Consider the following 64,010-nt stretch of genomic DNA (forward strand, 5'->3'; position numbering starts at 1 on the left):
AACAGTCATTCGATCCCGGCCGAGCTTTGAAAGGACCATGCCCTGCGATTCTGGCTGACGGCTGTGTCATTTCCTCGAGTCAAAGCTTAGAAAGCAGAGCAGCAGCAGAACCAGGAGAGACGAGTTCCTCCCTCTGTCTCGTGTCTCTTGAAGACGAACATCATCATCTCCTCAAACAATCCGCCGGCGCACCACCCACTACCGAGGCATCATCACATCACCACCAACGAGAGAAACCTCAAGGTCCAGCCTCGCCCAAGATGCACACCTCGTTCGACCCGTCCCTCCCGCCTCCCACGATCCGCGAGGAAGACTGCCCGTTCTGCGCCATCGCCGCCGCGCACCCGCCCTTCGACCCCATCGACCCTCCGCACCCGTTCCCCTCGCCGCCCTCGGCGCCCACGTCCTACGTCGTCCTGTCCACGCCCGCGCTCATCGCCTTCCTCGACATCCTGCCCCTCAGCCACGGCCACCTGCTGCTGTGCACGCGCGCCCACCGGCCCAAGCTGACCGACGTGACGGGGCCCGAGGCGCGCGACCTCGGCGGCTGCATCCGCCTGCTGTCCGCCGCGCTCGTCCGCGCCACGGGCATCGCCGACTGGAACGTCGTCCAGAACAACGGCGCCGCCGCCGCCCAGGTCGTCCCACACATGCACTACCACTTGATCCCGCGGCCCGAGATCCGCGCCAGCGGCCGCTACCGCGAGAGCTTCACCATGTTTGGGAGGGGCCAGCGCGAGGAGCTGGACGAGGACGAGGCGGAGCAGCTTGCCGAGGAGCTGAGGCAGCAGATTGCCGACATCCTGAGGGAGGAGCAGGAGGATGGGGAGAGCTTCTTGAATAAGCCTCCGAAGCAGAAGCTGTAGCGGGTTGGGAAACTTTCTGGTTGCGTTTTCTTCTTTCGTCCTTTGGTCTTTTGTTATGTCGTAACTGCGCTGGCTTTTTGTTTGAGTTCGTGCTTTGTTTAGCTCCTTTGCGCACATCTTGAGCGGCTTGCATACGATGGTGGCTTGAGTTCTGACAGAACGGCTAGAACGGCAGCTTTTTTGCATGGAAATTGCGTTCAATTGCTAGAGCGTTGTCGTGTTACGCTGAGCGCAGAGATAGATGGAGTGATACCTTCGACATCCATAAACCAGATTCCAATTGTATATATTGTATTGTCGCTGCACTGAATTGATCCCCTTCAAACCAATTGCCTTGCAGCATGATGCGGAAGCTGCCGTACGTCACAAGAGTGACCCCTAGGCGCACCGAACTGGAACTCATCAATTAGAACAAAGATATGCGCATTGACCGAATTGTTCACAGCACGTTTTCACTGTTGCTTGCACAGGACAGCGACCAATGGAAATCACATACACAGTGAGGGACACTGAGCATCACACGCCGTGCGACAAGAATATGAGCCTCAATGCCTCTTGGGTGCGTTGACTGCTGTTTGACTAAGAGAACGCTCTCCATCCAACTAATGGACTATCGAGTTGTTCCGGCATCACCTTGCATTCAAAATGCCAACGTACATGACTGGTAGATGACACTCATTATAGCCAGTAAACCACCAGGTAATCCCTGTGTCGCCGACCCCGAAACAAAGGAAGGCCAAAAACCGAAAGACATCTGAAAGAGTTCCTTTTACTCGTCGCCTCCAGCAGTCACCGCCTTGGGCTCTGGCGTGTCCGTCGCCTCCGTCGCCTTGGCCGCCTCGGGAGCCTTGACGGCCTTGGCCGGGGCAGACGCATCGGCCGTCTCCTCTTCGGCTTCGGGCACGTCGGCCTCTTCGGCGTCGGCCTCTGCTGCGTCTTCTCCCTTCTCTTCCTCTTCGGCCTTCTCTTCTTCTTCTTCTTCTTCTTCCTGCTCTTCCTTCTCCTGCTCTTTGGCGACGTCGCCGTTGGCTTCCTCGCCTTCGTCAGCGGTCTTGCGCTTCTTGTGTGGCGGCTGCTTGCCTGCTCAAGGTGTTAGTCATTGTAACGTCACATTGCTTTCACTGTAGTAGTGTCTCAATTTGGCAGGGAATGAGAGCCCTGGAGGGAGTTTGGCGGTAGTGAGTCGTCTCGCCTACTGCCGAGGACGAACGCTCTGATGTTTTGGCGTCACTCACCGTTCACTGGGGCATCCGCAGGCTCAGCCGCTTCTTCGGCGTCTCCCTCTTCCTCTTCGTCGCCCTCGTCTTCCTCTTCCTCCTCTTCTCCGTCGTCGTCATCATCGTTTTCATCCTCGTCGCCGGTGGAGACATACCTATCGCAAGAAGCTGTTAGCTCAATCTCTCCATATCTATGACGTTTTGCTGGTGGAAGCAGCTGTAGCTATCTACACTGGTGCCAGAGTGGGACACAGGCTGTGCGAACCGCGGCCCACCCGCAACGCTCAATTGACACCCGGGTCCATCTCGGTCGCTGATCCAGCAACGGCCAAAAGCTGAAACGGAGTGCTCTCGTCACTTACTCTTCTTCCTCTTCTCCATCGTCGTCTTCGGGGAGGGAGACGAGCTCCTCCTCGTCCTCCTCGTCACGGGTGCGCTTCCGGGTGGACATGGTGTGGACTTTTGTGTGTAAGACGGATGAGATGGTGTACTGTAGAAAGTGGACAAGCGAGGCGCAATTGACGGTGGTAGGACTGGGTCGAGAGACGCTGGGCAAGTCCAAAGGAGAGGGGGGGAATGGGGATGCCTTTTATATGTGAGGCGGATCAAAGAAAGAAGAAGAGGAAGAAGAAGAAGAGAGAGAGAGAGAGGAAGGGGAAAAAAGAAAGACAAGGTAGGGGAGAGTGACAGACTGCGAGAGCGCGACAGCTAGACTCTGGGCTGGAGGGAGGGGGAGGCCGATCCAGTCTTACTCCAACCCGGTACAAGCAAGGTACCTCACACGCTGCGCGGTACCTCGAGTCTCCAGGCCAGCCACCTGCAGGTGGTTCTACATTAGCAGCGAGTCTGGGGCCTTGGGGCAGGAATCGCGACAGCACCAGGCTCTCACAGGGTACCGCCGGGTACCGTAGCTGCTGACCCAGGTACAGCTGCGTTGCTACGACTATTACAGGATGCGCTGTCCAAGGTAGGGGAGCTGCAACGCTTCCATGGCACGGAGAGGCTTTTGTGTCTTTTGTCGTCTTTGTTGGCGGAGTGTGAGCCGCATGTTAAAGTACACCGATAACAGCAGCGAGGTACCCCAGAGTCGCGGTGGTGGGCTTGCGCCCAGCCTCAGCAAGTGAAGGTCTGGCGTCATCACCAGCAAGCTCCAGCTCCAGCATCTCTTGGAGACTTGAGCGGCGCTTAGGGTGGACCAGAGGCGGTCCAGTAGGTACCTGTACTTTCTGTGTACGAGACCAACAAGCTTAGAGACCAGAAAACCCGGCAGGCAGCCAGAAGGACGAGAAAATAGAGAAGCGAGAAAGTGGGCGCGAGGAGCAGAAGCGGCGCGAGGGTGAGCAGCAGCAGGACTGGCAAGGTCCGGCGTGGGAGGACCGTGGAGGGGATCGGAGACGCCCAGCCAAGGCCCCAGCCTCCTCCTGTAGGTACATGTACCTACTTGTGCGTGTACTTTTCGTAGGCGAGGCCTGGCCGTTGCTTCTGCTGCTGCTTTGTTAGCCTTCGAGGTATTACAGTACGATTCCAGGTTCTGTTCTGAGCCTCTCCGGCTGCTAATACTAAACAGAATCCTGCTGTCACTCCCAGCGACTCGGGGGCGTCTCTCTAACCAAGCTGGAACCGACCAGTGAGCTCCCACAGCCAATCAGGCCTGCTCGAGCCTGTCCAGGGCCAGCTCCGCGAAAGCTACGACGCGAATGCGGAATAGAGTCACGCCCTGGGTGTCCACGCAGCTCCAGCTCTCTAGGCCGGAAACGGGCGGCCTAGCCAGAGGGGATTGAATACCTTACCGATCCATCAAGAGACGGGACGCGAGAAGGGACGCAGAGCAGGCCAGGTTGGAGGTACCAGATTCGCGCCCAGCAGGTACAGGTACAGTGCTGTGCTGATACTGCATCACCCTCCGCAGTGGACGGATGGCCCTCTTCAGGTTTGGAGCCTCGAGACTGGAGGCTCGCACTCGTCCGTTCAGCCCCATCCAGACTGCCCGTGCAGAAGAGGAGCCAAGTGGGCTTCAGTGAGCATGGAAGCTTCAGCTTCTCCCGAACAATACCTACATGTACGTACCTGCAGCCCGTCATCGCGATCAACGAATTGTATCATCCTGCCACGTGACGCCCGCTCACTCGATCGACTCTGGTCTTGTTCTTTTGCTCCTCTTCCACTTGTCGGCTGTGTGAGTTTGTGTGTGGGCGAGATGCAAGATCAGTGAGATTCAGATTTCGTGCCCTTTCAACTGGCCAAGCTCTCGCCTGCAGCGCCTGGCTTCCACCGCCGTTTCTCGCATTTCATGCCCTTGGTCAAGCTCAACAATGATAAGCGAAGAAAAAAGAATGCAGCGACTGAGTAGCATGAGGACATGCAACAGCAAACTCGAGGTGGCGTGAATGAGCCCATATCCATCCATATCCAACCACCAAGAAACAGCATCGAGTGGTGGGGGAACACTGTGCTCTCTCTCCTCTCACTGCCTCTCTCTGCCTCTCTCTCTCTTTCTCTCTCTTTTCCTTTTCCTCTGTCGCACCCCCTGATGCACAGCAAAACGGGTCGCCCGCCTATCGCCGGATCGCACCAATGCACGTTGTCCTGCCCGAATTTCCCCTTCCAGACACCACATTCTCTGCTATTCGGCCGTCGGCGGCACTACAGTGTCAAAGATCCACTTGGAGCATTCAGTGGTTTGCCATACAATTCTGGGGTAAAAGGCTCCCAGGTTGCTCGCGTATAGGCATGTATACCTAGTTGATTCAAAGAATCTGTCATAATGCGTGACGTTCGCTTCAGCTATTGGGCTTTATTCTGCTGTATCTCTAGTGCGGCCTCTGAGTGCATAAAGTTCATGGAGTTTTTTATGACATATGACTTATTTAAAGGCCTAAGAGGAGATGCTTAGAGAGACGCAAATTCGTGCTCGTCAAGTAGCACGTTCTCGACAGAGTAACTCCCTACGCCCTCATATGGACTCTATTGTCGCGACACACAGAATGCGTATCTATTGTCTAGTGTCATATAATATTCTCCAGGTTCTAACGGGGAACTTTGAATATCATGGTAGAAAGTATACCTAATTCGTACATGTCGGACATTGATCAAATGCCGTGAAACTCATACTAGCTCTCACTCCTCATTCCACCCGATGAACGTGCTATAACTGCCAGAGCGCAACATATCAGCAATACGAGGCATGTTTCCAGCAATGCGCAACAGAACTATCCGCCCTTGTGGACTTTCCTGTGAGTTTTGCAGTTGCACGGATAGGGCCCGATGTTGCAGGGTATCGCCTGCAAGAACAGCAGGCGTAAGGTGACAGAGGGAAGACGAGAGATAGACGGAGATGTGAGGATGAGAACTGCCATGGCCGACACGGATGTCCTGCCTCAAGAATTCCATATTCCGAAATGGAATTCTTCTGAACGCAGTCAGAGTGACCTCGCCCCCCAAACTCAATATCAACCCGGAAAGTATTCGCAGATTTGGAAAGGGTGGCAGATGCTAGGTATCTGGCATGGATTGGCTTCACGATTGAGTACACAGTCACTAAATGACATGAATTGGGTTCACGATTGAACACATAAGACTAAAAGTGTAGCACTCTTTAGATCAAAAGATGGATACTTGCAACAATTGGATTAAAGAGTTCGTCATCGACCCTTATCATGGATGGTATATCGTGAACAAGGCAGAGCATGTACGCCGTCGGAATCGAAGCTGATACCCATACATGTATAGAAGCAATTCGCTGAACAGAGTCTCATATCACATGTGTCATTACTCGTGGGAACTAATATCAAGCATTTCTCGACCTGGAGCAGGCTGTTGCAGTGAAACGAAGCTGTAGCAGTCGCAAGGAATCACCAGATAGCCTCCTGGATGTTGCACAAAAGATAGAACAGCCGCGTACTCCATTCTTGTTGGATATCAAGCTCAAAAACGAGGCAATCACAGGATGATCATTTGGCAAAAAGCGGCCACGCTTTTGCAGGGCATGATGAAGTCATATCAATGACTGACAGCCAAGCAGTCAGGCGATTAGCAGGCCCATTCGGTTGTGTGACCGTGATAAATAATGTACGCAGTAACGACAGGAATATTGCCATATTGTGGGCAAATTTCAGGTATGGAGGAGCGGAGCTTTGCAAAGACCTGGAGTTGCATCATCACGAAGACATGCAACGTGAGGGTGTACACATTTGCCATTGGCATGTCCTTCGTATGTGCCATGCATGGGGCCATGCGTATTTCTTCCCTTTCTTCCCTCACCTTTCCCTTGTTTTCTCCTTCGTCATTCGTTGTATCCAAAGCGAGTGAGACATGCATCGACAGCTCCAACGTCGCGGCAGCATCCCCGGCGGCCACTTGCTTGCCCACGTCAAGTCAGAGAGGGATCATCGGCTTTAAGGAGCCTCACCGGTCACTTTTGCCGCAGCAGCTATTCGCCAAAGCCCGCCCATGACCTGGCTGCAGGCTGCATGTTACATTGGATAGGACATGGCCAGCTGGACAGTCTTTCCATCAAAAGGGAGCCGAGGCGGGGGGGCTTGGAGGCTCTGTTTGATGCGGTGATTGGGAGAGTCTGATATGCAAGGGAGGGAGGATGCTGCACTACCAATTCGAAAGCTCTGAATGAGGGGAGGGAGGGGAGGGGTGAGAAAGGGTCCCGCAAGTCCAAATTTTCCCTGTGGATGGATGGATGGATGGACGGCGACATGAGGACAGACGGTGGGAAAGGAGCTGCGATGTCGAAGCGGCATGAGGAGCTTCGTCGCTTTTATTATGTGCTTTCTCTTGCGTGAGGTTGCGTCTGATCTTGGACCAGCAGAAGCGGCACCAGCCGAGATGAAGCACATGCGTCCAGGGCTGCTTAGATGACGGCAGCGTCCACGACCCAGTTCCGCTCATCATCCCCCGTAATAGGTAGAGAAGAGAATCCAAGGAGCGGTCTCGAACGAAAGCCTGATGCAACTCCAGATCTGCAAAGGCAGGTTAGGCAGCGTGGGTGTGTGCCTTGGCCTAGATAGGTTTCCATCACTTTCCGTCTTCATGCGGCTAGCAACTGAATCCAATGCAGCGAAGCGAGGCGGTGGGCTTGATATCTGAACAAACCAGTCGTTTCCTCTGCGCATCCGTCGCATAGAAGTACATGTAGTAAGGCGGCACATACCCGACTGACACATGCAAAGGGCTGCTGCAATTACACCTTTGTTGTCGCAGCCGCAATGTGGCTGTTAGTCAGTCTGTACAACGTGAGCTTGAAGTTGTCCAGTCGCGTAACTCTGACAAGAAAACGTGTGTCAGCAACGTGCCTTGATGCATGACGGAGGATTGCGGCTGCGACTGGTGGCTGGCCGCTTTCAGGGCTGATTGGGAGAAACGCCCCCCCCCCCTAATGATGCGGAACGATGCGAGGGAGGAGAGATTTGCTCTTTGAGGTTGTCCCAAGGCGCGAGTCAGGTTCAGGTGGTTGCCTCAGTGCTCGGGCATGGCCAAAAGGAGGCCTTTTGAGCTTGCAGGCTGCGTGTGAAGATGCAAGTCGGCGCAAATTGAACGCATGATGCTCTGAGTGAGTACATGTAGTAGGCAGTTCAGTAAGGGCTACAGCCTACCCGCAGAAATGGCATCCATCTATTGTACGGCCAATCTAACGGTTCCTGGGCCGATTCCCCGGGTCCATGTTAGGTGCTTGACAGGAATACCCAGTACTATTAGCGACACCCGGCTTGATCCTGGGCTCTGAATTTTAACTCTACAGGATGAGGGTGAATAGGTCCGAAGAATTGCGGCAACGGTCAAGGAGTTTTGAACATCTGTTCTGAGCAGAGAGATTGAAAGATTCTCCGCGTGGCCCAGGAAATTTGGCCGTCAAGGATCTCAGTGGACAGGCAAATCTTGGCGGCAGGGGATCAAGAAAAGAACATGAACAGAACCAAGTGAGGAGTCAGTGAGGGAGGGGGCTCTTTTCAGGTACGTGTAACCGCTTTGCGCGTATAAACGGGCACTTTGAACACGGAGAATGAAAGACTTGATCAATTCGCCGATAGGGTATGGCTTATACATGTGAAGTATTCGGAATACAAGGTGGAAAGTGATAGAGAGGGCAGGGGTTTCTGGAGTAGTTCTCCAGAATGAGATTCAACATGCGCTCCAGCCAAATACCAACAGACTTTGACGACTCGCAAAAACGCACGGCCTAACGTCCTGAGACAAGCACGCTTCAGAAATGCAGGGCGCCCGAGCCTTGCATCATGGTGCTCCGATTCTTGCCATTACAAACCTTACCAGAGAGGGCGACGTGTTGTTCATTTCGAGGTCCTTGTTGCTGATGGCAATCCGTTCATTCACCAATCCATCCATATCCCGGGTACCCGTAGTTTCTCGATTGTACCTTACATGAGTGAGATGGGGTATTTACTGTACGCAATGACAGCAAATTTTGGGTGACAGGGGCCTACGCAGGCCGGGTACAGTACAAGCAAATGAGATGAGATGAGCCAGGAGTCGGCAGGGACCGTGTGGAACTTTTTCTTGCCCTTCTTTTTTCCTTCTTTTTTCCTTGTGATCATCCAGCCGTCATCGTCGGATAAGTGAGAGATTACTAATTGTACTGAGATGGTTACTCGTACGGGTTACCCAAGACGTCTTGAAGCTCCCGTCAAGTTTGGTGTTTTACCCGGCGCCCAAACGCTCCTCAAAGGGAAGAGGTGCGAGACACAACAGGTACACATGTATGTATGAGACAATACAAGACATGACAAGACAAGACAAGGCAACATGAAGACAGCCAACGGCTTTCGTAGGGCTGCGTCGAGGGGCCAACGAGCACCTTTGATGTTTGTTTTGATTCCCTTGTCCTGCGTTCTGTCACAATGCATGCAACATAGGTACAGATAGGTAACATTGATCAGTGAGTAATCTTGCATTGACGGCTAATAAACAGGACAGTCCCCAGATCGACCCCAATACCGAGGATGAAGAGCTGCTCGCATGTCCATCCTATTGCAGCGATGACGCAGCTGACGCGGGAGCGCCAATCGGCCGAAGCTGAACTTTGACGACGCATGAGCTAGTATCAGGATTTGAGAGTGAGATCAGGCGGAGAATTCCGTCTCCCAAAACGTGGTCTTGCTGCGTAACCTGCTGCTTGTGATGGAATGCTGGTGAGACGCCCATGTGCCGAGGTTTGACGAAGTGGCACGGACGGAGTAAAATTCAGCGTGCATGTAGGTACATGTAAGGTGTTCAGTTTGCGCCATGGATTATACCTACCTAACGATAGCAATGAGTCGACCGTTTGCCATCCGGATAAATCTTTTCAAGCCAAGAATGAGTTGATTCAGTCGCTTGATCAATGGGAAACCAGAGAAAAAGCCATCTTGCAACACTGTTTCCCCCCTTGTTCAGCCTGGTTGACTCGTTCTCCATATCCCGTGGCTTCCGCCTTCGTATTCCAATTAGCCCACCCAACGCTACAGTACAACTCCCTTCCAAGAAAAAAAAAAGGGCAGAAAATGCCGATTGTCAAGGCCAAGCAAAAGCTGTATGTAATACTACGGCTCCCACTGCGCCGGCCCCCTGGCTAGCAGCACAGCTAGCAGTTATGGTTAGGCATAGCATCGAATAGCACGGCGGCCCCAATGCAGGTCCCAGCTCGAGGGCTCCATGTCCATCCATGGATGTTCATGCCTTGGCTGCTTGCTAGCCAGGATCTGCCAGAAGGGCCGCGGCGGTCGGATGGCCGGGATGGAGGGGGCCGAAGCGCTAGTAGTTGAGAGCTTACAGGCACAGGCACAGGCACAGGCACAGGCACAGGCACAGGTACAGGCACCAGCGGCTATTCATGCACGCGCCGCACAGTTGCATTTTTGGGGCTGGGTTCTTCCTGTTTGCTGGCGTTCCAATCTTCTGTGCCTTCTTTTTCGTGGCCGGGGTAAAGGGGAGGGGGGAGAGGGGACCACCGTTTTTTTTTCTCGACTGGGGCCGGGGCTGCCGGGGTCATCTCGTGGCCTCTGTCCAGGGGATGATGGAGTTGATGTCGCCTCTGGTCCAAGTGAGCCTCAGGTCAATGTCGTCTGTGTGCGAAATGGCTCGAGGTGCAGCATTGACTCGGGCAGCCAGCCTGATGTCGAGTCGGGTCTGGTGGTACAGGCGAGAGCTCCAGGCGTTCGACGACTCGCTTCAGTGCTGAGCAACCCGCCAGCAGCAGAAATTACCGCCTGTGCTGTGGTGCTGTAGCGACCTGTAGCGGCCGGCAGCAGCGACCCCGGCCTCTCCCCCTCCCTGAGGAGCCCCGGAGCTGCTGTAGGGAGCCGCCATCCACCACCACCACCACCACCAGCATTAGATGGAGATGGATGCATGTGGCGGCGTTCCTTTTTCTCATCAGCGAATGAAGGGCGGCGGCGATATTGCACTCCAGCTCGCAATCACACATACTGCCTGCAGCCCGACCCCCTCTTAAGCAAATAGCCAGCGCCTCTGGCTGAGAACCTGCGTCTCCCTCTCTTCTCTCCCTCTCTCCCTCGTCCTCTGCGTCTTGCAAACCCTCAGTCGACTGCCATCGCCGTGCGAGGCGCTGCGGACGCTGTCGGGCGAACCTGGAGTTGGAAGCCTCCTGAGCCCTTGCTGCTGACCTGACGGATTCCTGACAGCGGGCTCCTTACCAGCAAGAACCCGCTGCCGTTCCCAATTTTTTCCTTCTTTTCCACTCGTCCTCGGCCGGGGTTGTAGAATTTCGATGACGGTGGCGTCCGTCACCCCTGCAGCCTGCACTGGACGCTCGCCCAACGCCGACAAACGACGAGCAGTACCAGCACCGGCACCCGCCACAACACCAGCCGTTTCCTCACCAAGGAGCTGCTGGGCTGCGTCCAGTCTCTAGGCGGTATTCTGCCTGCACCAACAAGCGTGCTGTAAGGACTTTTTCCCATCTGGCCCTGTTTCTGATTCCGATCCTCCTGCTGCGTGGGAAACGGGGTGTTTCTGCCTCAGACGCGCTGAGGTCGCTGCTCTTCCTGTCTGGTGTGTACAGAGCACCTGAGCTGCTAGGTAGTAGCAGGTTGTCCGCTACCGCTCTTTTATCCGGTATCCGGGGGGGAAGCTCCAGCTGGGCAAACCGCCTCGTTGATCGATCCTTTCTCTTGTCGACCAGTGGGGATCGACTTTTATGCCAGTGACAGCTCCAGATTCACGCACTCGATCCCTTTTTAACCAACTGCTGCATGCATCTCAGCCCCGAAATCCTGCGCCTTTGACCTGTCGGCTGCGCTCAGCTGCAAGCTCTTCTGAGACTAGCTACCGAAGTGCAGTAGGTAAGCTGGTGCATCTGCAGCTGGAGCCGAAAAGGGCACCCTCTTCTCCAACTCCCAACTTCCGCGACCTCCAACATTCCGTAAAGGACTCCCCCGACTTGCGTGCGACGGGCGGCAATGGCACGGGGCGGCGCCCTCTTCAACCCCAGTATTGACCATCTCGAACCTCGAGTGTCGCTGTCGAGGCGGCCTGGCGTCGGATCTGGCCCTGCGCGCAGTGTCGCTCTCGGCATCACCCACAGGAAGAAGACGGCCTCACGTGCTTCCGGCCGTTCGTCGAGCCCGGCATCAGCCTCGAGCCGTCGCTGCTGGGCTCCCAGGACTCGGACGACGACCACAAGGACGGGTCAGGCATGAACTCGATGACCGTCTCGCACGCCGGCGGCGGGCACGGCCGCCAGCAGAGCATCACCAAGCCGTCGCCGCTCTACGCATCCCGCATGAAATCTCCTCCTCCGCCTCTCACCTCGCTGCCCGCCAGCGCCAGCAGCGACCGCCAACGACCGCCGCAGCTTTCTCCTATGCCCATTTCTCCCCGATGGGACTCGCTCGCAAACGGCCCCCGCATGCTGCTGCAGAGCCCAATGTCGCCGCTGCCGCCGCGGTCGCCCTCGCAGAATAGCTGGTACGACCGCTACGGCCAGCTTGACGAGGCATCGTCGCCACACCACCAGCCACAGCAGCTCGCGGCCGGCCTGCAGGAGCACCAGCACCAGCACCAGCACCAGCAGCATCACCAGCTTCAGTTTCACGCTGCGACGACGACGTCGATGCCCGCGCGGGACATGGCCACCGCCAGAGGACGGCTGCCCGCGCCTCTGCAGCTCGACTCGTCAGGCGGCGCCCTGATGACAAAGTCCATGCGTGCCCACGCACCCGGGCGCACGCCAGAGACCCCTGCCGTCGAGAACTTTTCTAGACCCCGGAAGCAAAGTATTAGGTCGCCCCCTGTCGGCGGCCCAGGTAACCTCCGGCTGGCCTCCCTCCCTCCCTCGGATCGCATCCCGGAGATGACCAGCGTTTCACCTGCCTCCACGCCCTCCTGGCAGCGCCCCCGACGTCCCTCTGTCTCCTCAAAATCCTCACTCTCCTATGCCGTCTCTCCATCCTTTCCCCCTACTGCCGAATATCTCGAATCGAGTCGCTCGTCCAGAAGCACGTCTGCACAACCTCCAATCGCCGGCCATCGTCCCCAGCTGGGCCATCCCAATCGCATTGACAGCCCGGTCAGCGTTGCCGCGCCCGGTGGGCCAGCTCCTTGGATGAGCGACGACGAACTGCGATCCAGCTACAGGTCCCAGCTTACATCATCGTCTGCCTTTGGCACCGCCCTCACCGAGCGCAGCAGCGTCCTGACCAAGGACAGCTCCGTCCTGTCCGTCTACGGAAACGAGGTCGACGCACAAGCAGACGCACCCGCTGAAGCTGACGCAGACGCTGACCCTGACGCCGACGAACCGAGCTTGGAAGATGTTATGGGCATGTACGAGAGAGGCTTCTGTGACGACGACGACGACTACGACTACCACAACAACAACAACACTAACCAAAACGACTACTTTGAACCCCCTCGCAGCACCCGCAATTCCCAAGACGACTACTATCACCACCGCCACCAACCCTCATACGATCACCACCACTACCCATACGACGACCAGTATTATACTGGCTACGGCCCTGCCCCATACGACTCTTATCCCCACGAATTGCAGTTAGAAGCAGAGCAGCCAGAGCCAGAGCACCAGCAGGAGTACCCACAAGAGTGCAAGGAGGAGCAGGAGCAGGAGCAGGAGCAGGAGCTTGAGCAGGAGCGCCAACAGGAGCCTGAACAGGACCTGAAGCAGGAGCACGGACAGGAGCACGGACACGGCGTCGAGCACAGACACACGCCGCTGCCAACTCATGAGGAGGAGGCAACAGAAGAAGACTGCGCCGAGACCGAAACCGACCCCGTTCCTGACAACATGATTAGCGTCATGCACCGCCCTGTGACCTCGAGGTCCGAGCCGGGCCCTGAGCGCATTCACAGCGACGACTTCAGTGCCGACCCGGTGCCCCCGGTGCCGGCGACCCATTCCGCGCTGGACATGGAGATTCGGCAGTCCAAGATGCTCTTCTCCAGCACAGCCTTCACGTCCACCGTGCCCGCCCTCACCCATGACCATGACCTCGACCACGACCCCGAACACGACCTGGAGTTTCCGGAGAAGCGCGACTCGTCCAGGACCGTTGAGTCGAACCCCTCGGTAGAGTCGGACGGCCTCCGCACCGACGCGAGAGGCACCACGCCCAGCCCGAGTCCGTCGCGCATCTCGCCGCCCTCGATGCCCGAGTCCCGATCGGTATCCCCTTCGCCATCCGTGCAGCTCCCTGTGCCCAAGCCCGAGGAGCCGGGCTCGCGCGATCGGTACGGCTTCAAGAAGGAGAACCAGTTCATCACCCGGCAGCAGTACGATGCCTGGGACAAGGTCTACTCTCAGTATCTCGCCCGCCGCCGCAAGAAGTGGACGGCCTACCTCAAGGACAGCGCCCTGATGACGGACCGCCCCCAGCGCTTCCCGGCACCCAACGCCAAGACGAAGCGCTTTGTACGCAAGGGCATCCCGCCCGACTGGCGCGGCGCCGCGTGGTTCTACTACGCCGGCGGACCGGCCATTTTGGCCAAGCACGGGGGTCTCTACGACAAGCTGCTGCTGAGACAAGCCAAGCACGTCGACATTGAGGCCATTGAGCGAGACCTGCACCGGACGTTTCCCGACAACATCCAGTTCAAGCCTTCCCAGGCCACCGCGGATATGCTCGATTCCACGACCAGCAGTGAGCGGGCGAGCCAGTCCACGGTGAGGGGAGCAGCCCTCGACGGCAGCGGACCCGGCCCCGTCGGCTTGGAGGGCGAGCCGCCGCTGATTGCCTCTCTGCGCCGCGTTCTGCTGGCGTTTGCCGTCTACAACCCCCGCATCGGATACTGCCAGAGCCTCAACTTCATCGCCGGCCTCCTGCTCCTGTTTGTCGACACGGAGGAACAGGCTTTCTGGCTGCTCAACGTCATTACGCACATTTACCTTCCCGGCACGCACGAGATGAGCCTGGAAGGCTCCAAGGTGGACCTGGGCGTGCTGATGACGGAAATCCGCGACACCATGCCTGCTGTGTGGGATAAGATTGGAGGAGAGCTGGACAACAGCGACCCGCAAGCGAGACCTATGACGAGCAAGTCGGTCCGGAACCCTCTGACGCCTCGGCTCAAGAAAAAGGACACTCACCTTGCGCTGTCGTCTGAACGGCTCCCTCCCATCACCCTGTGCATGACGGCGTGGTTCATGAGCTGCTACATTGGCACCCTCCCCATCGAGACGACGCTGCGTGTCTGGGACGTCTTCTTCTACGAGGGATCCAAGACGCTGTTCCGAGTTGCCCTGGCCATCTTCAAGCTGGGTGAGGCCGAGATCAAGGCGATTGGGGACCCGATGGAGATGTTTGGCGTGGTGCAGTCGATGCCCCGCAAGATGCTCGACGCGAACAAGGTGCTGGAGACGTGCTTCAAGCGGCGCAACGGCTTCAACCATCTGAGCCAGGAGGTGATTGAGGAGCGCCGGCAGGAAAGACGCGACAAGGCGCAGCAGGATCTCCTCCTGCGATCGCGCAGTAAAGCTGCGACTGCTCCTGGGGCTAGCACCAGCAAGGAGGCTGACGGGGAGCGAAAGGGCGGCAGCCTGTTTGGGCTGATGAAATAACCACTTAATACCGACAGGGGAAGGTTGGCTTGTTGCATTGATACCACTTGTGTCTATTCACTGTTTTTTTTCTTCTTCTTTCTTCTTCTTCTTCTTCCTCTTCTTCTTCTTCTTCCTCCTCCTATTCACTCCTCTCATACATTATAATCCTCGATCTTCTCATTTCGATTCATAGCACGGCAGGCGTTTGAGGGAGATGCCAGGAGTGGCCTTGGAGAACGGCCACGATGCATCTGCATGAAGCATTAGCATTGCGTTTACCTCTTCTTTTCACCCTTCTCTTCAACCTCTCCGACTTGTACCTTCTCCTTTGTTCCTCTACCTACTTTGACACACTTTTGCTCTTCTTCTTCTTCATACCACTTTGATCTTCATACGGGGTGCGCGGGCCATATACAGGCGCCCCCCTTGTTTCAAATACCATGACGACGGTTACGGCTGCAACCTGTGGCAGGTCCCTTGTTAGAGGAACTAGAGACAGATGCCTGTTGCAAGAATACGAGAAAGAAAAAAAGAACTAGGGGTGCCTTTGGCCAGAGGAGACGAAAGGGGGGATTGACTCTCATTTCTCACCTCTTTTTTCTTTTTTTCATCTCGGTTACCTTTTCTTTTGACCCTCTGTTTTCTACATCTTGTGGCTGCGCAGCATAGAAGGATGGGAATGTACAAAAATTTTCTGTTTTCTTTTTTTTTCTCGTCACTGTTTTGAGAATCTGGATAGACTAGGACACACAAAATCTGGGGTGGGAAGAGGGAGTAATTGGTAACCCCCCCACTGGCGTGGCGAGGATGTATTCTCCTATCCACGGCCAATGATGAATTTCTGAAACGAAGATTTGATCTACAGCGTTGCGCGTGAGTGACTGTATCGTAGGTTGTTGTTGGGAGTTGTAGCTGAAGGCTTGGTGGAGGCTTTGGTAGGTGTCGTTTGTGTGCTCTTGAGAGGTCTGTATCCAGCTATTCTTGCATACCTAGCAGGAAGAAACAGTGATGGGGACAGCAGTAAAGATGAAGCAGCCTTGTTTTTGGTTTGTTCTGTTCTTGAGCATAAATACAAATTGATGGAACTCCATGTTCTGTCATGTGGAATTGACCAACCGGTGCTACCGTGATCTCGCCATGCCGCTCTTTTCTCTCAATCTGACGGGGCATTTATCGTGCGCGCTCCAGGCCATCTTGCAAGCCTTGATCACCAACTTGATGGAAACTGTCCAGGATAACTTCATCAAACCATGCTGCTGCTCCTGTGTGGGCATCCCCACCAGGACGAATGCCGATTTCAAATGAGGATCCGTCGGCTCGCAAACACAGACCAAACATCTCTTCCAACTTCACACTTGTACACCCCTCCTATGCATAACAACAATATGATGGACAATGAGAAGAGAAAAAGTAGAAGAAGAAGCATGTGATGGTGATAGTAGTAATAGTAGAAGAAGAAGAAGATGACGATGATGGTGATGACATATATATGTATATATATACATCTACGACGCCGGGAAAACGGGCTCCTCCAAAGCAAAGCGATTGACAAGCTCCCTAGCCTTGGCCTCCCACGCGGGCCTATCGTTGCGGTACTCGTCCGCGATCCTCTCCTCGAGCGGGTCGTCGGGCTGGGGCTCAATCATGAGGTTCCGGAGGGCCTCGAGGACGGCGGCGATCTTTGTGCTGGGCTTCCAGTTCTCGGGCTTGAGGATGCCGAGGCAGACGTTGCCGAGGGAGTCGTTTGTGACGTTTGGGTGGTAGAGGCGGGTGATGAACTTGACGACGGGGGGCTTGAAGGGGTAGTCTGTGGGCAGGGTGAGGATGATGCCGAAGCGGCCTGGGTGGAAGGGCGACGAGGGGGGCGGGGTGAGGACGATGTGCCATGTGTGGAGGGAGGCGGAGGGGGGCAGGGTGATGGTGAAGCCTTCGGGGGGGTTTTGGGAGACTTCGGCGAATTCCTGGGGAGAGAGAGAGAGAGTGATTGTTAGCGGGTTTGGGCGTGTGTGTGTGTGTGTGTGGTGGTGGTGATGGGGAGGAGGAGAGAGAGGTTTTACCTTGGAGATGCGTTTGGTGGACATTGTGGGTGTTTTGGTCTCGATGCCTGGGTCGCGAAGGTACTGTTTGTTTGAAAGGAGACCGTGGATTTCGAGGGCTATTCCGTCGAGATGCTTGCTTCTTGTTGTTGTTGTTGTTGTTGTTTCGCTCGCTCGCTCGTATCGTGAATTGTCAAAACGGTCGTGACGTCGATGAAGAAAGGACTGTCTCGGATAACAGAGATATCCGCAGTTCTGGCTAGACGGAGAGAAAACACAACAGTCTGCGCGGGACAAAGTAAAAAAAAAAGAACAGTTCTCGGGTTTTGTGTTTCTGTCGATAAAGTCGGCTTGGGGGGGATGGAGGAATCGTGTGTTTGGGTTGGTGTTTGTTGCGGGTTCGAGCTTTCTGCTGTGTGACTCTTTTGGCTGACGGCCATGACGGATGTGGGGGTTGTGACGAGCTCGAAGCTTTCAGGTACCGAGTACGTACCGATTGGCGGGGCAGATGGTGGAAGGAGCATGGAAGCGTGAGGAGAAGACACAGAGATGAGATGCTGGAGGATTAGGTAATGTAGATGCTTTTACGCAGGTTGTTCCAAGAAGAAAAGAAAAAAAAAGAAGAAAGAAGAAAGAAGAAAGAAAAGAAAAGGCAAGCTGAGAGTGTAATCTCGTCGAGGTGTAGAATCTGGGGGTATCTCATGTTCTACTATCATGACGGGTTAACCATTCATGTCACAGTCCGGTCGATACAAGACATCAAGGTACCTACTATATGTACTACCATCTCGGTCAGCCAAGCTCAGTGGAGCCTCTACTCACCGCTCACCGACGCTCACCTTGATTTTTTCCAAACCATCAAAATTTACATACTCTCTTCTTTGCACCAAGCGCCCATCCACTGCCAACCTCCATACACAGCCTTTGCCTCTTCCACAACACATCAGATCGCTCAATCTCGACAATTGGACATACAAAGACACACACATACGATTCCCAACACTCATCCCCTCCCATCTCACCACAAAAAATGGCCGCCGACGCCGTCTCAGCGCAACAAGCGCAGCAAATGCCCTTTATCAAGAACCTCGCCTCAAGCGGTCCGTCCCTTCTCCTCCCCCTTCTTCCCTCAAAAAAATGATATCAAAGCTAACAAGAAATTCTCCCCTCATCAGACCGCAAACTCCGCGTCGAATCCCTCTCCTCCCTGCAGTCCTTCCTCTCCTCCCGCACGAGCCTCACCCCCCTCGACGCGCGCAAGCTCTGGACAGGCCTCTACTACGCCCTCTGGATGACGGATCGTCCTCGTCCGCAACAGGCGCTGGCGTCGGACCTGGCGAATCTCGTGCACGATCTGCAGGACGCCTGCGTCGAGACGTGGCTTGCTGCGTTTTGGAGCGTTTTGGGGACGCAGTGGCCGCATATCGAGGCCCTGCGGCTGGACAAGTTCCTGCTGCTGGTGAGGAGGGTGTTTGCGGCGCAGGTGAGGGTTGTCAAGCAGAGGGGGTACAAGGGCGGTGATGATGTTGTGGAGGGTGTTAAGAGGGTGCTTGCGGGCTGGTGTTTTGATAAGGAGGATGAGCAGCGGGTTGCGTTGGGGCTGAGGCTGCATGTGCTCGATGTGTGGGTCGATGAGCTGGAGAGGGAGGGCGCGCTGGGGGATGATGATGAGGATGCGAGGGCGTTTGTCGAGTTTGTGGGCGGACTGGTGGAGGGATTGAAGAGGTGTCCTGTGAAGTCGGTGAGGCAGCGCGCCGGGGAGAGTCATGACGATGAGAGGCTGCCTTGGGTGGAGAAGAAGGAGGGTGAGGAGGACGAGGACGAGGATGAGGAGGTGGGTGGTGAGGATGATGGTGAATGGGGTGGGATTGAGAATTAGGGGGTTTGAGATGCTTTGCTTTTGTTGGGGGGGGGGGGGGGGGGGGGTGAGGATACCATGTGGTGGAAGAAGAGGAGTATGGCGTTAAGAGATTCGTTGCATATGTTGAAATTTATACATCTTGAAAGCATAGAAGTTATATACAAGGGAAGCAAGACTCCATGTTTAGCAATGCTGTGAAAAGACGACAAGGATCCTTCTGCTGTCTTGTCTTGTCTTGTCTTGGCCCTTTAAAGGAGGCAAGATTTATATTCAACCGCCTTTCCACCCACCAACCCAACCGCCCAAACCAAGCACATTACACATTATGCTCCCATACTCCTGTTCGCAATCATCCCAACTCCTCATCATTACATCGTTAGAAGCAGCGACTATGAAAATATACGAAACGGAAGAGTAAACAGAAAGACGGGCAAAACAAAAAGACCCGCCTCCACCATGAGAACAGAGTAACCCTCCAGATCATCATCGCCATCACCGCCACCCCTTAATCTTCACCCAGCCCTGCTCCTGCTCCCCCTCTTCCTCGTCCCCCGCCACAGGAATAGGCTTGGGCATCTCCTCTTCGACCGTCGTCGATCTCTTTTCCTTCTTCTGGCTGGCCCGCTCCTTGGCGAGCCGCGCTGCGCGCCACTCGTCCCATTTCGCCTTGTCCTCCGGTCGCGGCGCCTTGGGAGAGGCAACGAGGCCCTTCTTACGCAGACGGCGCCTGTGTCGTCGCTTCTGCTCGGGGGAGAGTGCTTCCATGTCCACGTCGGTGATGCTGCGTCTTAGGACTAGGTCTTGGATGTCGGCGAACACATCGTACGCTTCCTCGTATGCGACGGATGCGAGTTGACGTCCCGATCCGCCAGTGATCCACTGGTCGAGCTTGATCGGCAGGGCGGTGCCAAACTCTGTGGGATCGTCAAAGGACCAGACGCAGGGAGCCTTCGAGGCAGGACACGAAGTCGGGCGGCAGTAGAGCGAGCACATGGTGGCCTCGGTAGCGTACCATACCGAGAGTATCAGCGTAAGGAGACCAAGCCAGGTGAGGCGAAACGTCGGTTCGCGGTGGAAGAGTCGCGGCAGGGCGAGATGCAGATACGTGACGGGGGCTGAGGCCGAGGCAGGTTTCGACGACGCGCAGTACGGGCAGTCTGCCGCGACGCTTTCGTGACTGTGATGCGCGTGGCCTTCGGGCGCCTCGGTCAGTGCCGCGCTCTTCTTGTCCTTCTCCTTCTCGGGCGTCGGCTGGGCGCGGGAGAAGCGGTCCTCGATGCGCTCGATGCCCTGCTTGGCCGAGCGGATCCGCAAGAGGCCCGTCTGCAGCGTCTTGTTCATCCGCTCGTAGGCGGCAATCTCGCCGTCGGAGCTGGTTCGCTCGGCATCCTTGGCGCGCTCGCTCTTGACCACTGGGGCAGCGTCAGACTCGGAATCAAGGCCAAAGTCGAGATCAAAATCGAGGTCCAGATCGAGGCCCTTGGAACGAGCAGCAGCGGCGCCGCTTTCCGAGACTGCGACCTTGGCCATCTTCCTCGCGTTGGCCAGCATCTCGTCCAGGTCGTCAAACGTCGAATCGTCAATGTTGTACTCGCGGCGCAGCTCCATCAGGTCGTCCTTGACAGAGGGAGGCCTGGCCGAGTTCTTGACGGGCAGCCGGCGTCGAGGCAGCGACTTGGCCCGCGGCTTCTTGACAGCCGCCAGCGCCGACGCGCCAATCTCGCCGCCGTCGTCTGTCGTGCCGGGGTCGGACAGGGTATCCTGATCCTGGTTCCTCTGCTTGCTTCTCCAGGAGGTGAAGCTCGGCTTCCTGTCTCGGAAAAGCAGCGCGTGCTTTGACTCTGTTGTCTTGGTTTCGGCCTGCTTTGGAGCGTCATCTTCCGTCTTTGGCTCCGGTTTCAGCACCAGCTTCTCCGTCTTGACCGACACTGGCGTCTCGACGTAGGCGCCCGTGACCCTCGGTGTCGCCATGGTCAAGGGGTCAGGCTTGGAGGGCTTCGGTGTTGCGTCTGACGGCGGCTGCTTGCTGGGATGCGCATGGTCGTCCTCCAGATCAGAGTCGTCAAGAGGCGGAGACGGCGCGCGCAGAGAGCCGCGTTCGGAGTGGTTGTCCGACGGCGCAAACAGCTTCATCTCGGCCTCGATCCTGGCCGTGGGGTCTGGCTCTGACTGCATGCTGGACCGCTTGCTCTTAGTCGAATCGACGGATCGCGTGCGCTGCAGGCCAGTGAATGCCACGCTGGGCTTTGCCTTTTCAGCCTCCTTGGTGGCGTCGGGAGCGGTGGTGCCGGTATTCGCAAGGGTATTCCAAGCAGTAGTTGTAGTTGTCGCAGTTGTTGGAGCGGTGTTCCAGGTAGTGTTTGGAGCGAGTTTCTCGCCGGTGGAGGCGCGTCGCGGGAACAAGCGAGACGCGATGCGGTCGGCGATTGATTTGCCGGTGGATTCCTTGTTTTCTTTTTCGTCGTCGCCTGGCGGAGGCGTGGGCAGCTGTTTCGCCCGCGGCTCGTCGTCGACTGGCGGGCTGGAGCTGGCGGCCCTTGCCAGCCGTCGCAGCAGCTCGTGCTCGTCGGGCCGTCGTTCCAACGGCCGCCGCTTGCCCAGCAGAGCCTCGATCTGCTGCTCGGCGCTATCGAGTCTCTTCTCCAGCTCTTGGGTCCGCGATGATGCCGCTGCCGCTACCGCACCGCCCTCTGTCTTCTCCTGCTCGCCTGCACGCTTCGGGTCCTGGTTGAAGATTGTCACGGGCTTGTCGACAACCGGCCGGCCAAACTCATTGCTGCCAAAGGACGTCCTCGGACGCAGCAGTGACGGCGGCGGCGGCGGCGCCTCCTCCTTCTTCACCTCCTCGGCCACCTCCGTCTTTGCCAGCCGCCGCCGCGCCAGCCCAAAGGGGAGCCGGTGCTTGGACTCGTCGTCGGGCGAGCGAGGGCGCGCCATGGAGTTTTGCTCTTTAATCTCCTGTAGGCGAACAGCGGCGTACGCGCGCTTCGACATGCCGTCGGCCTCGCGCTGCTTGATGTCGTCAATCTTGGTATTGTTTCTCGGCCCGTCCAAGTGCCTGCTGGGAAGCGGGATCTGGCGCTCCACCTGCGCTTCTCTCTTGAGGATCTCGTCCAGCTTTGTGTTCTGCGGCTTCGGCCGGGTACCCGGGCCTGCGAGGGGAATATGGCTGCCGTTTGCGCGGAGCTCGAGCGATCTGATCTCGTCCAGCTTGCTGTTGCGGGAACCGGGGGCGGTGATTCGCGGTAGCTTGTCAAAGTCCTGCTTTGCGTCGGGGGTGAATCCTAGGCGGCTTGCAAACGGCCGAGTCCCGACCCTAACGCGCGGACTGTCGGAGATTTGCAGATCGCTGCCGGTGAAGTCTTCGTCCATCTGCCAGACGAAGCTCTTGCCGGGGGAGGGAGACGACGGCTGGACGAGCGTTGCTGCGGACAGGGCAGGCTCGACGGACGGCAGCGGAATGTCCTCGATGCCCGGGACGAGCGAGGGAAGCCCGCTGGAGGCCGTGGTCGCGGTAGTGGCGGTGCCCTCTCTGTTGACCCCCGCGTGACCGGCACGCAGGGGGAGGCTGCTGCCCCTGGCTGGCGATACGGCTCCTTCCCTGCCGCTGACGAGCGTTGCGCTGAGGTTGGAGTTGCGCGCCGACGGGATCTTGCTGCGCGCCTTGGTGTCGAGATGGTCGGCGCCGAGCTCGCGCTGCAGCTGCGACACCTCCGAGGCCGTCCGCGTCCTCCAGGGCCGCGGGGCGGGACTGGGCGAGCCGTCGACGGCGACGGGATCGTCCATGCCGGCCTCGAGCATCATCTTGGCCGCCTCCTCCTCGCCCTCGGCCAGCTCCATGGCCTTGCGCAGGGATATGGGCTTGCGGCGCGACTGCGACAGGCTGTTGAGGCGGGGGATCTTGGTGCCGCCGCCGCCGGAGGAGAGCACGCTGGCGCTGTTGGCGTTGCCATTGCCATTGCCGTTGCCGTTGCCGTTGCCGTTGCCGTTGGTGGTCGAGGCGAAGCCCTCGGAGACGGGCCTCGGCTTGCGCAGGCCTGTCGCGTGCGAGTCCGGCATGCCGATGCGCCCGTAGCCCGGCGTCCTGGCCGTGTTGTACAGATGCAGCGGGTTCTCGGCGTTGTCTTCAGGCCGGCCGAAGAGCGGCTTGCGGGCGTCGTGATTGAGCTGGAAGGGCGTGGCTCGCCCGCTGGGCCCGAGGCCGAATGCGTTGTGCATGGCAGTCGCTGGCTACCTACAGCACTTGTGTGACTATTGTGAGGGAAACGAATCGACAGAGTTGGCTGCAGCGGCGAGAAGGCGCATGGTTGTCGCAGCAGAATTCGGGGAGTTGAAGGAGCTTGAGAGTCTTATCGCAGCTGGTGAATCGGAGCTGGTGAGTCGAGGCGGCGCGTCATGGCCTGGTGGCCGGATTTGCGACTCGGTTTCTAGGGTTCGAGGTCTGGGGGAATGTCTGATATCAGGGTACCTTAATTGTAATCGCAACGCCCGGTTGATGCCTTGAACACTGCTTGCTTGAATCGATACGGCGGGCTCTCTGAGAAGCAAGAGGAAAGGGAGAAAAAAAAAAGAAGGTGAAGCGAAGAGGAGGGGAGAGGAGAGGAAAAGTGTCGGAAGGGATTGAAGGTGAGCGCGTCTGGCGACTAGCGGTCGATGCGACAGGGGGGAGGGGGCCATTCTGCGGTCTGGCGGCTTTTGCAGTGCAGTTGCTGGACTTGGGCCCTTTTTCTCTAGGATCTTTTTTTTCTGGGGGACTCGGCATTGTGTGCTGTCGATGGCCCGTGCGCGACTGGGGATGCTTTTGACCTGAGGAGCTTGCAGATGAGGTGTAGATTCAATGTAACCAGCATTGGACATACGAGGAAAAATCAGTTTCATACGGCAGTGTTGTTGAGGAATTCTTGATCAATGCGCAAGGAAGATTGCAGGACGCGTCGCGGCTGTTTGACTGCGCCGAGGAAGCGGCCGTGACCCGGCCCGTGTTCCGCAGATACGACGATGACGGTACTAAGGTATCATGGTTGAGATGGCGTCAAGCTGGAGCGAGCCTCGGTTATCTCGCTTGAACTGAGATGGAGATGAGATTGATCTAGACAGCAAGTCAAACAAGATGTTCGTGAGCTATATGGCAGACACGATAAAATATACGGATGATACAGATTCACATGACTGAAGCAGCAAGCACATTGATGCAGATTTGCTGGGTCATCAGTCGGTGTAGCTCAAATCAGCTCATGCGACAGCAAACTTGCAACAATACCTCGAAAATGGACGAGCATCTTTAGTACATGACGGAAGACGTGATAGGCACTCTTTTTCAATTTTTCCTAGGGACAAATTGTTAGGCATTAGGTAAAGCAATATGTCGCATCAATCGCATGTCCTACCCTTGTTGCCTTGGTATTGACGCCGCCTGCTGACAGATGTGCCTACCTACCACTACAAATACCCTGTATCTCTTCGTTGAAGATGGACCTTCCCTCTTATTAATCTCTCGAAGCCTCTGGCATCTGGCAGGCTCAATTGTTATGCAGTTGAATAGGTACCGTTTGTTTCTCTCTCGTCTTCGTAGTACCAAGCAGCTCGGCTTTGTCCCAGATTCAGACCGTCTTCCCTACTATTTTATCATAACACGGTTACCTCGCTTTGGCACGTCGTCTTCTCTACTGGCAGCTGTCGAGCCTTTGCACATCATCTTCACCGAGTCTATAATTACCAGCCTCTCCAAAAAAGCTTGCTGATGCTTCGTTGCAGCTCAACCATTCATTTGCGAGATGGTTGACCCTGGAAAGTCATACCTGCTCTCGAACGCATCATCTCTCGGTCCTGGGAACTATTTCAGCAAAAACAAACGTGCCCATCAACTCTAGACTTGCCCACAATAGAAGCTTCCGCTTCCATACCCCACTAATTACGGAGAGTACTAATATCTGGCATACCTAGTACGAGCATACGGCGATGCCAGCAATACCTTGGCATGCAACGTCGTCAACACCCCAGCTTGTGCATACAGAATTCGTCCAGAGGCATGTCTAATCGACAACTTACCAGTCCTGTGTTGTCTTGGGCTCCCTTAGGGCAATCCAAGACAATGACGGCTAACCCTGAGAATTGCCAGGCTCTTCCGCCAACGTTACCTACGTCCGTCTTCTTGTACTGACCCGCGGACAACCCCCAGCTGGATGGAAACACGTTCCCATTAACTGGCAACCTACCGTGCCTTATGAACAGTCCGTCAAAAAAGAATATACGTGGCACCAGATTCCACTGAACCTGTGGAGAAGTCAGGATCGGTGATATAAGCTCCGTCGACGGCAGATGCATCTCTGGTGACGCCGCATGAAGGAGGCCACATGCGGGAAGATCCAATTTCGAAAGCTTGGCACCATCAAAGACTGATTCGGAATGTAAATGGCACACAGTATATAATCGACACACGGCTCGCAGATATTCGAGCGATTCTTTGGCCTTGTTCTCTGCTCGAGGTCTGTGTTAGCCGACTGCCGCTGTCAGCGCAGAAGCAGGAGGAAGAGTAAGGCAGGGTCGTCCAGGGATCGCCTCAACAGAGAGGAAGCTTCCAACATCTGGGGGATCCCTTTCGTCTCGGGCCAGCCCCCTTCTCTGGATAGCGCGAGTTGATGAGGGGAATTTGCCCAAGATGCCCTCGCCTCCGGATCCAGCCACGAGACAGCTCTGACAGCTTGTCAAATCATTGTCGGAAATCTATTCCATCCTGGTCACCTTGGCCTGGACCAAGCGGGACAGCAAAGCATAAACAAACCCTTTGGATGGTATTCCAGAGGAGGACGTCTGGTGTCTTGGTCTCGACCTGTTTATTGTTTCGGTTGGGAGGAATCGTCAGCTCTGTTGGGAGAGAAGCAGGCAGATGACAAGGCAGCTCGTCCAGCAACAGTCTCTGCTTGGGTTAACTGCCGTGGCGTTGTTGGTGGTGAACAAGACTTTGCGCTGAACACCGCAGTACCGCGTCCGATTCAGTTGTACTTGTGCAGAGGATCAAGTTTCTCTTTTTGAATATCGATTTCTTCAATGACAATGGAATCGCTGTTCCTTCATGTTGTCTGTGGTGTGTCCTGTACTGCGCCGGATCAAGTCGACGCCAACCTAAGGTACCTAATTTCAAGCCATGGAAATAGTACACCACCAAGTCAGCTTGTCCGCAGCCAATGGGACGGCCTCTCGGACACCACAATTGTCCCGTTTTAGCATTGTTGTGTTGGTGACGAGGAAGCCTCAAAAGCCTTTCTTGAACGGCGCCTATGGTTATCGATTGGAACTTGTCCCGATGCGTTGAAGATGTCGGTCTGTGTCTCCTGTTATTATAAGCATAGAGGCTGTCGCCATTGATGTCAGCCACGTCTGTACATGGTGGCATTGTCTCGTTTGATAGCAACGCCATTCAATGCTCTCTCGCCATGTTACCAACCGTTTACTCTCTAATTCAGTTCAGTTCCCTTTTAGTATTATCATTCCATAATGACTTGAGCCTGGATACGGTACTCGGCACCAACTGACTCGACTCGGCTTCTAGTGCACCTTGGCATAACGGATTCCCGCTCCATCTGACAGCTGCCTCACCGGTAATTATCACATGTCCGATCCGCGCACACTTACGTGTCCAAGGTAAGGTACAGTATCCTCGCCAGGCCTCCAACGCAGCAAGCCAAACCTCTCTAGCCCCAAAAGGCACTCAAAATGAACCCTTGAATACATGTACATTGCCCTCCAAAGGCTTAACGCTGTTTCACCTTGGATTCAAGCCCGGTGGATATCATTACTACAGGAAACGAGGACCGAGGATTAGCCTCTGGTTTCTCATGTTGTTAGTCGGATCCAATGCCGAAGACTTTTTGGAGGCGAGCCAATGGACGAATACGCCCTTAATACGCCCTTGAGGCATCGATTCCTTTTCCTTACTCAGGCAGCATATGCAGGGTCGGATAGAGTATAGTAGCTGGTGCTATATATTGATCTATTATATCATTCGTCTTCCTCTCCCAACCTCACTCATTTATATCTCTTGATTCGCCTTGTCGTCCATCTGGTCATCAATCGATCTTGTTTGTAAGACGATTCCTGGCAGAAGCAATTGACTGCGGCACTCATCATCATCACCACCACAAGAGCGTCAAACCACCAAGAACTCAATCGCGGCCTCTCACCGGCAAGCCTCTCATCTAATTCACATTCCTTCATCAATTGCTTCACCAATTCCACGGTCATCACCAAGTCAATTCCTCGCAATGACCACCACGGCCCCCCATCTCCTCCGCAAACTCGGCGACATGTAAGCCCTCCTCCTCCTCATCATCATCATGATCATCATCACCACTAACACCAACCAACCAAGCGAGCACTTCTCCTCCTCCCGCCACCACCTCGGCATCTACCGCTGCGTCACCGTCACCGCCCGCCACCAGCACCCTCCATCCTCCTCCTCCTCCTCCTCCTCTTCTCCATCTCACCTCGCCTCAACCTCCCTCAGCCCAGCCTTTCTCGCGGCCTTGTCCCACGTCGTCCGCCACCAGCCCATGCTCCGCGTCGGTATCGCAGCAGACGACTCCAACGACGCCCACTTCACGCACATTCCCTCCATCGACCTCCGGAACCACGTCTCCGTGACTCTTGTCCCCTGCCAGTCCGCGCAGGAATACGAAGACAGGGTCGCTCAGCAGCAAGGATGGGAGCACGACCAGAAGTTTGCCAATATAGCGGAGCGTCCGCCCTGGAGAATCTCCATCTTGCGGCCGAGCAGCGACGTCCCTGAGCTGCAAGGCATCGAAGACGTCTTCTTTGCGTTTCATCATTCCATCATGGACGGCACCAGCGGGCGTCTCTTCCACGAGATGCTCCTCGCTGCGCCGTCATACCAACAGCGCCCAACGACAGCCGCCGAAGAAGAAGCAGCAGCAGCAGCAGCAGCAGCAGCAGAAGAAGAAGAAGAAGAGGAATTCATCCTCTCCTTTCCGGATCCCCCCTCGCTGCCCGAATCCCAAGAACAAGGCGTCGACTTCACCCTCTCGTGGAGCTACACCCTACGCACCCTCTGGACCGAACTCGGCCCCTCGTTCCTCAAGCCCGCCAAGCAGCCCATCTGGAACGCCATCCCCATCGACCTCTCCCTGCCGTACAGAACCCGCGTCAAGACAATCGACTACTCCCCCGAGCAGCTCTCGCAGTTACTCTCCGCATGCAGAAGCCGCTCCGTGACGCTCACCGCGCTGCTGCACTCCCTCGTCTTGACGTCCCTCGCGAAACGCATCCCCTCCCCGGAAGCAGCGCCGGCCTTTGCCGCCGCGACACCGCTCTCCATGAGGCCGTTCTTGTCCCCCGCCAAGAGCGATCCGGCACATGCTTCTTCGCTGCGCTGTCTCGTCGCGGGCTGCTCGCACGAGTTTTCTCCCGAGACGGTCTCTGCGCTCAGGACGGCCGAGGACGCAGACGTTGTCAATTCGTTGATTTGGGCAAACGCGCAGCACGTCAAGGCCGAACTCGCGCAAAAGTTGGCCAGGATCCCGCAGGACGACATCATGGGCCTGCTCAAGTATATCAGCGACTGGTTCGCTTTCTGGCGCGGCAGGGACGGCAAGCAGCGTGCTGATTCGTGGGAGATTAGCAACCTTGGTGTCCTCAAGAATCCCCCTCGAGCCAATGCTCAGGGAGAAGAGCGTGAGGACAAGAAGCAGCAGCAGCAGCAGCAGCAGCAGCAGCAAGACGAGGCTGGGATGCCGAGGGCGACGCGTTTGCTGTTTACAAACGGGGCCATGGTTGCCGGACCGCCAATGGGAATCAATGTTGCGAGCGTGGAGGGATCCGTCTTCACGATTGGATTGTCGTGGCAGGATCGGGTTGTGGAGGACGAGTTGATGGAGCAGCTGGCCGAGGATTTGACCTCGTTTGCGGCCAGGTTTCAGGAGACGGGCGGTTCTTTCGTCTAAGACTCTTCATCTCGCCTCTTTCTCTTTCGTCCTTCCTCTTGATCAACTTACTCATCTTTAATCACTTGTTTCACGTCAACATGCTCATGCTGATTGATATGGCATACAACTTGATAGGGCATTGTTTGGATAGCATACACATCAAGCAGTCTTGCAATAATAGTAATATACTCGAAGAATAACAAACATTTCAAATTTTGAATATACAAGTGTCGTGATATTCTTCGCTATCCAAAAAAAGTCAGACATAGACTTGTATCATATAGAAAATCTCAAAATGTCAAGGCACCGTGCCTATTCTTCAACCCAATCATCATGGTCTCGGCCATCTAGTCTAAATCCAAAACGCCATGCAGTTAACCCACTGTGTCAAATACAAGAAATATATATCTTTCTTCATCATCTTGGTCCCGTCTATTCACATTCCTTCTCTTCCTTTACCAGCCCTGTCCGGGAGGCTTTGTCGGCCGGGATCCCCCTCTAAAGTAGTTGTACTGCATGGGATCCATCTCCTGGCTCTCTGTGTCTTCCTGCTGAGGCAGGCCGCTGTATCCCCGCGGCCCGCCGATTCCTGGGCCGGGCACTGGCGCCGGCACACCGACCCCTGGGCTCCGAGCCCGATCCAGGGCCACGTTGTGGTAGCCGCTAGGGAGGCCGGGGCTCGGCGCTCGCTCGTGAGACATGTCTCGATATGGTGCCGGCACCACGGCCGGGCCTACTGCGTTGTGCACCAGGCCAGACGAGCTGCCGTTGTCCTGCGCATAGAGCGGGCTGCGGTGGCGGCCCATCGAGCTGTCCTCATAGGGGCTAGCCCTGTAGGCCTGATAGCTCGTCTCCTGCGGCGGCGGCAGTCTCACGTTGGCGGGCGAAAACGGCGTGGCGTGGCGGTTGGATGGCGTTCCCGGCCTGGAGCCGCTGTCGAAGGAGCCGGGCGTGCCGGGCCGTTGGCCGTCATACTCCATGGCGTATATCTCGCCGCCTCCGTGCTCTTCGGCAAACTCTGCCCGGTTCTTGTAGTACTCAAAGTCCATGTGCGACTCCGAGACGTACTCGAACCCGGGCACCCCGTCCGCAGCCTTGCCGGGCTTGCCGCCCTGCATGGCGTTGAGCGCATACATGTCGGAGTAGCCGCTGACGCTCATCAGGTCGCCAGCGCCTCCGGCCTCTCTGCCGTCCGTCAGGCGTCCCGAGTAGATGGACGGAAGCAGGTTCTGCGCCTTCTGATGGACCATCGGCGTGATGAGCGGCTTGTACAGAGCCGGGTGGCCAAAGCGACTGGCCAGCTTCTCGCTGCGAAGGCGACTCTCCTTTTGCATGTTGCCGTGGGCTTGCTTGGCAGAGTTGGGCACCCTGTAGTATCGGATCTTGTCGTCAAAGCATCTGTTGCACCAAAACTTGAAAAGGATCAAGAGAACGGGCAGGGGGCACACGGCATAGAACTGGATGTGAGAAGCCTCTCCCTGCACCCAGCACGTCAGCAGCACAACGCCGTTGGACAGCACGGTGCCGAAGATGAAGCGGTTGAAGATGACGCGCCAGAACAGGCCGCCCGACTCCGTCTTGGTGACGTAGCGGTACAGGATCAGGTACTTCTTCAAGAAGGAGTCGATGCAAAAGTACAGGGCCGTCGCCAGGAGCACGAGGGGCTGGATGCCCGCGAAGCACAGCGTCACGGTCGAGTAGTACAGGAAGTAGCAGTAGTAGCTGGCATAGTCAAACGCCGGCGGGGCCGTCAGGTCAATGAGCTCTCTCGGCGTCGGACTGGAGAAGCGCTTGAGGAAGAAGGCGCTGACCAGCGGCCAGAGCTGGGCGAGATCGATGGCGGCGCCGAGCTGTCGCTGCAGCAGGTACGTGACCCAGAAGGGGCTGTTTTGGCAAAAGGCTTGGAAGATGCTGAGGGCAATGTTCTCCTTGACGATGGCGTCCCACGCGCTGAGGCCCTTGTCGGTATCGGTGATGATGGATGCGACAAAGGACCAGATGACGCTGAAGAAGGAGAAGACGATGAGGTTGTTGAAGACGAAGAAGGAGTAGAGCTTGGCCATGACGTGTCGCTCGCGTCCCGTCTTGGTCTTGTCGCCGGCCCTGATGGAGAGGCGACGGAAGATGACGGGCAGGGCCAGGTAGACGCCGGACGTGATGGCGGGAGATGCGATACCCTGGACGATACCCCAGAAGGTCGTCTCCTTCTCCAGAGAGACCTGGAATGCGTGCCAGACCTTGCCCAGGTTGCCCAAGTTGACGAGGAAGATGGCAATCATGGCGTTGGGCGCAATCCAGAAAATGGTCAGGACGACGATCCAGAAGCTGTTGAACCACCGCCTGCGGCTGCGGGTCGAGCTGGACAGCGGCATGTTCTGCCAGATGATGTCGATGGGCTTCGGGGCCAGGAGAATCGTCGTGCCGTGGGGCTTCTTGCCGCGAGCAATGTAGGCAATCTCGTGCGCCTCCGCAACGTCCGAGTAACTGGCGAATCCGTAGGGCATGGAGCTGCGCTTGTCGACACTGGCCCGGACCTCCTTGATCTCCACCTCGAGATCGCGAATGCGCTGGGTGTAGTACTCAATGGCGTCCAGCCGCTGGCCCTTGGGATAGCTGCTGTACGAGCGGTCCTTTCGGGAGGGCTTGCAAGTCGGTCGCGGCGGCAGGTTCTGGGGATTCTTGAGGTAAATGGCCAGGACCTTTTCCAGCTTCCGAACCGCTCGGCCGTGCTCCGCAATGAGGTCGGGAAGGTCCTTGACGTTTCGGGCAATGGCGGTTCGGGCAAAGGACGAGTTGGGAGCGACGTTGTCGATGATGCGCGCAATGCCCTCATCGGAGCAGGCCTGCTTGGGGATGTCGTACAGCTGTTTGGTCCAGCCCGTCAGCATTTCGCATCCGCAATCATCTACAAACACATAACACCTACCATGAGCGTTCGCGAGTGCAGACTGTTTTGGTAGTCCTCGCTCTCAAAGTACTTGCGACGGAGCTGCGTGATGCGGCGATAGTTCCACCAGAGGAAGAAGCACACAATAACGTCAAAGACCCATGCAATCACGACTTGCGACCACAGCACGCGCCCATAGACGTTCAAAGGCGTAATGGTCATGATCCAGCTGTTGGAGTTGGTTGGGGCGCCGGGGAACTTGACAGACATGGTGGAGTTGATGGGGACGAGGACGCCGATGCCGATGAGGGCGAGGACGAGGAACATGTTGCGACACATGCGCATCACGCGCAGGAAGACGGTGGCGTCCATGCCAATCTGTTGAATCAGCCTCTCTTCCTGGGTGTGCAGCAAGGGCAGGATCCATGACCACGGCTTCTTGCCCAGCGGCGGCGGCGCGTGCTTCTCGTCGGCATGTTTCAGCTTCGGGGCGTAGACGGACTGGTTGTATGGTCGGATGAAGGAGAAGAGGAGGGCGGCAAAGGCAGTGATGCCGAGGGAGATGCCCAGGGCCGAGAAGACGGATGCCGATTGAAGCTGGAAACGGCCATGTTGTCAGAGCAAAGAACAAAGGAACAGCAGGCGCAGGGAGGGATGAGATTTGCTCCGCTGGAGCGAGGTTGACTAACCGTGCCGGAGAAGGGATCTTTGAGCAGCTGCAGCAGCTGTGTTGCCGGGTTGTCGTCGTTGTCGCGCCCTTGGAGCCAGTACGGCGCAGACTGTCGAGCTGTCATGGTGGAAGAGTTGAGGCGCCCAGTGAGGGCAGAAGGCCTGTGATGCGCTTCACCAGAGATTTCGAGCCAAGGCGAAGAAGCGAGCGCGAGGGCCAAAGAGTATCAAGAGGGAAACAGGATCACGGCGCGATTCCACCACGCACGATGCCAGCGCTCGGGTCGGGGTGGTTGGTGACTATGTGCGCCGCGCAGCGGAGACACGGCCAGCGATGGCTCAGTCAAGAGCTTCCAGGGCCGTCGGAAGAAGTCGTGCCAGTCCGAGGACGCAGTCCGTCTGTTGCGTCACCAGCGTTGAATGTCAGGGGCAATGTCGCTTCGCAGGATGCCTGTCGATTTCGCCAAGTCGCCAGACGGAGCAGAGCGAAGGCGCGGGCAACGAAAGGGAAAACGAGCGTCGAGACGGAAAACCCACGCAGCCAGAAACGAGGGACGCTCTTCTGCTAGAGAATCGCAGGTGAGCAGCGCTACTTTTGGGGAGGCAAGGGAAGAGAAGAAAGAGAAGCGAAGAAAGAAAAAATGAAAGAGGAAACAAGACAAAAAAGACAAAACGAGCAGAACAGAAGGAAGAGGAAAGGCTCGGGTCCAGCCAGGGGTCATGCGATGGGGGGTTTCGGGGTGGCACAAGGACAAGGCCCGGATCCAAGGCGCAGGTGAGCAGGCAGGAAACAGGCGCAACGTGAGTGGACGGGGTTGGTTTGGTGTCGTTGGAGAGCCCGCGTGTGCGTCGAGGATCACAGATCAATGGCAATCGGCCCCAGGCCCGGATGGAGAAGCGAGACACGCCAGGGAGTGCGAGAGAGGGTCCTCCAAGACCCCCCCAGGGCGGCAGAGAAGGGCTGCTGTTGGTGAGAGAGAGAGAGGAGAGGAGATGGATGGGGAAGCGAGGCCGTTTGGCGGGCATGTCACTCACTGTACTTGAGGCACTTGACCTGCTACTCGTACCAGCACTACCTAAATAGGTACCTAATATACCTGCATTAGTAGGTAGCCCTACTACAGGTACTCGTTTGCAGCAATCGATAGGTACTAGAAGATGCTGGTAGGTGGTGGTAATCGTGGTAGACTTGGCGAGCATTACAGTTGGTGGATGGGTGCAGCTGGTGATGGGTGCAGGGCTGTATTTTCTGTGCACGTATGTAGCACCCGACTGCACCTAAGTAGTAGGTACTATACCTTATCCAGGCCTTCGATTCCTCACCAACAACTGCTGAACAGGTACATACTCACTCAGCTTTGATCGACTTGGCAGCATCGACGACATCACCCGTCTAGCCCTGCGGTTCGTGCAAGCAATGCTGAGCCAGCCAGACTATTGCCACTGGCAGCTACCTAGTTTTTTACAGTGGCTTCAACTCCAGACACCCGCGGACGGGATAACTGGGGACCTCTGTTTCAGCACTCAAATTTTCCCTCCTCTGTGTGCCGTCCTGCTCCAAGCAAACGGTTAACGGCTTCGCTGTGGCCCGTCTCTATTGGTCCGAGTGTCCCCCCCTTGTCTCTCTTTCTGACCCCCCCTGTGGGCTTGTTAGAGCCTTGGGAGGCCACTCACTCGGTGGCCACTAAAAAGAAACCAATCATCCACTTTGTCTGCGTTCTCGATTCGATCTCTTCTTGCAACTTGTTTGTCCCTCCACCCCAAAGCCAAGCAAAAAAAATCAAGGTCAAAACGCTGGGCTATTTTTTTCGATAAGGTACCTTAGTTTGAACCCCCTTAAAAGCCACTGCAGCACTAGCGCGCCTTAGCACGCGGAACATGAGCGGTGGCTGTTTGATGCCAGGAACCGCTTGAGCCACTGAGCCAGTAGGGCGGCGCGGTGGGGCGGCGGTGGAAGGGACAGGATGGAAGAAAATACGAGTTGAGCAGTTCTATGTAGGTATGTACTATAAGCACTAGAACGCGGTTGTATTTTAATAGGAACCTAGGTACGCAGACAAAGAAAGAAGAGGAAAGGATCTAAGAGTGAGTGAGCGAGTGAGTGAGTGAGTGAGAATGACAGCGGCAGGCTGATGGCTGGTGGTATTAGGCCAACGTTGCTTGTGCTGAGGTTATTTTGGTCTGGCGCCATGAGACATGCAGCATCTCGCCCAACTGCAGGTTCGTCTGTGTGCTTCCACCCTCGTCTGCCTCATTCTACAGAGGTTTCTACGCTCATCCGTACATACAGTACCTACCTTACCTACACAGACACACACACAATACCTGCGAGTAACAGCATCATCACCACACACACACTCGCTCACTCACACACACACACACACACACACACACACACAGAATGCCTTCCCGTGCGCCTACTGGCACAAGCAGCAAAGATCATCGCTTGCGGGGCCTCTCTTGTCTGATGCTCGCTGGGATGAGATTCCGGTCAGTTCCAGAGCGTGCTCCATGTTGCTATTTTTGCCACCAACAGAACCCCATCGACAGCTCCGTTCCAGTCCTTAGCATCACCATCTGCATACGCCTTATCCTTGGTGCATGTCATCCTACTACATACAGTACAGTACTTGCATACCGTATTATTCCATGGATTCTATTCGCGGGCTACTCAGCTACGCAACTTTCTACCAAACGCTGCATGAGCTGAGAAGTAGAAGGCTTACGGGCTCCAAGAGCACACACACACTCTCTCTCTCTCACGGGCCGAGTCCCCTCGACCAGATGCTGATCCAAGCACGCAAAACGCGCGGGTCTAGCGGTAGGGCCAGGTGTTGCACGGCTATAGCCGATCTGTGCTTCGCCACTGACGGCGACGATCAGTCATGCCCGTTCCGGGGGGGTCGCTGGTTGCTGGTTGGCAGGTATTACTATTCACGCATCTCGTTCCATCTGATGCTGGTTTGAAAGATGAAGCCGAATTGGTAGATTGATACAGGAGCCGAAGCAGACTTTGATGCGTATCATTGAGGCAGAGATTTCGGAGCTCTTACCACTCTATGTATGTACATACAAAGTGAGTTACCATCGATGCTACCTCGCAGCTGGTGAATACCACCCTGGCTTCCGCAATAGCCGCAGACCTAGTACTAGCTGTAAATTGCTGGACTTCCTTCATCGCTCAAGATGCAGGGAATGCTCAAGAAGACTGGAATCTCTCTGCCTTCTCTCGCATGGCATCTATGAAGTCTTCCTCTTCATCTTCTTACTTTGCGTACATCTTTCTCATAGTGAAAAGAAACTCTTGTAATATTCAAGTGTCCGACTGTTGATACCTCAAGCATCAAATTTCTTTGCATTCATGCGACGGCCCGTACTCGCGAGTTTTGTTCGGATTGGGGTTTACCAACCACCCTGGCGCTTGGCTTGCTCCAGCAGTCATGCTCCTGCATGTATGTATTATTAAGGTACTGTATGAGCAACCGGCCTTTGATAGCCTCCTTGTAGGTAGTGATGTTCTCAGTTTCTAACTGATTCATGGCGCTCTACCTATTCCCATGTGCAGGACGCCATTTGCCTGCTTGTCATGCGAACATCTGCTGCACGCGATCTATTCTTTTAGACTGCACCACCGGAGAGGCCTCCGTGTAACCGGGTCGTATAAGGTCTCTTACCCTTAAGCTTAGATAGGACAGAAGCCGTATACGAGCCACCGTCGACTGTTCCTATCAGCGACTGCGCGTATTCAGCGCGTATCGACGGACGCTATATCCCAAAGTCGAAGTTGCTGCCATCTGATGCTTGCATGCCAAGCACGACGAATTCTGTTCCCCTGAATCCTTCATCCTGGTCGGTATCGTTGTCGCTGGAGCCCAAATGCCAGCAGCAAGTGGAGGCCTTTTGCACTCCACTACGGAGTTGCTCTATTGCCCGGTTATCCGGGGAGAGCAGGGGGCCTGGTCATGGTCGTGGTCATGGACAACGATGAGTGAAGCGGAACTGTGATGGGACTTGATCAATTGCATTCCTCGTATCAGTGGGCGATCATCTTGAGCGGGTATAAGAGCTTCGAGAATATATGATCAAGATGAGCAAGAGCATCTGAGAGAGCTGGACCTTACGGGCAACAGATGGTCGGGAAGAAAATCAATGCGGTAGAGCCAGAAATCGAGGACTTTTTTTTTTTTTCGTCATATGTAATGCATCTATGATGCACATGGAGGCGAAATCGTCCCCACTATCAAGCAGTTGACAATGTCGCTCAACGCATCTCCATTCGATTCTTGTTGGTGAAGTTGGAACACGAATGGCTGGATCATGGAAGCTACCATGCCATCATGATCTACCTAAACGAGGGGCCGGGCCCGCAGAAAGAGGACGCAAGTCAACTCAAGTAATACGTCACAAAGAAGAATGTTCCTACGACGGTCATCTTCGGAGGTTGCTCCTCACCACCATACTTCTGAGAACCTCTCTAGCCGGCATTATGACGAGATGAGTCTTGCCGCTCCTTGTCGGTAAAAGTTCTCAAGTATATCACTAAGTCGCCCTGCATGAGTCAAAAGAAATAAAGGAACACCGCACACTTGGCGAACCTCTCCAGAGTGTGTCGACGACGCTGACGTCTTGTTCCAGGTGCTCCCGCGGCGTGCCTAGTATCCCGCGAGTGTAGCCCCGTCCTGCTTCTCTTCTCTTGTACGTTCAATTGAATTTGAGTATTTCGGTTTTCACGTCGGACGTAACCTATCGTCGATTCTCGTATATGACTCGATGCTCCTGTGATGATCGGAGGATAAGTAGAAAAGGGCTCAAGGGCTCCCATTTGCTCAGGAGTTCATGCACAACTTACCACACTACTGTCAAAATTATCCAACCAGAAGATGACAATGGCCACTCTGGAACTCGCCTCAGTCACTAGCCGTGGATTTTTGTCAATCATACAATTTTCCATTATCGTCAAGACTACCTACCCAATACATGAAAGCTATGAGAAAGAGTACACAATAAGAACAAGAAACTCGAGCCTGCCAATAACGTCGGATATCTCAATGGCCAGAGTCATAGGTAACTAGGTACCATTGGTCCATTTCGACAACCACTTTCGGCAAGGCAACAGATATACATACAGCGACAGCCAAGCATCCCAAAAGCAGCACAATATGACTCGAGCGAGGCCGATTTTTTCGCCGTCAACAAGAAACAAGATAAGTCAAAAGGAACGTCATGAGCCAGGGGAAAATATATGGTCGATTGGTTAGCCGGCTTCTGGGCTCAAACCTCGACAGGCCCTTGACTCCGAGTCTTGCGCAAGGTCTTTCCCACCACGGGAGCGGCCTTCTTGTCCTTCTTGGGGCGGCCCGGCTTACGACTGCCGCCGTTGGTGGCCGCCTTGCCGTTCTCATCGATCTTGACCTTTTTGTCTGCTCGCTCACTCTCTTCAGAGTCTTCTTTCTCAGCCGCTGCTTCGTCGGCAGCAGTCACGGCCTCAGCCGTGTCGGGTTGCTTGCGCTTCTCCCCGGCCGCCGTTGACGACGTCTCCGACTTGTCCTCTGCGTTGCCCGTCTGAAGAGCGCCGGCCATCAGCTCGGCAGGCTTCGACTCGCCATTGGGAGTCACGGGCTTGTCAACAATGGAATCAGGTCCGACATCACTTCCCGGCGCAGAAGCCGAAGGCGTCGGCAGCGGCTCCTGAACCTCGGTGATGGGGACAGGGTCTTCCTTTGGCTTCTCAGACTCTTCTGGCTCGGCAGAGATTGGCAGCTCCGGCCGCGGTGATCCATTTGCCGGAGTTGACGCGTTGACGGGAGTCTCGGGGACGGACTGGACTTCAACGGCATGCGGGGGCTTATGGGACTCCTTGGGGGCGTCGGCGGCGCTTGGGGGCTCCTGTGCGGGCTTCGCATCCTCGGGCGCCTTGGTGTCGCCGATGATGGGGAGCTCTTTGGGCTTCTCAGATGGAGCTGAGGAGTCCGCGGTGGCATCAGGCTTGGCCGTGTCCGCGCCCATATCCAGTGTCGGAGCTCCAGCTTGAGCTTCGGGAGCTTCAGGGACAGGCGCACCGACTGTTGATGGAGGTCATGTCAGCAAGGTTTGCGATTGAACTCGGCAGTAGCAGAAGCGAGGTCAAGGGAGATCGTTTTGTTCTTCCACAACATAGATCAATTGAAGCCAATTCGGATAAAGTTGAAGCTGGTTTATTAGGAAAAAGGGCAGTACCTTTGTCAACAGCTGGAGCGATGCCGTCAGACATGATGCTGGTGTTGATGACGTAAGAATCGGTTGAGTGTCGCGCGCGCAATGGCAGCGGATGGAGAGCTCGGGTAAGAAGAGGGCAAAGGTGATGGAGGGAGACGAGATGCGCGCTTGCAGGCAGACAAGATTCAATCCAATGTCGGTGTCAGCGATGGAAGCGGAGGAGAGAAGAGGCGGTTGTTTGGAGGAGGTGGAAGCAAGCAGAAGCAGCAATAGCAGCAGAGACGGAGAAGAGGCAGAGAGAGAAGGTTTGGAAGCAGAAGCAAAGAGACAGAGGCAGAGGCTCCAGCTTCACCGGTCCCGCGGTTCCACAGATGGGCGATTACTGTACTCGACTCCTCTTCCCTCTCTGCCTTGCTCGTCTTCCGCTTCTGCTCGCATAACATCTAGTTAATCCGAGATGATGTCGCGCGCCCGCCATTCCACTGCGGCAGGGAACCTTGCTTGCTCGATACCCTTTTGCCGTTTGAGCAAGGAAGGCCATGGCCGGCGGCGCCGTGTGGGTACGTCTGCTGCGAGGAAGCGGCGCTGATTTGTCTGTCAGCCATCGCGATCACAAACCAGGAAGAGCCGACACAGTGCCTGTTGTCATGGACGCTCGATTGGAGGTGGACAAGGTTGGCGGCGGCAGTAATACTAGTACCTACTGTGCTTTATGTACATACATACGAGCAGCGAGGGCGAGGGCGAGAGCGAGGGTGAGGGTGGGACGGTGTGAATCCGACGCCATCGGGACCGTGGGTTGAAACGAGCAACTCTTGCGGGGAGATGGAGCATCGACCGTCGCCCGCGCATCTTCATACTGTACGGCATTGATACATAAAGTACCTACTGTAGGTACCTTATGTGAGGCAAGGCAAGGTCAGGGTAGGTATGATGGAGGCCGACGCCACCCTGGAGCGCCTTTCAGCTCCGCATTCGTCCAGGCAAGTTCACGGCGTCGGTCGATTGTGGGCGGGGCTGCAGCGAGTTTGACGTAGTATCGTATCTTCTGGACGTTGGTACATACACATTAGACTACATGCCGATTTGATGCGATGCGATGCATGCACGTCTGTCTGGCTTCTGGTTGTTTGGGAGAGGGGGCAGATTGGCTGGCGATGGGGAGATATGGAGAGGCAATGGGGTTGCTTATTGGAGTGCCTGGACTGGCCGTGGTGCCGTTGATGGACGACTATTGATACTAGCTGGACTCTGGTTGTCTGATGGCCTACTGTCAGTATTGGAACAGTATCAGCATGCGGGCAGAGAATTCCATATTGATAAGTACATGTATCTCATCAACTTCCATCTCTTATACCTTGTCATATAGGTAAGGAGGTAGTACAAAGTATCGTAGGTAGCAATTGTTGATGCTCTCCTGGAGGATGCCATGGTTGGATGGCACTGTTGAACCGCCGAAGCCCAGCCAAGTGTCGGTGTCTGCTTAGTCATCAGCCATTCAACACCCCTAAACTGCCACCTTTACGGCAGCTTCCATCTCAGAGGACAACTATCGAGCTGCAGGACGCGACACCCAACTTCAGCACGCTCATTTATCGTCCCATTAACGCGTCTCGTCTTCGTTCTTCTTCTTCCCTTGCACTATCCAGCACACAAAGACATCATGGCCCCTACAAAGAGCTCCAATGACAAGTACTCGGTCATCCTGCCGACGTACAACGAGCGCAAGAACCTCCCCATTGTGGCCTGGCTGCTGAACCGCACTTTCACAGAGCAGTAGGTCCAATTGATTCTGCATTCTCTCTGCTCTTGTCCCAAAGGGTTGCTGACAATCCCCAGCCAACTCGATTGGGAACTCATCATCGTCGACGACGGCTCGCCCGACGGCACCCAAGACGTCGCCAACCAGCTCGTCAAGGCCTACGCCCCCCACGTCGTCCTCAAGACTCGCTCCGGCAAGCTGGGCCTCGGCACCGCCTACGTCCACGGCCTGCAGTTCGTCACGGGCAACTTCGTCATCATCATGGACGCCGACTTCAGCCACCACCCCAAGTTCATCCCGCAAATGATTGCCGTGCAGAAGAAGGGCAACTACGACATCGTCACCGGCACGCGCTACGCGGGCAACGGCGGCGTCTTCGGCTGGGACCTGAAGCGCAAGTTCGTCAGCCGCGGCGCCAACCTGTTCGCCGACACCGTCCTCCGACCCGGCGTCAGCGACCTGACGGGCAGCTTCCGGCTGTACAAGAAGAGCGTGCTGGAAAAGGTCATTTCCAGCACCGAGAGCAAGGGCTACACGTTCCAGATGGAGATGATGGTGCGCGCAAAGGCCATGGGATGCACCGTTGCCGAGGTGCCCATTTCCTTTGTGGACCGCGTCTACGGCGAGAGCAAGCTGGGCGGCGACGAGATTGTCGAGTACGCCAAGGGCGTGTTTTCCCTGTGGCTCAAGGTCTGAGCAGACAGATGACAGTGACGGACGAAAAAAGGAATGATTTCAATACGAGAGTTTTGGTGGGCCGGCGTTGATATTGCGGACAAGAGTAGCTCCCGCTTCCAATTTCACATAATATACCATTGCCATTTTCTGTTTCTACAGGTATCATATCATCAGCGCTCACAGCACGACATGGCCGGCATAGACAACGCGAATATATACACATCGATCGGCTCAGTCTACATGTTCCTCCCACCCGTCACCATGATGGTCTGCCCTGTCACGTAGGAGAATAGCGGACTCGCCACGGCCAGAATCGCACTCGCAGCCTCCGTCGCCGTCCCGGGGCGACCCAAGGGAATGTCCGAATGAGTGGCACCGGGCTTGCCTCTCCCCGGAACGCCAATGGCAATCTTCTCGCCGTCGGGCCCAATTACAAACCCGCCGTCCTCCTTGGCCGCCGTCAACCTCGTCTGGATATAACCAAAAGCAACGGTATTCGCCCTCACGCCAAACGCGGGGCCCCATTCCTTGGCAATCGTCTTGGTGAACCCGACAAGGCCGGATTTCGCCAGCGCGTAGTTGATCTGGCCCGCGTTACCGTGGATGCCCGAAGTCGACGAGACGGTGACGATGCAGCGCGGCTCGCCGTCCTTGACGCGGAAATAGGGAGCCGCCTCGCGGATCATCTTGAAGGGCGCGGTGCAGTGGATGGCGATCATGGTCTCCCACTGCTTGTCGGACATTTTGTGGATGACGCCATCGTATGTGTAGCCCGCGGAGGCAACGAGGATGTGGATCTTGCCGTTGCCGAAGGAGGCTGCTTGGGCGATGAGAGACTTGATGTATGCTGGGTCGAGGACGTCGCCTGGGACGGAGAGGGCCTGGTGGCCGGATTGGCGGATTGATTCGGCCACTTGGTTGCATTTTTCTGTTGAGCTTGTATCAACACCCCATTGGAACATGAATGATAATTGTGCTTGAGCGAGCGTCATTACCGGCATCAATGTCTGCGACTACGACTTTGGCGCCTTCGTTGGCAAAGCGGCGGGCAGTTTCGGCGCCGATGCCTTGGCCTGCGCCGGTGATGATGGCGGTTTGGCCGGCGAGGAGGCCTTTGGGGTAGTTGAGGTGGCCGACGACTTGGGAGACTCTGTCTGCCATTTTCATGTAGGTTTATTCAAGATATTATAACGTTGAACTGTGATTATATGAGATTGAGGTCATGGGTTGTGTGAGAGAGCTGTGAGTGTTGTATGTAGGTAAGTAAGGTAAGGTAGGTACATACCTAAGCTTAGATGACACTGATATCAATGCCGAGGCTCGCGGCTCAGTGCTCGCTGGATTGGGTAATGGGGACGGCAGTTGTGTGGGGTAACAAGGAGATACCCGGTAGCTGTGAGGATGATGCTCGAGGTTTCTAAGACTTCTGTTTCTGAAGTTGCAGAGGTTTGTGATCTGAAAAGTGATGTGAAATCACCTCAGCCACACGTTGATCCAGTGCTGTTGGTTATATGCAGCGCTGCAAACAATCGTTGATATAGTCTATACCTAATGGGTTGTCCAAATTGGATAGCCTCATTCTGAAGCTCATCGAGAAATGATGTCTTGATTTACGCTATAGCTCAACTTTGCCATACCCAAGCCGTCCACATCACTGAAATCCAACTTCTTGCCTTGTAAAGCGCAACTCTCACAGCTTGAAGTCGGCATTAGTTTTCTCCCATCCAAACGGTGATTCCTCCAGGTTCGCCACCCTCTCCGCGAGCCTCCCCTTCAGTATTCGGTTCCTTTCCGAGCACAGTTCGTATACCGTCGAGAGGTTGAAGAGCAGCGTATGAGACGACAGACCCGAATCGACCAGCTTCTCCAATATCGTTCGTCCCTGTATCCCTTGTCAGTACAGCACCAGCAGCAACGTGGCGTGAGGTGTTACCTCTTGGATTCGTCCAAGATAGATGAGGCACACTGCCTGGTTCACGCCAATCATCTCATCCGCTATTGAGCTGTCAAACTCCTGCCACTTTTGCAGTGCCTCCTCATAGTTTGAATCTGCCATGTCGCACAAGGCCAGGATAATCTTCTCCACGTTCTCCATGGTCTCCGAGCACTGGCTTGCGCAAGCCTTTGCATTTGCTGTATCGCCAAGGTGCAGCCATAGCAATGCCTTGGACAGCGCCAGCTTGCCATCGCCTCGGTCTCGCAAGCTGCCGAGATGGTGCGCTGCGCCAGAGAGATCGTCCATCTCGATCAGGGCCCCTGCGACCTTGATGCCCAGCTCGTGCAGGCGTGACTTCCACAACTCTCTTGCCGAGTTGTCGTGTGTCAGGGAAGCCTTTCTGATGCGATCCCTGGCTTCCCTGGCGAGGTCGTGGTAGCTCATGACGGCTCGGCGGGCATCACCAAAGCCCAGCGCCTGCAGACGCACGTGCAGCACGCGCAGCTCCCACGGCACAAGATGCTCGCCCGTGTTGTCGTCAATGTACCTGCGGGCGTCGTTGAGGTCCTCCAGCGCCTTGGCTTCCTGGGCCGCGAGCGAGGTAGCATCGATCAGGGTGAGACAGGCGAGCCGGGTGTACAGCAGCCGAAAGATCCTGGTGGCATCTTGCGGATCAACGGGGCTGCCGCTGACCGTTGAGCCGGTGAGTTCTTGTGCTGCTGCGATGGCTGCTGCTCGGAAGTGGCCTTTGGCGAGCAGTTCTTCCAGGGGCGTCTCCGAGGTGGGCTGTTTTGGAGAGTTTCTGAACGCAGGGGGCACGTTTTGCACGTTGAGGGGATGGTAGATCTCGGGCTGAAGGAGGAATGAAAAGTCCTTTGGTCTCGCCTCTCCCAGTTGAGGAGCCGGAGACGGCGTGGCGTGTCGAGCCTGTGATGCAAAGGCTGGTGATGGCTGGAGGCTTGGGCTGAGCTGAGGGGTCGAAGTCGTCGGAGACGTCAATAGTCCACTGCAGGCGATTAGACCGAGTGAGTGAATATGGATTAATGAACTGACTTGTCGGCATCAAGAGGGCCTTTGGTAGAGGACCTCGGTCTTGTTGCTGCGTTTGCGTGTCAGCAAATGTACGGAGCATCTCATCCTGGCTACATGTACTCGGGGGGGCCCCGAGTCTCATATAACGGCTAGGTACTTCGCTATGAGCACATACCCCGAGTAATGGACGCTTTGTTTCTTCTGTGGCCCTGTTCCTGTGTTTGTTCACTCATTATATCCAGAATAGCCTTTGGGATGAGTAAAATGATCAACTTCTCTATAAGAAAGCTCAAGGTGTCGTTCGATGACGGGTTATTGTAGGTGATGACAACCAGTCAGAGGCCTATTGGTGATGGTCATGCAACGCCGGAGAATCCTCGGGCGTTGCTCGAGTCTCGACTACCAAAGCAATTGAGCTGACCTGCAACTTTGGTAGATCATCACTCATCACTAACAAACTACCCAATGCGAACATGATGATCGTTCTCAATCGCTGAATCTCCCAAGAAATCTAAATGGAATCAAGTTTGATATCTCCTTACTATCGGGATCTGGAGATACGGCGCTGATACCCGAGACAAAAGGAATGTTTTCCTTCTCTCACTCAGAGACCCACCAAGCTGTGGCTCTCTCTCTCAAAACTTAATGAACATTCCATGCTTCAACTCTTCACCCGTGACGCATCATGAGAACCAGAAGGTCGAATCGCGCAAAACGGTACACACTCGATCAGTACGACTTTCTTGAGTCTGGAGATGAGGAGCAGCCTCAGAAGCAGAAGAGTCGCAAGACTGCCGACGACAATGACGACAATTTCGAGGCAGCTGCCGAGGAGCGCAGCGCTGGAGAGGACGACGAGGATGAGGAAAACGAGGACGAGGACGAGCCGAGGAATGACAGCGGCAGCGACGCAAATCCACTAGAGAGACCCTCTCGCCAGCGCTCAAAAGGAACCAAACAGGCGAAACCAACCAAGCAGGGCAAGCCCGTCGACGTGGGCATCCTGGAAGTGAACGGATATCTCGACATCGAGCTCGTACCTCCAGAGGGCCAGCACAAGGGCTATGTCGGGCCTTATGACCGCGGTATGCGCAACAAGGCCCTGGCGAGGACCTGGTTTGGCCCCGACCCTGATCGCATCAGCATGGCCATCGAGCTGCTGGAGCGCTGGGCCGGATGGACGCTTCTCCCTCCAAAGGTGCCTCAGGACGAGGACGAGCCCACGGACAAGGGCTTCTGGATTCCTGGCGGGCTCGACCGGGAGGCTCGTCTTGCGGAGAAGTGGCATGTGCAGATGAGCGCCGCTCTGCCGTCCGACAATGTGTGGTTGGAGCTTAGTCTGGAGGAGTCTCAAGCGTTTCGCTTTCCCCAGCTGAGCATGCCCATGTTGACCGGCCCGTCAGTGGCCCAGCTGGAGCTGTCGATGGAGCCCGGACGCTGCTATGCCATGTCGCAGAGCAACATACCGTATGACCAAGACGAGGACGAGGACAAGGTGCAGAGCGGGTGGGTTCTGGATGTGGGCGGCATCGTCTTGAGCATGGACTGGGTGCCTCGGCGAGACAAGAACCCCAAGCAGCTGCTTGCTTTGGCAATCATACCCCATCTCGACCAGGAGATGTACAACTACGAGGAAGAGTCCGTAAAGCCCGGCTTTCAGAAGCAGGGCATTGTTCAGGTCTGGGAGTTTCAGGGTGTTGCGACGGACGATGCGTTTATTCGACCATCGAGCGAGCCTGCAATACTGCGGAAGACGCTGTGCGTGGACTGCGGGCGCATCAGACGAGTTAAATGGAGCCCGTCGCGCAATCACATTGCGTTTCTCTGCGGTGATGGTAGCGTATATATTGCCGATGCTGGGGATCTTGACGGCCAGGAAGAGGGCGTCTACTGTAAGCATAGCTCAACATCTGCCTCTCGCTTTCCTTCCACTTCTGACATACTATAGATCAGCTCCATCGGCCACTTGCGGTTCTCAGTCTGGCTGATGAGTACGCCATCAAAGCGACTGCCATGACTTGGATCAATTGCAATCGAATCGCTGTCGGCTATTCTGACGGCTCCATCGCTCTCTGGTCGATTTACCCTCAGTGCCTCCTGTCTCGGCACCCTGTCCATCACAACGACATCATCGACATGGCATCCGGGTACCCGACCATGCCAACTGTCATTGTTTCCCTCCCGGTCGGCGGCACCGCTCGAATCCTGGACCTCCAGGCCCCGAGCTACGAAGTCACCGAAGCCCAAAGGCCACTGGTGCATACACAGCCGGGCCTCTTGGGCTACAGCGACCATCTTCAGGGGTTCATGTCCATATATCCTTCTGCTAGTGCCTTGAACACGGTTATTGGATTTTTACACCACGCGCATTTCCCCGTATGTAGGAGGATCTTCACTGGGGATAGTTTCCTCACTTGTCTGTCCGTCGGGCGACTTCATCCCTTTTTGCTCGTCGGCACCATGGACGGTTCTATATGGTGTTTCAACGCGCAGACGGAGGTCTTTAGCAATCGGCACGAGATGACAGACAAGATTCGCATTTTCCGGCACGAGCATCGGCCGGGGTATTTGTTCCCTCCTGACTCGCCTGCAGCTGCTCGAGGTGTGTCTCGCGTGACGCACGGCTATGGAGTGGACAGGAATAGGAACTCGAAGCTCGAGGGCAAGCAGGCTGCGAAAAGGGGCAAGAAGCTGCGCGCCAAGGAGCCAGCTGAGGTTCCCGAGGGCGAGCGAGAGGGCGAGGGGGAAGATGATGACGAGGACGCTGGCGACACGGATCCGTCACGAGCTAGGCTGCATGAGGCGCTGACGAGAATCACTGCTATTGAGTGGAACCCTAATGTAGACTATGGATGCTGGGCGGCGGTGGCCATGGGCTCGGGCATAGTGCGAGTAATTGATCTGGGACTGGAAAAGTACCCTGAGAGCACATGAGGGAATAGGGCCAGTATTCAGTTTGAATGTAACAGCCAAGTCTATCTAATGATTAATATCTATACTTTGGCATGTGTATATATACACCAATGCTCTGCCTCTTCTAGTCTAGGATATTGTGTTTACTGGCCTGAGCATAGTGAGTCCTTGTGTTGATGATGGTAGTCAAACGCCTTGGCCATGCCATAGAAGTGAGTTGCGGCGGCAAATACGACAAACATGTGGAAGATCTGGTGGGAGTGGCCCCAGATATCGAATGCGCCAGGATAGCTTCTCTCGGGCCAACGAGCCTAGCCAGTACATCACCAAAGTCAGAAGAATCCTATATGAGGGGGGCACGGGTTGATGGAGAGAGGTAGACGAACCGCATAGAGAACTGCACCGACAATGTACATGAGCCCGTGCAGAACGACCCAACTGAGGCTCATCATGTTCTCGAGGGTTTGGTAGCCGAAGCTAAGAAGCCCGTGGCATACGGGGATAACCCCGGAGAGCCCGAGGCTGACGAACATGAGGGCACGGTAGGGCCTCCAGGCGGGTGTGCGGAACTGCTCAACCCAGGAGACGACGACGCATCCTATGCCCAGGAGGCATATCTGTGCTTACATGTTAGCATAGCACTCATTTACACGGGGCGTGCTTGTTGAATCTCACCAGGTATAGGTACTCTGCCATGAGCACTGGATGGCAGAAGAAGCCGTAATAGAGAGCAGGCACATAGCTCCCCACAATCAAGGCGACGATGCCCGTGTAATCCAGCTTGTTGCCCCATTTTGCAACTTCCGGGCTATGATCCGTCAAGGCGTGATACGTGGCGCTCATGCCGAGGCAGACGACGCCACTCCCCAGGAAGCACGCAAAGACGAGGACATCCGACGACGTAGCCGACTCATAGCGCGGACGAATGACGAGGTACAAGTAGGCTGCGGTAAGAATGGCGACGATTGCACCGGAGAGATGAGACCAGATGTTGACGGACTCGTTGTGCAGGTACAGCAGCGAGCGGGCGGATGCGGCGTATGAGGGGATGATGGGGCGGTAGCCGGTGAGGATGAAGGCGTTGTCGCGGCGCCACGCGGGGAGGTCGTCCCAGGAGAGCAGGGAGGAGAGCTTCTGCTCGAGGGCGTGTTCGGCGTTGATTGCGGCTGACAGGAGGTTGGAGGAGAGGGAAGGGCGGCGGTTGCGGACGGTGGATGAGGATGAGGAGGAGGGTTGTTGATTGGTAGGCATTTGGGGTGGGTTTGAAGTGAATATAGTGTAAGTGTGTTGAAGTATGAGATGAATTAGATCCTATATTACAGAGTAGTTGGCTTGAAATTGAAAAGAAAATAAAAGAAGAGAAATGATTGGTTTTATCTCAGTGTTCCCATCTTGTTGGCGACGTTTGTAAGTTGTTGGGGTTGATGAAGATCCATCAAGACGTCTTGAAGTGGACCTGTTGGTGAGTGGGTGTACCGACGTGTGCAGTAGTGGCTTGACATGTGACTGAGCGATGCCGCTTTTTGCTGCTACAGGATCTTCGGCAATATCATCCAGATCATCGTATGAGCATCTGCCTATGCCTGCATGATACTCTATCGGCGGCTTGGTCTGTTAAAGAGTACCTTATACCTCAAAAAATCATCTCATAGCACACAGCATTGCATCTGTGGCATCCCTTTGATCCAAAGGTCTTGCAAAATGGATGCATCAGCTGGGTGCATTTCGAGGCGTTCAGCTCAGATATAAGTTATTTATTCCCAACGCCATAAATTCACCCCACATTCTAGACTATATTGTCCGAGAAGAGCATGCCCGGCCGTTGAGCCGGTTCCAACAGACGTCGCCCCGAGATCGAGCCCACCAGACATGCCTTGTGGATTTCCGTATTATTCGCCGCGAACAAGCAGTAGCCCCATGTAACGTTTCCAAATAACACATCGCTTCGCTCGTCGTCGTCGTGTCGTCTTCGTCGTCGTTGTCTATTTCTTGCCGCTCTTCTTGATGCCCTGGGCACCCGTGTTCAGAGGGCCCTTGCCACCGGCCTTGGCGGCCATCTCCTTGCGCGCTCTCTCATCTACAAAAGATCAGTCTCTGCTGTCCATCGGTCTTGAGGCTGTCGATAAGGGAGTCACGTACCGGCCTTCTTCTTCTCGAGGTAGGCCAGGTCGTCCTCGTCGAGGTCCTTGTTCTGCTTCTTCGGGGCCTTCAAGGGCTTGGCCTTGCCGCCTAGAGGTCACGAGCGTCAGTCTCTCTTCATCTTCGTGGAGGGGTAAACTTTTGGGCGGGGTGGCAGAAAGCAGAGCGAGGGAATAATCACCTTCTCGGTTAGAACCACCCATGATGAGTTTGTGATAGGAAGAAGAAAATGGTATAGAGATGTAGCGTGGATGCTGCAGGAGAGAAGCGCAGGCAAAGAGAGCGCAGTTGTATGAAGCAAGTCGGTGATGGCTGGCAGATCGGCTGCGCCCCAGTAAAAAAAAAGAAAAAGGCCTCCGGCAAGGCTGAGCCCCGAAAAGGGCTGGCCGACCATCGGGCTGCAGGCTTACGTAACGCAGCGCTAGAGGACGGCAGCACCCCTGTAGCTGCTTCTCCAGAATTCGGTCTGGAGCGATGCGGAACAGAAACCCATTTGCCATCATCATCATCATCATCGTCACGATACGACGCTTCCCGATTCCGCTCCATTTGCGTCGTTTCAGTGACCTGACATCTCCTCTCCAAATCTCTTGTCTGCTGATACTCGTTTCGTTGAACCTCCTTCCTCACATCTCCCACAGAATCCATCGTGCTGGCTGCTGGCACCCTGGAGAGTCAAAACGTTGACCTGGTTGGACTCTTTGCCTGCCACACACCTTGCCTGTTGATCCATTACTGACCCGTCTCTCTGTCGACATTTAAAAGAGCCACAAGAGGCCAGGTGGCAGAAGAATTAGAAGAAAAGCACCAAAATGGCAAGCTCCGACGAGGGTGAAATCAGGGACCAGAGAGCTGGGGATTTGAAGGCAACTTCACTGTCGCACACAGAGAGAAACGGTGTTGACCGTCAAGACAGACAGCGGAATAGACATTCCTCGCCCGACTTCGATACCGCATCCAGATACAGCAACTCGTCGAGACGAAGCCGCTCGCCGCGCGGATACAAGCGCTCGCGCGATGACAGGGATCGCTTCCCAATTGCCAGAGCCCGAGATCAAGACTCTCGACGTGGCCGCGGCGGCCGCAACGACTACAGGCGAGAGGAGCACAAGAGATCGCGTATAGCGTACGACGACCTTGACCGCCCTTCCCCGCGCGGTTCGGACCAGAGCTATGACCACGACTGGCGCAGTCGCAGGGACCGAGAGCGCGATCGAAGTCGCGAACGGCATCGATTCCAACGCGGCCGAGATCGAGATCGATTTTCTGGACGTTCGCCGCCTCGCCATCGTCGAAGCCCTTCCCCTCGCCAGTACCAGCGTGGCGACCGGCGAGATGGCCAGCAATTCGTGAGAGAAGGCTACTCTGACCAACGCGATTCAAGAGAATTGCGGTACGACGACGCCGATTTGAGCGCTCGGGACAACAACTCTGCAGCTAGGAAAGACTCCGTAGGAGACGCAAACGAAGCAGTAAAAGATGATGCTAAAACTCAGAAGGATACTACTCAGAACGGCGATGCCGCTCCTGCCGCTACTACGAGGTGAGTGACGCTCCGCCTCTGTTATCCCCATCCTGCTCTCTAGCCTTCTTCCGTGTAGGGTGAAGCTGACTCAAGTCTAGTGATGTCCCGATGATGGAGGACTACGAAGAGCCCGAAGAATTTGATGAAGAAGCAGAAATCGAACGCCGCCGCAAGAGACGTGAGGAGCTTCTTGCAAAGTCCAGCTCTGCAACGCCTCTCCTCCGTCACGCTGTTGGAGCTTCCACTTCCATGACTCAAGCATTGTCGCCCGCCTCTTTCCAATCGGACACGCCGCAAATGTCCCAGCGATCAGACAGCAAGATGTCTCAGTCGCCGCGCTCCAGTAAGTTCCATATCACACGTCGTGCGTCGGCGTCGACTGACTTGCCAGGTTTCGAATCGCCTCGCTCGCCCATGTCTCAAGATGCGCCATCTCCGGCAGCCCTGGATCTGTTTGATGGCAAAGATTTGGTCAATTCACACGCTGCAGCAGCCAAAGCCAACGATGAAGACGGCCCCTCTGCTGCCGAATATGACCCTACCGTCGACATGATGGAGGATGGACGTAGAGATGAGCTGCGCCATGGACAAGTCGTCATCCACGGCGAGCCTGAACCTGCTGCGGCAGTTGAGCAGAACCCTGCCAAAGTGGTGCCCAGTCCGTCGCCGCAGAAACCATCTGCAGGCGAAGGAGAAGACGATGACGACTTTGATATGTTTGCGGATGAGTTTGACGAGGAAAAGTACGCAAGCAAGGCCAAGGCCAAGGAGACAGCAGCGCCAGACGAGGTAAATGAAGCGACAGAGGCCGTTGACAAGGGAGGCATTCTCGAAGGCGACGACAAAGACGGATATTACAAGATTCGCATTGGCGAGATTCTCAACGGTCGATATCAGGTCCAGGCCACGCTCGGCAGGGGTATGTTCTCCGGAGTCGCGCGTGCCGTTGACATCACCACCAAGCAGGTTGTCGCCATCAAGATGATGCGAAACAATGATGCCCTCCGCAAGGGAGGCTACACGGAGATTGCCATCCTTCAGAAGCTCAACGATGCGGATCCGGAGAATCGAAAGCACATTGTCAAGTTTGAGCGCTCCTTTGACCACCGAGGCCATCTCTGCATGGCGTTTGAAAACCTGAGCATGAATCTGCGCGAGGTTCTGCGCAAATTCGGCAACAATGTCGGCATCAACCTCAAGGCGACAAGGGCATATGCATACCAGGCCTTTGTTGCCCTGGCTCACATGCGCAAGTGCAGCATCATTCACGCTGACTTGAAACCTGACAATATCTTGGTAAGCGCTCATCGTAAGCTTTTGGTTTTCTGCTCTACATTGCTGACTTGCGATCCATTCAAGGTCAACGAGACTCGAAGCGTACTCAAGATTTGCGATCTGGGAACGGCTATTGACCGCTCTGATGCTGCAACCGCACACACGGAAATCACACCATATCTTGTGAGCCGCTTCTACAGAGCCCCCGAGATCATTCTAGGCATGCCCTACGATTACGCTGTCGATATGTGGTCCATCGGCTGCACTCTGTATGAGCTCTACACGGGCAAGATTCTGTTCACGGGAGACAGCAACAATCAGATGCTCAAGGCCATCATGGAGGTTCGCGGCCGGATTACTCCCAAGCTATATAAGCGCGGTCAGCTTTCCTCTGTCCATTTTGACGACCAGGGACAATTCATCAGCGTCGAGCGCGACAAGGTGCTTGGCAAGGTATGTGCAAACAACCGTCGACTCTACTCTCATCACAAGCAAGCTGTGGCTGATGACATCCAAACAGACGACACTGCGAACGCTCAACATCATCAAACCGACGCGAGACTTACGCGCCCGACTCCTTGCTGCCTCGAGCGGAATGGACGACGCGGAGAGCAGGGAGCTTAACCAGTTCATTGACTTGCTGGATCATTGTCTGGCCTTGAACCCTGACAAGAGGATCAAGCCTGCTGACGCTCTCAAACATCCATTCTTCGTCACCCGCTCTGGAGCTGCCCGGCGGTAGGGCCACCGGGTGTGAACATTGATGCGGTGGGGACTATACCAGTGCTCCTCTATGTTCTACACGACGTACAACGTGGTTCGACTTGGTTTTCTTTTCTTTTCACATATATACGTGGCCGCTCTGGTTGCTGGCCGATGCAAATGTGGGTTTCTATACTGTCGAAACTTCAAACTTCTGCTAACGTTCATGCAACCAGATCATCTGCGTGCGATGGTCTAAACTTGGTGATGAGAGACAATACTTTTGCTTCTATGTACAATTACGGAGATGCCAGCTGGTTCTTCATACGTGGATATAAGCCTATGATTCTCCATGCTGAACGACGGCTTCTTGCGGCTTTCTACTATTCTGCGTTTCCATACGATACATCTCGACGATAGTATACAAGAGATTTCACATACTTGGGCGGTAATGGTCAGAGGCAGGCATCGGATACACACTGTTTCTATACGTCTATTTTCTGTACGGTTTTCACTTAGGGGTTGCTCCTATAACTACACAATGTATGACTTTGATGAACCAAGCTGTAATGTGTACTACCTACCCTTACGAGTGGAATGCGTAATAAGGACGTTTGGAGGTTTGTGTGCGCCAAAGGGCGTAAGAAACGGGCAAGTTTCGTTGTGTAACGCTCCTCTATGGCACGTGTGCTCCGTGATAGAAGTGATACGTTGCTATCCTCGCCGGTTTCCGGGAGGACAAGGCCGAGCTTTGTGTCTTTCAATCTTGAGGAGAGAGAGAGTGTGTGTGTGTGTCTTGGATATGTTACTGCAAGAGGGTATGTGTGCTCACGATTTGAGAATGGATATCTGGTGGGATTCTGTGTTGCGCGAGAAGTGCAATGTGTGATGCGCGATGCGGTTGGGTACGTTTTGTGGCGAGTGTGTCGTGTCGTGTCGTGTCGTGTCGTGTTATTCTGGTTGAGAAGAGAATTGGGAGCTGGGGGAGCTGAAGGGGGTGTATTGGGATTGTGTGATTCTTCCTCTGTTCGGTTTCACGAAAGGGAAGCGGTATGTCTGTTGTGGCGTGGTGAGAGAGGTTGATTGGTCGACTGGAGTGGGATGACAATGTCTTGGAACGGGATGTAAGGCTTGAGAGGCTTGGTGAGTTCTTGCTTGTGATGCGGATGGGCAGTTTGTGTATGTGTGATGTGAGGATGGGATGGAATGCGATGAAAGGGGGGGGACGAGTCGAAAGGTGGCGGGTTGTGGGATGTGAGTATGGGTTGAGTGTTACGTTGGGTGAGGTAAGGTGAGGTGACAGTATGCTGTGAGATGTGAGGGATGTTGTAAGACGTTGGTGTGTTGTGAGATGGAGCCAATGCTGTGAGATGCATGTTGTGGAACGGGGGAGGGCGATGTTGTGTAAGTGTAAGAGCTTTTTGTGCCCGGGGCTAAGGCTGTGCCCTGGGAGAAGGATTCTGGGTGTTTCGATTTTCTGGTGCTTGGTGCTTGGGTTCTTGATGAGGATTGGGGGAGTAGGTGTAGGAATATGGATGGAAGGCTGTGTGTTGCTGGGGGAGGCGGGTGGCTATGCGAGGTGATGTGTGCTTTACGTTTTGTTTTGTGTTATATGATGTGCGAGATTATTGTTTCCTAGTGAATCACACTCGTTTGAGGGTGGTTTTTACTTTGTTACTGGTATGGCTGTGAGCAGTTGAGAATTTGCTGTAATGGATTGTTTGAGGGAGTGCGGTGATTGATGTCACGAGTGAGTGGTGGTGACGGGCCTCAATGTCTGAGCTGGCTGATTCCTTTATCCTGCTGAGGCTTTAATTTTTTCCATACGCTACTTCTAACCCAAATTTTACATCGATGAGTGGTTTCATATACGATCTCTGGTATTATCGTGATGTTTGTTCATCATGACGGTGGAGACTCATGCTGGATTCACCTGTAACTGACCTTGTAATCGGCTAAAGATGCCCCCCCTTTTGTGGCAAAGATGTGATGGATCAAGTAGTGAGCGCGAGCGGCATCAATGCCAAAGATCCTCTGGGCTCGGGAGGTGAAAGTAGTGGAGTCTGAAAAGCGGCAGAGGTTGGTGTTGTAAAGCGCTGCATACCATTCAGGGGCTCTGCTTCCTTGGCCCTGCATCTGCCTGCGTGGCATGGGAGGACGCTTGGTAAGGGAGAGGCTTGATGGCTTCAAGTAGATTGCCCCCTTATATCGGGCTGCCACTCAGCACGGCTGTCGGTAAGCGTATAGAGGTGGTGCTGGCTGGCTGGCTCGTCGTCTGCTTGGTATGGATAATTTGGGCTTACGGCGAGGATGCTGTGTCCCCCAATTTCGTGGCAAGAGTGGCTCAAGGCGAGGGTATTCAGTGGAAGGGGGTTTCGAAGGCAGTCGGGATAGGGTCTAGACTTCAGGAGTGCATATCACTATTGACGAATCATGGGGGAGTTTGAAGTGGCTGGAAGGGCCAAGACGCCATCGTGGCGGCACGTTGGGCACGTTGAGCACAGGAGAGTGATTGGACAAGTCAGAATCTCACGAGTCCTAGAGCATATACCTGGAACTCGGAAGGATGCCGTGCAGGAGCCTGCCAGTAATTATTTGATGTCTGCCCTATTACCGTCGTTCACGCATTTGTCTCTTGAACTGCTATTGGTCCCGGCTTTGTCTGGCTCAGGGGCTGGGCGTGTGGCGCTGGACGGGCCGAAGCGCCGGGTGTTGAACGACGGCTGAAGCAACTTCAAGTTGGATGAAGTTGGATGTAAATGAAGCTGCGTCGATTGTCACAGATAGACTGTTATCCCTGAAGGCTCACAAGATGGCTAGTAACGCCAGTGCTGACTATTGAACAGGAAACTCAAACATCGGCGTCAAGTCTACGATTTTCGAGGCAAGAAGACAGCGAGCGGGATATCACGAGCACAGAGATTATCAGCGGTTCAGTCGATGTTTTCTCATTCAGGCCATGCTATTCTCATATCTCATCCTCCATAATCCCCTGCATGGCTTTGCTGTCCTGAGTCCCTTGCTCATACCTGATTGTTTCCCATTGTATCATTTCCTCCCCATCCATCACTCATCATCCATCCATATCAGCAAGGAACCCCCGGGTGCCGCTTGCGCGAGGCCACATCTAAGCCCACTCCCAAGAAGCAGTGACACGGCCAAGGCCCAGGTCACCAATCACGCCATTGAACGCCGTAGGCGAGAGATCGAGGTCGTTCTCGGCGCATCCGGCGCAGCGGTCGACGACGGTGACCACCTCGGAGCGGCCCTGGTAGTTGATGCGGATCTTGCGGCCGCAGGGGTGCTCGCGGTCGTAGAGAGAGGCCGAGACGGCGGCGACGAGCTCGCCGTCGTTGTTGGTCTGACCGCAGGCGCCGAGGCCGGTGTTGTACCAGGTGATGGAGCCGGTGCGGTTGATGGTGGCGCGAGTGTTGGGCTCGGTGGGAGCGGCGGAGGTGGTGAGGGCCATGGCGATGGCGGAGAGGGCAGTGAGAGTGAAGGAGACCATTTTGTATGATTTGGGAGTGGAAGTGACTGAAGCGTTCAGAGGTTGGTGTGGAAAGGTGAGTGTTTGTGTGAGTGGTGATGGTTGTTGTTCTGGTGTTTGCTGTCGAACTTGGTGGGGAAAAGAGAGAGTGTATCGTGGGATTTCCCGGGATCTATATAGACAAAGACGCAGTCGGCTTTTGCTTTGTGTTTGCTTGATGGGCTGCTTTGTTGGCGGTGTATCGCGTCTTGATCCCATGTTTGGGCGGTGTATCTTGACCGAGGTGTTGGTGGTCGTGATGCGAGATGAAGAGAGTTTGATACCCGGTCTGTGGTGTTTGTGAGCTTATTCTGCAATTCAGGAGCCCTGGTAAATTCGGGTGAGACACCGTTTCACTGAGATTAAGTTGGAGTTTCCGGGGAAATGCGGTGGAAGCAAGGAGCAAATTCGCAGGTTGTGAGTGATGTGGTGGCTCTTGGGCTGAAGAGCTGGGCCTTGATGTTGGATTTCGTAATGCATGTGTGACTGTGATGTTGTCACTCTTGGAATATGACTCGATGCTTTACGGGGTTGAAGGGGTATCATGGCAGTCTGTTCTTGATGAGTGTCGGGCCGATGTTGGTGATGTTTGTGGTGAGGGCAGCATCAGGTGGACTCGATGAAAGTTTGCAGATTTGGCAATTGACATGCCAAGAGACAGTGATTGGGTAAGGTTCACCTTTGAAGAAGATGACCCCAGGATCATGTGAGGGACCTGCTCTTTAAGCATCCGAAAAGATATTCGAATAGCAGGTTGAGTATACTTCCACGCGACCTACCTATGAAGGTTGGCATCAACTACAGTCACAGTAAGCAGCTATATCGGGTAGCTATATCACGACCGAATCACCCAAATAGGCGTTTTGAGCAAATTCACATATATCTGCTTGGCAGATTTACTATAGCATGACTGCTCTGGAGCGATTCGATAAGGGGTAGCGGTGGCATGTGAAGCAGGGAGACCAGCTTGCAAAGTCAATAGGCTGCAGACTCGGTACATACAGAGAGCTCCCATCACCATGCTTCAGTTCAAAGTCGTTATTCGCCAACTGTACGAAGTATGCTTGCTGATCAATAATTGCAAGACTTGAATTCAGGGAACTCATAGCGTTATAGCACTGAATTGGACTGTTTTGGACAAGATGGCGACAATGTGGGCGACTCAATGTACAATGATGCATCTACACTGTCCACTATCAGCATACAACAACATGCCAAGTCCTCCTCTTCACACTTGAAGCCCTTGAAGGGAGTCTTTCTTTAAGTTGAGCTGTTGCAAAATATAGTGCTTGCAGGTAGAGTCATAGATAACAACCCCCCCGCTTGGGTTCGGCTTTTGATGCCGATCTAGGGTCTGGCCTCCACTTGGCCGACTCGCGCCCTTCCTGTCGTTCGGGGGTGATGCCGGTTCCTGTCGGTTCATCTTCTATTTCTTGTCTCGATAACGTCGCTTTAATAATAACGATTTGCATCCTTCTTTTCATTCGTATCACGACGATGGAGACAAAGATGCTCTGATGACTCTTCATGCTTCATCCACATTCTATATAAGAAGAGATCGGTGATGTGACAAGGCTTGTCCTGCAGCAAGCGCATCACTTCAGATCTAGAATCTCGGCAGTACTCCCAACAGCTTCGCCATCGGCTTCACATTCCAGATCGTGGCTCGAAACAATACCAACATCATGGGCAGCACCAAGGAACCCGACTTCATCATCTCCTCCATCACAGACGCTTCAGCCGTGGAAAAGCACCTCCCTTCGCTGCGAGTGCTGCTCCAGCACTGCGTCAACGATGAGCCCGAGATCTCATCCATCGGCTTCCTGGCGCCTCTCACCGATCACGCGGCCACCAGCTACTGGCTAGACCTACTGTCCTCCTCCGTCATTGGGCCCGGAGCAACAACCTCCTTGCTCATAGCAACGGCTCCAGGAAGCGACCAGGTCGTCGCTACGGTGCAGCTCGCACGAATGGCCAAGGAGACTCACGCTTACAAGGGCGAAGTCAGGAAGCTGATGGTGCATCCGGACTACCGGCGGCACGGGCTGGGACGAAGAATGATGGACGAGGTGGAACGGGTCGCGAGGGAGCAGTTTGGGTTGGAGATGCTGGTGCTGGATACGTCCAAGGAGACGCCGGCGAGGTGGTTTTACCTGCGGACGGGGTGGAACGAGTGGGGGATCTGCCCGGACTATGCAAAGTCGTCGAGCGGAGTGAAGCATGATTGCTCATTCTTTTGCAAGAGTTTGGTATGACACGAGGTACTTCGAACTAGATGATCAGATAGACCAAGACACCACGAGACCTCGATGCTTGACGACAACAACTGTCCTCTGCAGTCGTCAGCGCGTGGAATTATCATCATGATGCCCTGACACAGGCCATGTCTCAGCTGCAACTCGAACACAGCAACAAGACACGGCCCCACCCCGAATCTTCGGCCTCCGAGAGCTCCCCGGATCCGGGTCCGGGTCCAGGTCCAGGTCCTCACGGCTCCCGGTGGCTTCGACCTCCCGAAATTTCAGCCTTCGTAAGCTGACGGTGATGGGGATATAGGGGACTTTCCATAGTCGTCGAATCTCCACATGATGAGGGCCGCTAGCCCAGCCGTGCTCACTTTCAGCCTCATCAAGATCCCGTCTGTGAGACGGCGTGAGTCGTGGGGAAGATGGAAGTCATCACATGGCCTTTGCCTCGTCATCATCCGCCCATCACTCATCATTACTCGCAGCCGTTGGTCTAGTGGCAACGGCGATGGCATCGTCCCGATCTCTCACTCGGGATTTCGCGGATTCATTGCTTGTGCTTTCCAATAGGAGTGAGTTACACACGCGGATGGCTCAAAGCATGGCTTCCCGCTTCATCCTCCACGGTGACATCGGAGAGTTTTCGACACAGGGCTTACGGTGACACACGAAAAACCCGCTCGACGAACGGCAGCACTCCCACTTAGAGGCAGCATCATCGCTGTCTCTTACTCGATTTGCGTGCTTTCGGAGTCGCCACGCAGTCCGAAGAGGCAACTCTTGATGACTACGACACTCAGTTCCCGCAGCTCCCGCGTCTTTTGTGGATTTACAAAAAGAGAAAGGCCTCGTCTCGAATAGGCATGAGAGCGGCAGAGCTGTTTTCACATCGGCACGCCCAGAATGTCACTGTGGGATTACGCGATGCTTTGATGAGAGACACGGCTCAGTGGTGAGCTACGGACCTGGTCGTTCTGTGGTGGCCTTACTGTGCTGAACAGTAAGGGACTGTGCACTGACATGCTCCGATGGCTCCGGAGTGCGTGGGATAACGCGGGATGAGGGAACGGGAAGCTGCTCTCATGAGGATGAGTTGGTTTCGCGAGGTGTAATGCACGGGAAGTTGCCTGTCGGCGTGTCATTGAGCGGATGACCGGTGATAAGAAATGATGCTTCACTGATTTTCCTGGTAAGATGACTTCTATGGAACCCAGGCGTCTAACAATGGTCTTACTAGAGGCCTCACCGCGGTGAGCAGCCGGCGATAAGTGGACGAGTCTCCGATGGAAGCATTCCGATATGGAGGTGACAATGGCATCTCGCCATCCAGATCGCCATGAACTCTGTTGGTCCGTCTCTTCTTCCTCATTCTTGCTCAACACTACCGGTGTTTAGCCTCGTGGAGCCTCGAGCAGTCCCTGTCCAGGTGAGAAGCAAGTTGGTTGGATGTCGCAAGAATAGCCGCATTCCACGCTCTGGGCACTTCTGAACTCTATTCTCTCTACTTGACTCTTCCATACAACCACTGATTCTTATACGGCTTTCAGACTATTCTTTCCGCTAGTATTTCTCTCTTGTCTCATAGATTCTCCGTCCATTTCTCCTACTGATCTAGGTGAATCCCCGTTCAACTACAACCCAAGTGGCAGATATATCGAATATAGCTTCACCACCGCCACCGGCCTTGTCGTCGGTCCACATACCGAAAGCTTGCCTCCTTGGCTGTCTCAGGAGAAGGTTCCTCTATAGATGACAAATGAGGAGTCTTGCTTCTGTTCCCAGATATTCTTCGTCGACCGGGCTGAGTCGGCGGCCGCGACGCCATCCCGAGGCAGCGAGAACCTGACTTTGGGCGACAGCCGGGCCCTTCACTTGGGCGTCCATCTCTTTTGGGCTTTGTTGATTTGACTTTCAGCCTCGTTGCGCTGCCTTACAAAGCACATTGCCACCACAAAGATCATAAGTTGGATCTCGCTCCCGATCAAGCACACGGATCTCGCAATGAATGGCTTGAGGTTCTATCTAATGTCCAGTCTGGTGGATGCAGGGAGGATACAGTACGAGATGTCTTATACACAGAAAACAGCCACCGGAGACCTCAAACTGTGCTGCCGTGGCCACCAACAGCACCTTTCAACATACACGCCCCCCTGGGTTCCATTCCAGTGCACTGGGATCGGGACGGGCTGGAAGCTCACTTTCTCTAGAGCTTTGCAGCACGGCGTGACGCCTTTGGCGTTCCGCCTCTACGTAGTAGTTCCTGAGTGTTTTGGCCTTCGCATTCGGGTAGAACACAGAGTGGACATGATGCACTGTGGCGGGTGAATGGCCTATCTGACCCCAGGGAGTATGTACAAGACACCGTCTGGGTACCATCTATCCGCAGCCCAATGCTCTGTCGTGGCACGATGCCCAAGTCCTGAAGAGGGAGCGAGTACAATGGCCCGACTACGGGGGAGATGCAGGCTCCATGGCTGGCCCAGTAATGTTTCTTTGCCGATGATATCGGCAACATTTCTGTCGTCGGCAGATGGCCCTGGATTACATGTGCCCAGATAACCACCAGTGACATCCTCACTGCTCGTCGTCCATGGTCGGAGTTACTAGTAATAGGTAAACTCTCACTTCTCAGCTCTGCAATCTCATCTGTAGCAAGTCGACTGCAGGTGGATCTCCTTCTCCGCGGCAACAAGCAATAAGCACTCAGTTTCTCACTGCTTTGGCTCCTTCGGGTCCATGGCATGTAACATCGAGGCCGACATCTCTCACCGCGAATGTGGAGAAGCCGGCAGTTGCATGTTAGCTCCTCACTTTGAGAAGGATACCTGATACTGTAAGATACTATGTAGCCAGCAAGAGCTTCACCCAATCATTGCTGCTATGAGCAGGGGCATCTCTGACCGCATGCTGCGCTTGTATGCATGCAAGGGCCGGTCTGGACGTGATTGCTTGTTCCGCGGCCCTAAGTATCTTTGTGTTGTACAATCTCGGAGCCCTCCGTGATACCCCATACTCTGAAACTCGGTGCAAATCACACAAGATGCTGCTATGTGCTGTATGCACTTGATCCAACCAGCCCTTTGACTGCATCTTGAAAGCAAAAAGAAAAGCGTGAGATCCGCCTGGTGGCAAATCATGTAACCTTGAGATGACATTCATGCCTGAGAGTGCTGCAAGCGAGAAGCCTGTCGCCCTTGGGCCCTGACAGCAGGCAATCCAATCATCATGGGTTATTCCTCGGCTTATACGGAAGAAAACAAGACATGCCCAAACTTGGCAATGCAGAGCAGCCCAAAGGCAAAGACAGAGCAAACAAAGCAAAAGGGCTCCTCGAAGCGAGCGAGCCTGCTCGAGCCTATCAACTGTCAACTTTTGATCCTTCTCCTCCTCACCACGGCAACACTCCTAAATATGAGAGCTCATAAAGACAAGCAGCAAGATAATACAAAAACTCCTACACCAAAGGCATCAGAGCAGAGGCAAGTCCACTATTTGCCACAAGAAGTAAGCACCGCATCTGCAGCTCCGCGTGCTGCCCATTCGTGTCACCAGCAGTAGCGCAGCCCGAGTCTATTGAAAAATGCCGCCTGACTCCTCTTTGCGTGCCTGGCCTTGCCGTCGTGATCGTGACTGGTAACATGGGCGAAGGTTCTCTGCATGCATTGTACATGCTGCTAGCATGGGGGGGGGGGGGGGGGGGGGGGGGGGGGGGCATCGCAGGACTGCATGTTCACTGCTTTGCTAGCTGTAGGTATGAGTACTACATACGATTACGGAGCAGTACTAGCAAGTATGGGGGATGGGTAATATGGGGGAGAACAAGGAGAACCCCCGAGCAGCTCCGTTGCAGACGAGAGAGACTCCAGGCACTGCAGCTTTCTCAACTTCGGTTCGCTATCCCCCAGCTTGCCCGCCCCGGATTGGCCGCAGCGAAAATGCCCGTTCATGGAGAGACATGCATGGAGACACACGATGGCAGCAAAGTGGTGCGCATACGTGGCGGTGGCAGAGTAGCAGGTGGAAGCATGGCTAGGGGGGGGGGGCGGGTTTCTGCTCATCATATGAGTGTTTTTCTTTTTTTTTTTTCGCTTGCGTGGTTCCGTCTTGCATTGGATTCATGCGGATTTTCATGCAAGGACGGACTGGTCATGTCTCAAGCTTGAGATTCAGTCGAGGCCGTGAGGAGTGGCTTGTGATGCCTATGGAGCGAGATGGAAGGGGGGGAGAGTCTGGGCGAATCTGCCTCTCCCTCCTGCGCTGCCCCCGTCTGCGCTGCCTCTCTGCAGGTCGACCTTTCGCATCAGCATCATCTTCTCCATCACATCCCATCATCGGCACTCTGCAGTTCCCCTCAAAGATGCGGCACGGCTTGACTCAACGTCCGTCCTTTGCATTAACAGGGAAGAATGGGCTGCGTAGTCACAGTCACAGCCGCAATCGCAGCAGCAGACGCCTTGCTCGCTCTGGCTCCTCATCAGCATCGTTCTGACGCCCCGCGTCTCTTCTTTCGGGGTGCCAAGTGCCTGCAAAACGTAAGAAAACAGAGCACTGATTGTCACCATCAGCCGGCCCCGAGTCATTCCTGGCGCCCTTTCAGCCTTCAGCTGAGCTGCCCTAAGAATATCCTGCTCAACCTACAGCGACAGTGTGCTGCTAGCATCCCTCCAAGCGTTATCCCGGCCGCTGTCAACCGTTGTTAGTTTTCTTCGCTTCTTTTTTTTTTCAGCTCGTTGCAGAAGCGGTGTGATTGAACGTTTCCCCCCCTCATATCACCCATTGTCCTTCACCCATCATGCGCTACTATGAATAAGAACGGGTAAGACAGGTGACAGAGACCAGGAATAGCTCATTCCCTCGCCGTGATTGGGTTCTGTTGTTCTACTACCCCGTAATCCGTGCGTTTTTCTTTTTCTCCCTTCTTTCGTTGTCCTGGCCAGGCTGCCATGCGCTCGGGGTGACAGGGGGGGGTTGACCCAACCAACAACCAAAAGACACGAGAAGAACCTGAGGAAAAAAGGAAAGGCAACGGTAAGGCCCAGCCATCGTCATCTTTCTCCGCTAGAATCACAGTCAACCCCGGTCAGAAAGGTGACCGATGCAAAGAGAGACACAGGAAAACCTTGTCTAGGCTCTCGAGCCATCAACCCTTGCTGCCGTGTCTCAAGGTCCCGTGAGGCGCCATCCGACGAACCCATCATAAACATCATCAGCATCAGCATCATTAGCAAGGGGGGTGATTGGTTTTTTTTTTTTTTTGTCTTTCTTTTTTCGTGCTTCTTTGTTCCGTTTTGGTTTTGCTGGATTTTGGGCTGTGATTATGATCATCTTGCCTTGACGCAAGGACCAAGATAGCTCGACAGCAATGACAAGAGAGCAAAGAGATGACACTACAGGGACAGGAGCCGGCTGACATCGTGCATGCTTACCTTACTTTGTGTTTGTCTTGTTGTTACACAGGCCAAGGACCCTACAGACTCCATGGAGTGGTGCATGGCTGCTGCTCTCCGACTTGTAGAGAGCCCTCGTAGAGAGCCAACATGGCAGTGCTTCAAGCACAGCTACAGAAGCAGCAGCACACAGCATTTC

The 64,010-nt window shown here is 55.0% G+C and overlaps 18 protein-coding genes across 18 annotated transcripts; 8 read left to right on the forward strand and 10 right to left on the reverse strand.

Annotated features, from left to right (window-relative positions):
• Nucleotides 1–92: 92 nt before the first annotated feature.
• TRIREDRAFT_119812 (uncharacterized protein) lies at nucleotides 93–866 on the forward strand (the record flags this gene model as incomplete). Its single annotated transcript, XM_006961265.1, has 1 exon — nucleotides 93–866. Exon 1 carries the CDS (start codon nucleotides 261–263, stop codon nucleotides 864–866), a length of 606 nt encoding a protein of 201 aa, XP_006961327.1. The 5' UTR covers nucleotides 93–260.
• A 596-nt stretch (nucleotides 867–1,462) lies between these two features.
• TRIREDRAFT_119813 (uncharacterized protein) lies at nucleotides 1,463–2,615 on the reverse strand. The gene is made up of 3 exons (XM_006961710.1): nucleotides 2,446–2,615; nucleotides 2,102–2,238; nucleotides 1,463–1,946 (listed from the first exon to the last, which is right to left on the reverse strand). The coding sequence occupies exons 1-3, from the start codon at nucleotides 2,532–2,534 to the stop codon at nucleotides 1,636–1,638; spliced, it is 537 nt and encodes a 178-aa protein (XP_006961772.1). The 5' UTR covers nucleotides 2,535–2,615; the 3' UTR covers nucleotides 1,463–1,635.
• A 9,285-nt stretch (nucleotides 2,616–11,900) lies between these two features.
• TRIREDRAFT_44251 (uncharacterized protein) lies at nucleotides 11,901–15,388 on the forward strand. Its single transcript, XM_006961025.1, has 3 exons — nucleotides 11,901–12,013; nucleotides 12,188–12,888; nucleotides 13,315–15,388. Exons 2-3 carry the CDS (start codon nucleotides 12,237–12,239, stop codon nucleotides 15,120–15,122), a joined length of 2,460 nt encoding a protein of 819 aa, XP_006961087.1. The 5' UTR covers nucleotides 11,901–12,013; nucleotides 12,188–12,236; the 3' UTR covers nucleotides 15,123–15,388.
• Nucleotides 15,389–16,609: 1,221 nt separating this feature from the next.
• Nucleotides 16,610–17,185, reverse strand: TRIREDRAFT_102980 (uncharacterized protein; the record flags this gene model as incomplete). Its single annotated transcript, XM_006961711.1, has 2 exons — nucleotides 16,610–17,065; nucleotides 17,162–17,185. The coding sequence occupies 2 exons, from the start codon at nucleotides 17,183–17,185 to the stop codon at nucleotides 16,610–16,612; spliced, it is 480 nt and encodes a 159-aa protein (XP_006961773.1).
• A 1,006-nt stretch (nucleotides 17,186–18,191) lies between these two features.
• TRIREDRAFT_42181 (uncharacterized protein) lies at nucleotides 18,192–18,989 on the forward strand (the record flags this gene model as incomplete). The annotated part of the gene is made up of 2 exons (XM_006960986.1): nucleotides 18,192–18,240; nucleotides 18,316–18,989. Coding segments are annotated over 2 exons (723 nt in total), but the record flags the coding sequence as incomplete, so codon positions are not given.
• Nucleotides 18,990–19,493: 504 nt separating this feature from the next.
• On the reverse strand, nucleotides 19,494–23,286 carry TRIREDRAFT_119815 (uncharacterized protein; the record flags this gene model as incomplete). The annotated part of the gene is made up of 1 exon (XM_006961712.1): nucleotides 19,494–23,286. The coding sequence occupies exon 1, from the start codon at nucleotides 23,217–23,219 to the stop codon at nucleotides 19,494–19,496; it is 3,726 nt and encodes a 1,241-aa protein (XP_006961774.1). The 5' UTR covers nucleotides 23,220–23,286.
• Nucleotides 23,287–27,511: 4,225 nt separating this feature from the next.
• Nucleotides 27,512–28,918, forward strand: TRIREDRAFT_38640 (uncharacterized protein; the record flags this gene model as incomplete). The annotated part of the gene is made up of 2 exons (XM_006960974.1): nucleotides 27,512–28,688; nucleotides 28,734–28,918. Coding segments are annotated over 2 exons (1,362 nt in total), but the record flags the coding sequence as incomplete, so codon positions are not given.
• A 211-nt stretch (nucleotides 28,919–29,129) lies between these two features.
• Nucleotides 29,130–32,620, reverse strand: TRIREDRAFT_119816 (uncharacterized protein; the record flags this gene model as incomplete). Its single annotated transcript, XM_006961713.1, has 3 exons — nucleotides 29,130–31,803; nucleotides 31,866–32,423; nucleotides 32,516–32,620. The coding sequence occupies 3 exons, from the start codon at nucleotides 32,618–32,620 to the stop codon at nucleotides 29,395–29,397; spliced, it is 3,072 nt and encodes a 1,023-aa protein (XP_006961775.1). The 3' UTR covers nucleotides 29,130–29,394.
• A 5,146-nt stretch (nucleotides 32,621–37,766) lies between these two features.
• Nucleotides 37,767–38,745, reverse strand: TRIREDRAFT_102985 (uncharacterized protein; the record flags this gene model as incomplete). The annotated part of the gene is made up of 3 exons (XM_006961714.1): nucleotides 37,767–38,434; nucleotides 38,555–38,557; nucleotides 38,712–38,745. 3 exons carry the CDS (start codon nucleotides 38,743–38,745, stop codon nucleotides 37,767–37,769), a joined length of 705 nt encoding a protein of 234 aa, XP_006961776.1.
• Nucleotides 38,746–40,276: 1,531 nt separating this feature from the next.
• On the forward strand, nucleotides 40,277–41,294 carry dpm1 (glycosyltransferase family 2). Its single transcript, XM_006961266.1, has 2 exons — nucleotides 40,277–40,466; nucleotides 40,530–41,294. Exons 1-2 carry the CDS (start codon nucleotides 40,354–40,356, stop codon nucleotides 41,146–41,148), a joined length of 732 nt encoding a protein of 243 aa, XP_006961328.1. The 5' UTR covers nucleotides 40,277–40,353; the 3' UTR covers nucleotides 41,149–41,294.
• A 72-nt stretch (nucleotides 41,295–41,366) lies between these two features.
• Nucleotides 41,367–42,291, reverse strand: TRIREDRAFT_54550 (uncharacterized protein; the record flags this gene model as incomplete). The annotated part of the gene is made up of 2 exons (XM_006961715.1): nucleotides 41,367–42,058; nucleotides 42,126–42,291. The coding sequence occupies 2 exons, from the start codon at nucleotides 42,289–42,291 to the stop codon at nucleotides 41,367–41,369; spliced, it is 858 nt and encodes a 285-aa protein (XP_006961777.1).
• A 529-nt stretch (nucleotides 42,292–42,820) lies between these two features.
• On the reverse strand, nucleotides 42,821–44,331 carry TRIREDRAFT_74172 (uncharacterized protein; the record flags this gene model as incomplete). The annotated part of the gene is made up of 4 exons (XM_006961716.1): nucleotides 42,821–43,012; nucleotides 43,064–44,072; nucleotides 44,120–44,165; nucleotides 44,274–44,331. 4 exons carry the CDS (start codon nucleotides 44,329–44,331, stop codon nucleotides 42,821–42,823), a joined length of 1,305 nt encoding a protein of 434 aa, XP_006961778.1.
• A 452-nt stretch (nucleotides 44,332–44,783) lies between these two features.
• TRIREDRAFT_102989 (uncharacterized protein) lies at nucleotides 44,784–47,032 on the forward strand (the record flags this gene model as incomplete). The annotated part of the gene is made up of 2 exons (XM_006961267.1): nucleotides 44,784–45,990; nucleotides 46,047–47,032. The coding sequence occupies 2 exons, from the start codon at nucleotides 44,784–44,786 to the stop codon at nucleotides 47,030–47,032; spliced, it is 2,193 nt and encodes a 730-aa protein (XP_006961329.1).
• Nucleotides 47,033–47,154: 122 nt separating this feature from the next.
• On the reverse strand, nucleotides 47,155–48,332 carry TRIREDRAFT_119819 (pPR-type GPCR protein; the record flags this gene model as incomplete). Its single annotated transcript, XM_006961717.1, has 4 exons — nucleotides 48,221–48,332; nucleotides 47,687–48,145; nucleotides 47,398–47,628; nucleotides 47,155–47,322 (listed from the first exon to the last, which is right to left on the reverse strand). The coding sequence occupies exons 1-4, from the start codon at nucleotides 48,260–48,262 to the stop codon at nucleotides 47,155–47,157; spliced, it is 900 nt and encodes a 299-aa protein (XP_006961779.1). The 5' UTR covers nucleotides 48,263–48,332.
• A 635-nt stretch (nucleotides 48,333–48,967) lies between these two features.
• Nucleotides 48,968–49,392, reverse strand: TRIREDRAFT_74177 (uncharacterized protein). Its single transcript, XM_006961718.1, has 3 exons — nucleotides 49,332–49,392; nucleotides 49,151–49,240; nucleotides 48,968–49,088 (listed from the first exon to the last, which is right to left on the reverse strand). Exons 1-3 carry the CDS (start codon nucleotides 49,351–49,353, stop codon nucleotides 48,994–48,996), a joined length of 207 nt encoding a protein of 68 aa, XP_006961780.1. The 5' UTR covers nucleotides 49,354–49,392; the 3' UTR covers nucleotides 48,968–48,993.
• A 570-nt stretch (nucleotides 49,393–49,962) lies between these two features.
• Nucleotides 49,963–53,215, forward strand: TRIREDRAFT_21306 (protein kinase; the record flags this gene model as incomplete). The annotated part of the gene is made up of 6 exons (XM_006960933.1): nucleotides 49,963–50,693; nucleotides 50,774–51,018; nucleotides 51,100–51,971; nucleotides 52,035–52,403; nucleotides 52,471–52,834; nucleotides 52,889–53,215. 5 exons carry the CDS (start codon nucleotides 49,963–49,965, stop codon nucleotides 52,690–52,692), a joined length of 2,439 nt encoding a protein of 812 aa, XP_006960995.1. The 3' UTR covers nucleotides 52,693–52,834; nucleotides 52,889–53,215.
• Nucleotides 53,216–55,779: 2,564 nt separating this feature from the next.
• TRIREDRAFT_71390 (Non-Catalytic module family expansin) lies at nucleotides 55,780–56,160 on the reverse strand (the record flags this gene model as incomplete). The annotated part of the gene is made up of 1 exon (XM_006961719.1): nucleotides 55,780–56,160. One exon carries the CDS (start codon nucleotides 56,158–56,160, stop codon nucleotides 55,780–55,782), a length of 381 nt encoding a protein of 126 aa, XP_006961781.1.
• Nucleotides 56,161–57,863: 1,703 nt separating this feature from the next.
• On the forward strand, nucleotides 57,864–58,433 carry TRIREDRAFT_2015 (uncharacterized protein; the record flags this gene model as incomplete). Its single annotated transcript, XM_006960880.1, has 1 exon — nucleotides 57,864–58,433. One exon carries the CDS (start codon nucleotides 57,864–57,866, stop codon nucleotides 58,431–58,433), a length of 570 nt encoding a protein of 189 aa, XP_006960942.1.
• Between the last annotated feature and the right edge of the window lie 5,577 nt (nucleotides 58,434–64,010).

Source organism: Trichoderma reesei (assembly GCF_000167675.1).
Source record: "Trichoderma reesei QM6a unplaced genomic scaffold TRIREscaffold_1, whole genome shotgun sequence".
Taxonomy (NCBI): domain Eukaryota; kingdom Fungi; phylum Ascomycota; class Sordariomycetes; order Hypocreales; family Hypocreaceae; genus Trichoderma; species Trichoderma reesei.

Excerpts from the sequence above, each read along its gene's own strand:
- TRIREDRAFT_119813 (XM_006961710.1), bottom strand. The coding sequence starts at position 2,534 with ATGTCCACCCGGAAGCGCACCCGTGACGAGGAGGACGAGGAGGAGCTC. Across the intron at positions 2,239-2,445 it reads GATGGAGAAGAGGAAGAAGA|GTATGTCTCCACCGGCGACG; the intron begins GTAAGTGACGAG and ends TTCTTGCGATAG. Across the intron at positions 1,947-2,101 it reads TGCGGATGCCCCAGTGAACG|GCAAGCAGCCGCCACACAAG; the intron begins GTGAGTGACGCC and ends CACCTTGAGCAG.
- TRIREDRAFT_44251 (XM_006961025.1), top strand. The coding sequence starts at position 12,237 with ATGACAAAGTCCATGCGTGCCCACGCACCCGGGCGCACGCCAGAGACC. Across the intron at positions 12,889-13,314 it reads CATGTACGAGAGAGGCTTCT|ACTGCGCCGAGACCGAAACC; the intron begins GTGACGACGACG and ends CAACAGAAGAAG.
- dpm1 (XM_006961266.1), top strand. The coding sequence starts at position 40,354 with ATGGCCCCTACAAAGAGCTCCAATGACAAGTACTCGGTCATCCTGCCG. Across the intron at positions 40,467-40,529 it reads AACCGCACTTTCACAGAGCA|CCAACTCGATTGGGAACTCA; the intron begins GTAGGTCCAATT and ends GACAATCCCCAG.
- TRIREDRAFT_74177 (XM_006961718.1), bottom strand. The coding sequence starts at position 49,353 with ATGGGTGGTTCTAACCGAGAAG. Across the intron at positions 49,241-49,331 it reads GGGTGGTTCTAACCGAGAAG|GCGGCAAGGCCAAGCCCTTG; the intron begins GTGATTATTCCC and ends CGTGACCTCTAG. Across the intron at positions 49,089-49,150 it reads CCTCGAGAAGAAGAAGGCCG|ATGAGAGAGCGCGCAAGGAG; the intron begins GTACGTGACTCC and ends GATCTTTTGTAG.